The sequence below is a fragment of the Prunus avium genome, chromosome 8, assembly GCF_965620075.1.
Source record: "Prunus avium chromosome 8, drPruAviu1.hap1.1, whole genome shotgun sequence".
Taxonomy (NCBI): Eukaryota; Viridiplantae; Streptophyta; class Magnoliopsida; order Rosales; family Rosaceae; genus Prunus; species Prunus avium.
The window spans coordinates 28,197,500-28,258,447 of NC_142291.1; the positions used below are offsets into that span (position 1 = coordinate 28,197,500).

The following is a 60,948-nucleotide window of genomic DNA, read 5'->3' on the forward strand; positions in this document are numbered from 1 at the left end:
TGTGGTTTAAATAGACATACGCTGATGAGAGAAAGCCAACACCATTTCGGATTTCCCGGGCATGCTCGACCTAATCGCTTCAAGGGGGAGCACCTTTACTTTCACTTTACTTTTCTTTTTTCCGTGTTTTCTGGTGTTTTATGTTTTTGCCCGTTACTTTCATTTTCTAGAGCTTTGTGTTTTTGCTTTTTCCTTTCGGCTGTCATCTTTATTTTATTTTAGTTAGGGAACTGTGCTTTCTTTTCCGTTTGTCGTCTTTATTTGATTTAAGTTTGGGAAGTGTGCTTTCATTTCCGTTTTCTTTTTTTTTTTCTTCTGCAACTTTACTATTTTATTTTCAAAACAAAATAACGAAAATACAAAAACAACAAAATAAAATAAAAACAACAATAATGCAGTAGGAAATCATTTCTTCTCGGTGCTTGGTGTCTCGACCATTGGAGCTTTGAGTTTGGCCTTCTGGCTGTCCTCTTCCGGGGCTTCACGCACAGCTTCTTGGGGCTCATCACTTGAGCTCCCAAAGATCGCAATCTTAGCTTGAGCGTAACTACTCTCGCGATCTGCTTGTTTGCGTTTACCCGGTCTGTCTAGGTCTTCCAGCTGTTTTCGCATGTCGCGAGAGTACAACTCTACCATCTTTGATAGGTTTCTATTTTCGTCCCGCAATACTTCTAGCTGGTGTCGATTCACCTCCACTATCCTTGACCTCTCCCTTTTCAAGCTTTTTATAGCAGTCTGACACTCCTCAACCATACTTCGCTCCGCCGCCAACTGACCTTTCAGCACCTCTACCTCATGGGACTTCGCAAGTAGGCGATGACCCAAACTTGCGACTGTTGCTGTACTCTGCACGCTCAGTGCCAGGGCATCGCTCACGACCCGGTTGTCATCCCTTGTCCCCAGAACACGTATATCTTTAGGAGTCACCAGATTTCTGCCCACTCCAATGGCAACATCGTTGTCCAGGAGTATTGAGTCAGTTACTGTCACAGGCCCCCGTGCGGAAGCAAAGTAGGGCATCCATACTGGTGCCGCTGCTTGGCCTCGTGTCTGAGTCGGTGGAGCTAGGTTGAGATCCAACGAAAATGGGTAGTTAGAGGCCATTTGATTTCTCACTCTCTTTACTTCTTTCTTTCTTTTCTCTTTTGTGTGTTTCTGAGTTTGCGTTTTTTTTCACCCTTTCTTATAGACTTAGTCTTTGACAAACCCTAGCCATTACAGCATCTGAGCATTTTCTGAATCTCCAGCATTCCTTGAGTCCCACAACCTTCTCGCCTTCCAACCATACCCAACTCATTTATCACGATGTGTCTTTTCTGAACGAACGCGTTCAGTAAAGTCTTCGCGCCTTTCCATGAGCCCGTAATTTTTGCTTGTGGAGTCTGCGGCGCCTCTATGCGTCGACACGTGTCTCGCCCTGTCTGTTGGTCCCTTACACTGAACCGAGACATCATGACCCATGTTAAAATCCTGCTCTTTGTGTTGCTGTCACGGTTCGATAGTTTGTTTTTACAAAACTAAATAATAATCAAAAGCCGGAAATGAAAACAAATTGTGGGTCGGGTTTCACTTTAGTTTGGGTTTCAAAGTGGGTTAAATTTACCGTGGTTTGTGTTTCGAAATTGTGGGCTTTGGGCTTCAGATTTTTTTTGGGTTTCAGAATTGTGTGATTAGGGTTTACTGTTTTATTTTTTGTTTGTTTGTTTGTTTGTGTTGTAATTTTTATTTTATAATTTTTTTGTTTTTGTTTTCTTTTGTGATTTTGTGATTTTTTTTATTTGCTTTAATACCTTTCATTTGTTGTTATGACATTGTTTGTGGCTAATTTTTAAACATTGAGGACAATGCTCATTTCTAGGTTTGGGGGTATTGGAGTTTAGCAAGTAAACTTGGTTTTTCTTAAAATTTAAATAAATAAAAAAAAAAAATTAATTTCTTTCTTGTTTTGAATCTTGTTTAGTCACTTTCCGAACACATTTGATGAGATTGTGATAAATGTTGCATGACTTAAATAAAAAATTGAATTTTATTTATTATTAATTTTTTTCCTTGTAAATTTTTATTGTAAAAAATAATAATTCATTAATTAATTAATTTGGCATCGTTCTAGCAGACATTCGACAACAGGGATTAGATACATGCTTGGTTGTTTAAATTGTTCTTCTATGCTTAATGGGTTCCTAATGCTTAATTTTAGGTTAGACAACAAATGATCAAATTAGGGAATTAGGAACACAAGGTTATGACCACACACCATGGCTTAATCATACTTTAGCTAGAATCAATCCATTAATCTAATTGAACTTGGGAACTTATTTGCTTGAGTTAGTCATTTCTTTCTTCCTTGTTTTATTTATTTCCTTTCTTTTTCATTTCTGTTTTGTGTAGGGAAACTAAATTGGATCATTCAATCACCAATCCCTGTGGAATCGACCTCGCACTTACATACGCTAAACTACCAACGGTTCGTGCACTTGCGAGTATCACAAGTTGAGGATGCAGCTTAATCCATTTTGGTGCAGCTATATCGACACAACAAAAGGCCCCTGGGAAAGACATTGATGTATTTCTTCAACCTTTAATCAAAGAGTTGAAAGAATTGTGGGAAGTTGGTGTTGCTACATATGATGTTGAATCTGGACAAATTTTCTGTTTATATATGCAGCATTATTATGGACAATTAGTGATCTTCCTGCATACGGAGATTTGTCTGGTTGGAGTACAAAAGGAAAATTGGCTTGCTCTTCATGTAATAAAGATACATGTAATAAGTGGTTGCCAAATGGGAAGAAAACAGTCTACCTCGGTCATCGTCGGTTTTTGCCACAAAGTCATAGATGGCGCAAAAGTTTGGAGTTTGATGGTATGGTTGAGAAGAGGTTAAAACCTAAATTGTTATCAGGAGATGATGTGGTTGAACAATTGACTCGTGTTACACAACCATGTTTCGGGAGGGAGCTTGGAGGGGAAAGAAAGAGAAAGCGTTCTCAGGAACAATTAAATTGGACAAAGCGAAGTATTTTCTTTCAATTACCCTATTGGAGAACATTGAAATTGCATCACAATCTTGACATAATGCACATAGAAAAGAATGTGTGTGATAATATTTTAGAAACATTGATGGACACGGAGGGTAAGAAAAAGGACAAATATAGCACTCGGCTTGATATGAAGGCTATTGGCATTAGGAAAAGTTTGCACCCCGTAAAACGTGATGGTCAAATATGGTTGCCTAGAGCATGTTATCCCTTGTCAATGATAGAGAAAAGGGGACTATGTGAATTCTTAAATTCGGTGAAACTCCCAGATGGAATGGCATCAAATATCTCATGTTGTGTAAACATGAGGGACTCTCATATTTCAGGAATGAAGAGTTATGATTGTCATGTTATTTTACAACGACTATTACCTATTGCACTACGTGCATACTTATCTAAGGATGTCCGTAAGGCCATTATAGAGTTATCTAAGGATTTCTACAAGATAATTAATTGGATGCAGATGGACTTAATTGGATTGGATGCTTTTAAGGTTTTTCTTTATATATATTTGTTTGTTTGTTTGTTGTTGGCATGAATTTTCAGTTTCAGTTTGTTATTGGCATAATAACATAGAAAATCAAACTCACCAAAAGAGTAGTGTCTTTAATTAATTCGTCAATCTTCGTACATTGAAAATATTGTGTATTGATGTAGGTTCAAGAAGCAACACGAAAAGGCGTGGACAAACACTAGGTATTGAGCTACCAAAGAAGAGACGTTCTGGTGATTTAGTTGAAATTGACATTCCTGAGCATATCAGGAGAGCTGTAGGAAACAATTGTCAAAGCTACATCACTAATTTAGGGTGCATAGTTCGAAGGAATGCTCCGTTACAAGTTGATAGTTGGAAAAAAAATCGATAGGAAAGATGTTACATTGATGATGCGTCGGGTCCGTGTAAGTACATTAAATTCCAGTGCTTATGTTTTCTGTGAAGTATTTGGCTCCTAAATCATGTTTAATTTTTTTTTTTTTATGGTTAACTTTAAAATTTTAGGAGAAATTCAATTTGAGCAATGAACCTCATGTGAATATGGCTATTGAGGATTACATGAAGAGAAGATACTACACTTGGCGTTACAATTTGCATCAGAAATTTCTAGCATATGGATTCGAGGAGGCACTTGAAAATCGACATCAAACAGTGGGAGAGGATGATTGGAACTATCTAGTTCAATTATGGCAAAAAGATGAGTGGAAGGTATCTAGTTCCTCTTCTTGGCATTATACTTCAGCTTAGTTATACACTCCTAATGGTGTTCATTACTTTTAGTACTTCAGTTTAGTTATGCATCTCATGCTCCTCATTACTTTAAATACTTATTTTTGCAGAAAATTAGTGCAAAAAATAAGGAAAATAGAAAGAAATTGAAGATCACACATTGTGCTGGGACAAAGGCCTTTAGTCGTATTTGATATGAAAATGTAAGCTTCATTTGACCCTTGCAATCTTCTTACATTGAAATTTTTTGAAGTTATAATTTATGGAACTTGTAAATAACATGATCGTGGTCTATGACTACATGAAATAGAGAAATTCTGAAACTGGAGAAGAACCTAGCTGCATTGACTTGTTTCAGCTTACTCAATTTAGCACAAAGAAAACAACATGGGTTGGCGAAGATGCCAAGAATGCTTTTGTAAGTCTTTAGTGCTTTTGAGCTTTTTCAGATCCTTTGAGCTTTATTGTACATAAACATGATGTAAATGTATTGTGTAGGATGAGATGAAAAAGCTGAAGAACATGCCACAAACATATGAGGAATCTGTTGAATTGATGTCTGATGATGAAATATATGACTTAGTTCTTTGTAAAGTTGTTGGTCCACCTAGGTCGGGTTATATACGTGGCTTAGGAGCAGGTCCGAAACCCAAAACATTTAAAGTCGTAAAATGCAGTCATGCAACAGTTGAGGAGGCCAAAAGAAGGGCCGATGAGGCAACTAAAAGGGCTAATGATGCAGAGAAACAATGGATGCTTCTAGCATATGAGTTAACAGAAATGAAGGAGAATTCTGCTGCACAAAAGTATCAGTTAGCAGGTTTACAGGCAAGGCAAAATGAGACGGATGAACTAGTAAAAAGATTGTTGCAGTAGTTATCCTCGACTTCGTCATCAATGAGGTTAGCTTATAACTCTCATCTTACTACAATACAATTTTGCAAACTGCACAATATACTTAATTCCCAGTTTAGTGCATCCCAAGTAAGAACTGACATTATTCTTTGTTTGATGCAGATCTGATGGATAAAGGGCAGAAGACAATCTACTAGTGATGAATCTTATGTTATTTATTTTTGGGAATCACTTGATAGTTAGGTTGAACTTAAATATGTAGCATTTTGTTTTTGAGACATCTTGTGAATTTGTTTGAAGAATGTTAGATATATGGATTTCTTTTGAATGCAATGAATTATTTGATGCTATAAATTTTATCTACAGCACTGTTTAAAAGAAATTAATTGTGATTTCATATTGTAATACAATAAATAAAGAACATGGAGAGGTAAACATAATTAGTTACCAATTTTTTGAAATACATTAGTGACCAAGCAAGTAGGTCACTAATGTGGGCACGTGATCCAGTTTCAGTGACCAAAAGGCATGTTTTGGTGACCAAATTGTAAGTCGTTTAGTGACCAAAGTTGTGGTCCCTAATATCGTTTTTATTAGTGACCAGACATGGATAGCCACTGATTCTTTGTGTTGTAGTGACCAATAGTTGACATTGGCCACTAAGTAGAATTTGTGACGAGCTTCTAGTGACCACCCAGTGACCACCAATATTTGGACACTGATTGCATTCAGTGACCAAAAAGGGTAGTTTCTGTGACCAAGTGGGTGGCCACTAATACCTGTTTTTCTTGTAGTGTGTATTTCTCTTGGTACTCTAGTTTTTAGATCTAATTTTCATACTTCTAAACCCAAGTGATGTAGTGCTCATACTTGTTTATCTCCATTATTTGACATATTAATAAATTGATATTACTAAGGTAATTCCCCTTTTGACAACATAAGACATTTATTTTACAACTTATGTTCACATAACATGAATGATTTTACGGCCTTATACATTGTAACAATCAACCGCTTTTATGTACATTTACGCACGTTCATATTTAATTTTTCGATTTTTATCAAGAATGGTTACTTAACTGTTAAAAAATTCATAATATGAGTCTTTAAACTTTCAAATAAATCAATGTGATCTTCAATATTTTTGCCTAGGGTTTTTAGGTCTAATGGTCCCTAAACTATAACACGATTCGCATTTTGGTCCCTCAATTTCCAAAATTGTTCATGTGGTCCTTCAACTTCACTTTCGTTAGGACAACTGGTCATACCGTCAATTTTGTTATCTTTTATGTTAAATGCAGGGGCAAAATGGTATTTTGTATTATTTTTAATTTCTGCACCCATTTTCTTCATCTTCTCCCCTAAACTATACATTGTTCCTCCATAGAACCCAAGCCAACCCAAATCTTTCTCAAACTCCACCATTTCCAAAATTTCTAAAATTCGCAAATAAATGACTCAATAAAATAAAAATGATAAAAAAAAACATAGAGATAGTGTGTGGGTGATGAAGGATGAGTGATTGAAGAGGAAAAGAGGAATTTGGGGTGTGTGGGTGATGATGGAGGAGGATTGATTGAAGAGAGAAATGGAATGGAGGAGAGAGAGGGGATACTGATGTGGGATGTTGACTGTGGAATCCCTGTGATATGGAAGTTTTTCTCCAATGAGTGAAGCAATTTTCGATTTTGACCCTCAGTAGTACACCATATGCCATGCACATGCTCAAATTTAACAGAAAAAGTTAACAAAATTAAAGACATGACCATTTGTCCTAACGAAACTAAAATGGAAGGACTAACGGAACAATTTTGAAAATTAAGGGACCAAAATGTGAATTCGGTCAAAGTTCAAGAACCATTGAACTTAAAAACCCTTTTGCCTATACATCAGTCTTATCCCTCCTACCGCATTCAGTCAACATCTTTGTTAAAATTGATCATATGGTGGCACATGACCGACATTAAAAGAATTTTTTTGTCAAAATACAACCTATCCACCCATAACACAAAATAAATCGATCAAGACTATAACACCAAATTGGATTGAAACCACAGCTCAGTAGGGACATAAACCTTTTCATAGGAAATTGATATAATTAAATTAAGTGACATACAATCACACAGTCAAATATTACATTATTAATAATAATGCATGAATGCTCTTCATCTAATCCCGTTAATTCATACAACTAGACAAGCAGACCTGCACATCCCATACCATGCTTATACCACTTGGTCCCGAATGCCCATTTATATGAACTAACACCCATCTCAATTATCCCATAATTCCCCTTTTATTAGTCATCTTGTCTAACTCTCTGTTGTCAGTCTCAAATCACCTAATAAAAACCATATGCACTGTGGGATCCCTGAGACTTGATACCTGCCAAAAGTTAGACTCAACTACACAAAAGACTATTTCCATTACCCTCTTTTCCATCATTATTTTCTCCACCCAACATCTTCAACTAATTTCCATGACATGATATAATTATGCATTTCACATATCCATATATCCCACAACAATGTAGCCATTTAAAATATCACCAATGCATATATAATTATGCCAACATTGTTCAAATAGTTAAGAGTACGTAAACACACCCAATATAAGGAATGTCAACCAAACTGTACAACGCATAATATAATGCTTACGAAATTTAATTAAAACAATCTATGTACCCAAGAAACCCCTACCTTGACACCAAAGCTTTTGCTAGAAATGTAAGGTGTTTCCCAATTTTCCACCGCATTCACAAACTTAGTTTTTCACTCTTTTTCTTACTTCTCTCTACTACTATTTCTCTCTCATATACATATATATATTTTTCTGTTTGCTATGCAAGTAATGTTCTATATATATATATATATATAAGGAATATGTCGGCAATAACTCCTTTCCTATTGGATGGTGTTTGGTGGTTTACAAATACTTACCATCCAAGTTATATTTATGTGGTCTAGCTTTGTAGATAAGATAGTTTCCAATTCCTCCAATCCTATACAACTTTTCTTGGTGAATTGACAAAGCTAGTATATAGCCATGCTTACTTAGCATTTGTTTTTCTTTGACACGTAACTACACTAACAATGATTATTAATATATATATATATATATATATATATATATATATATAATAGAATAAGATATTTATGTAATACACACATATATAATATAATAAAATAAAATATAAATATTAATTAGTACACAAAATGGGTATATCCGTATTGATCCATTGAGATTTCAACAATGGGCCTTCTTGACGATTTCAATCTGAAAAATTAAGCCTACAGTTATATGAATGAGCTTTCTTTTTTATATATATAACCAAGATAATTACTTATAAATACATAATAATTATCTTTCTTTAATTTTAAAAACACGAACTCTCATATAATGGTCCCTAAATTTTAACCCAATTGGCATTTTGGTCCCTCAATTTCCAAAATCGTTCACATGGTCCTTCAACTTCAGTTTCGTTAGGATAAATGGTCTTACCGTCAATTTTGTTAACTTTTTCTATTAAATGCAAGGGCAAAATGGCATTTTTATATTATTTTTAATTTCCACACTTTGAATATTACTTTCACCCAAAAAATAAAAATAAAAAAACTAAAAGAGATTTTCTTTTAAATCCCACACTTCTCTTAGTTCACCCCATCTTTTAATTTAAATTTTCACAATTTCTAAGAAAACCCCACTATCTTCCCAAACTACCCTTAAATACACCCCAAACTGAAAAAAATGAGAAATAAAAGAGATTTTCTATTTAAACCCCACAATTTTCTTTGTTTCCAGCAAAAAAAATACAAACAAATAGAACCTTAAACCCGAAATTTAATACTTTCTAGAAAAAAAGAACAACTTTACCTCTCTCCAAGAATTGTAACTGGAATTCCAACACTTGGGTATTGTTGAGTTGATAATCAACAAGCCTTTCCATCAACTCCCACGCATATTTAAAAAGGTAGGCTCGTCAATTTTCTATGTCTTTAAAAGAAAAGAGTAATCTGGCAATAGGATGTAGAGGAGTTTGTATTTTTCTAAAACTTAATATGAAGAGTGGTGGGGTGTGTGTATAGATGTATTAGGGTTAATTATTAAATTGGATGACTTTTTTGTCTTTTTATACAATAATAAAACTTACAGCTTAATGATTTAAGTATTGGGGGTGAACAAAGAGAATTGCAGAGTTTAAATAGAAAATCTCAAACTAAAAACCTATCGTAACTCTGATACTTTTTCCCACTTCAAATTTATCGCCTAATAATTTTTGCTCCAAATAGAAACAAATCTTAAAAAGTAAATAAATAATTTCTTTTTAATTTGTATTTTAAATTTATAAACCAGTACAGGTCAGCTCGAGCTTTGGATGACCAGGGAAGTCTAACGAGACTTGAAGAACGCTCCTCCGACCAGCTTCTCTCGCTCTACTGTCTCTGACAGCTCCCCCTCCAACTCCTCAGATCGTTCCCAATTCTGTCTCAAAACGATGCCGTCTCGAAGAAGAACGCTCCTGAAGGTCATCATCCTCGGCGACAGCGGGTCCGTGTCTCTCCATCTTTCTCTCTGTTTTGCTCGTAATAGTTGTGTTCTAGGGTTTTGTGCTTGAGATTGGGTAGATCTTTCTAGATCTTACTTTACAAATAATGATCTGAAACCCTAGTTTTCGTCTCTTAGTACCAGTTTACGAATTGGGTTCTCACGAATTTAAGAGTAGTAAAATTTAAAATTGTTATACTTATTTAGGAAAAAGATTGTGTTATTTTTTTGCTGTTGTTGGTAAAACACTAAAAAGGGTTTGTTTAATTTGTGATTTGCAGGGTGGGGAAGACTTCTTTGATGAATCAGTATCCTCAGCAGCTGGAATGTTGATTTGTGTGTTTGGTTATTTAATTTTGAATATAATGCTTTTGCTGTTAAGTTTCAGCTGTTTGTTTGTTTAGATGGTGGGTTTGCCTTTAACATGATTCTTATAGATACGTAAATAAGAAGTTCAGCAATCAATACAAGGCAACGATTGGAGCTGATTTTTTGACAAAGGAAGTTCAGTTTGAAGACAGGCTCTTCACCTTGCAGGTTTCTTTAGTTCTAATTGTTATCTAATTGATTCAAAGGTCTCAGCTTTTTAGTTTTCATAAAAGGAAAATATGTGCTCATTAGAACTGAGCATGTTTGGTTGTTAATATATGGATGCATGTCTTGGGATTTGTCTATGTTGATTGGGTTTGCATTGTCTTTATCCAATTGTTGGCCCTACGTTTATGGAACCTATGCTGGTACAGCCTGCGCCAGTTGGTTAAAAAGGGGAAAAAGAAGAAACACACAAATCACCAAGTTCTTCCAACCTATCAATTTTCTTCTTGGTATTCTTGCACTAAATCAGAATTTGCGATGTTAATGATTGGAAATTCCTCTGGGACTTCTCATTAACAATTTCTTTTAGTTAAATGACCCTATGGTGGGAATAATTTATTTCACAATGATTTCGGGATGGTCCGTGCTAGGTCATGGTGTATGTTCTGGTGGTCCCTATGCTGATGAAAGTTTCCATGTGTGTGTTAGAATTGCTCAAGGACCCTTATTTCATGTTTCTGAGAATCACACATTAGTAGACCTCTATTTGGTCACTATGCGCAAGCAGTGGCAGAAATTGGACGATTGTTCACTCTGAAATATTTTCAGATGATGTCTTATAGGAAGTACACATAAAATACAAATTGCTAATTTTGCATGTGTAGGCTTGCATTTCCTCCACTGCTTTTTGTCACAACTTTCTCTACTGTCGCTATGGAGAAGGATTCATATAAATTGCTTTGTTTCTGTCCCTAAAGACTCACGATGACATTATTGATGAATCTGCATTGCCTTCATTCTCTACCCTCTGACTGTCTTTTCCTTATTATGTGTTGGGTATGTTGGCATAACCTGGCTTCAGTTTTAGTTTCAAAATATTTCATTTGATATGAACAAATAAAATCAGGTTTTGACTTGTATCTATCAACCAAAGAAGCTTGTAATGTGGGGCCTCACTCTCTCTATCTCGTTAGTGTACTGATATGAACAGCATGAAAAGAATTTCATTTTCAAGCTGTTAATTTATGGATATCAGATTATTAGAGTTTGATAATTGATTTCTAATTTATTGTTATCGCAATTACTCACTGTGAAACAACCTGTCATGTATTCTATGGAATTATATGTTTTAGCTCACCACTTCTACCATTAGGTTCTGCAGTAGTCTTTTTATGTTTTTAAATTCTTGGATAAGTTGGTGCCTAAGTGTGTTTCCAAACAGTCAACACACATTCTATTGTTTTGTCAGATCTGGGATACAGCTGGCCAGGAACGATTCCAAAGCCTTGGTGTAGCTTTTTACCGTGGTGCTGATTGCTGTGTTCTTGTTTATGATGTTAATTCAATGAAATCATTTGATAACCTTAACAACTGGAGGGAAGAATTTCTTATTCAGGTATGTTTTTGGGGTTTTTTGTTTGTTTTGTTTGTGTTTTTTTTGTTTGGGCGTGTGGCTATTTTCTTAAGTATTGGGTCACTTGCAAACTCTTCCAATTGTCATTTCTCTTTCTGCATCAACTTCCATTTTTTTATCAATTACAAAAGAAAATTGAACTTACGGTATGATGACAACTTCTGCAGGCAAGTCCTTCAGATCCAGAAAATTTTCCATTTGTTGTCATAGGAAACAAGGTTGACGTAGATGGTGGAAATAGTAGAGTGGTATGCATCTCTTTTCGGAAGAAAATTGTCATCTTCTCTTTCTCTTACATGCATATGCACATGCACACATGAGTTTGTTATTCTATATGTTTCATATTGACATACCACTTTTTGTTAATTCTCCAGGTTTCAGAGAAAAAGGCTCGAGCTTGGTGTGCATCAAAAGGAAATATTCCATACTATGAAACCTCTGCTAAGGAAGGCATTAATGTGGAAGAAGCTTTCCAGTGCATAGCAAAGGATGCTCTGAAGAGTGGGGAAGAAGAGGAGATGTAAGTTGAACTAGAGACCGATATGCTAATGCACACATCCTCTTGAGTTTTGACAGTTCATTTCATCTACTTGCATTAACAAAATGAATCATCTAGTACTAGCCAATTATTTCCTTTCGGGAATTAAGCATCCACAATACCCCAGTTGGTTTTTACAGATCACCTGTTCATTATTTAATGATTTAGTGGTTTTCCTTAAACCAACCCTTTCATTTATCATTCCCATAAACAGCAGTGCCACTAATACCTAGAAGTTAAAACCGTTCACATAATCAAAATTGGTGTTGCAAAATGTCCTTTAGTTCCATTTTAGAGTTGTGTATGTCCTTTATTATAGGAATTATATGGTTAGCATATAAATTTCACTATAGTATATGGTAGCAGTTTTGAATTTTTTTCCCCCCTTATAGAACTCTAGCGAAACTCTAGCAGTTCTGATCCTGAGTATTACATAAATGCTACAGTTGACAGTTGTCTTTTCCAGTGGTCACCTGTTAATATCTTTTTTATTTTGTTTTCTGCTTCATGAAGATACTTGCCGGATACCATTGACGTTGGAAGCAGCAATCAGCCAAGATCAACTGGATGCGAGTGTTAAATATTCTACCGGAATTCTTTTCCAGTAAAAAATAAGTCATCTTTGGAAGTATATTTGTTGGTACGTATGCAGTGACACTGTACATTAGTGTTTGTGTGGGAAACAAATTGGTCTCCTCATCAATGCTTTTTTCAGATAGGTTGGATGGTGCCTTTCGTTCTGAGTTCTGTTTGTTCTGACCAGGTTACATTGGATTTCATCCCATTGATATCCACTTGTTAGTATGTAAAAGATCTTGGAACTTATATTTTCACCAAAATTATGCAGTTTTCATTTAATCATATTTAGTTTGTTTATGGATTGATCACGCATTTCTAGTTCAATCCTTAGAAACTTCTCCAGTCGATGAGTCTTCCATGGCTTCGAGCCGGCAATAGCTGTATCTGATCATGTTTTTGTTGTTGCTTTTGTGCATGGCTTTTCTTGGTGCTATGTCCGCTTTTCCTAAAGAGGTTGGCAAACATTCTTTATGTAGTAGCTGTAGGCACATGAAAAACGAAAGCACAACTTCCATCAATAAACAGAAACAAATGAATATATCAGGAAGAAAACTAAGGTCGAATTAAAATAGATAAAACACATGAAGCCTGCTAAATGGATTCAATTTAAAAATATAGTGTTTCACGAAAATTATACATGGTATATATGACACCAAATGGCCCTTCATATAGTGGTATTTCTCTTTTCTTTGTTAAATTCTCCTTCCCCTTCCCATCTCAAAATTAATTGGCAATTGGAAAAGTAACCCAACTCTTTATAAATCCATATTAGGTTTTTTAACTTTTCTATGTGGGACACTTCTCAATACGCTTCTGCACATGCAGTGTACTTTCAAACCTAATACAGGAACAACACGTATTGGGTTGTATTGGGTCACTCTCGACAAGGTAAAGCCAATTGCAGAAACAAAATATTTTCATACAGAGACTGTAGTTCACCTGGCTTCCAAAAATTTCAAGCAGAAATTTGACTTCAATGGAAGCTTACAAAGGAAAAAATTTGACCTTGCATATGCGTATTTTTGGTCTCCAAATTACAGAGAGGTTGATGAGTGGTTTCGAGAACCATCGAATATTTCGTTGACAAATGAGAAAGTCAATGGAGCACATCAGATCGTTTGAAACTCAATTACACAAGACTCATAAATAGCATTTTAAATATGGGATTTCGGGGCATAAATTATATTTATAAAAAATAAAAAAAAATCTTTCCTCGCCCAACTTTCCCTCCTTTTTCCTTTGCTTAGCATTTCACCCTACAATTTTTACAGAGCTTAAAGATAATGTTACAAAACAGAGCATAGTGGATTGCTGAAAATCTCTCCAGAAAGCCCTTTGTCTTGTTTATCAATGGCAATTTTGGCAACATGGGCAGAGGCTTTTTCAGTTGTAGCACAATATCTAACTTCTTAAAAAGCATTCCCGAATCTGCCGTTCTCGAACTCATTTGGTACAAAAGATACGTGATCACCCCGCTCCACAGGAATGGATTAATTATATTCACATGTTCTCGGGTGTTTTACTTCGACCCGACTGAAGAAAGTTTGTCCTGGCTGGGAGGCCTTACTGAACTTCCTGCCAAGGCTGTGGGTGAAAATTGGTTTGAGGTTGGAGCCGTTGGCCCCATGGGTCTTGACATAGGTGGCCTTAGGGAAGTCATGTTTAGTGGGGGTCTTGGAACTGAGTTTGCAACATTCATGGCCATTCTATTGGCAGGCATTGACGATGGCATTGGTCTAGATGAGGAACCTGGTAAGCCAAGGCGGGCTGCAATTATCTGTGCCCGCTCATGGTAGAGCTTCTGTCTTGACCTGTCCAATTGCTCCCTCACCCTCATTACAACATTTTCCATCTCGCTAAAGAAACCTAATTTCGCTTCCAACTTATGCAACTGCAGTTAAACACAAACCTCCGAAAATAAAAAACTATATTACTAATAACAAACAATAAAGAGGGAATTTGGAATTGGGATGACCTGCTTCTCTATCAACATTGCTGCAAGTTGTCGGATTTGATCTTCTTCCTGTTCTGCTAGAAGTTTTGCCTTCACTGCAGCTGCTGAGATTGCAGAAACTGCAGCGTGCTTTAGTTTATCAATTTTCTGATCCACTTTTGTCTCTGTAGTGTCATGTTTTTCACTTTTACCATCGTTAGTTTGATCCTCACCTGCAAAGTACAAACAAATGAGACATCAGTGAATCCAAGGCATTCAACTTGAATTTTGTGAAACTCAACTAGTTGAACAAAACGTTTTCCTCTTTCAACTTGATTTTTTGATCCAAGCTAACTAGCATGCACAAGACCCATTTCCCATATTTTTATTTGTATTCGGCCAGAAGAACTCCAATATGACGTAAATACCCCTGTGTCTGCGTGTGCATGGGTGTGAGAAGAGAGGGAGAGAGGAAGGTGTACTTGCTCCAGTTTCAACCATTGTATTCGATGCAACTGGTTGCTGAGAATCATCCTGTTCTGGGGGCTGAGGGTCAGACACCATGTCTACATCCTTTGATTCCTCTGTAGGTTGCGGAGGTTCTTCTGATTTGGCAGTAACCGGTTGCTGAGGCTCATTTATTTGTGAAGCCGGAGAATTGGACACATCCAGATCTTTTGATGCCTCTGTAGAACGGGGAGGTTCCTCAACTGAATTTGATGTAACTGGCTGCTGAGGCTCATCCTCTGTTGAGGGAAGTGAATCACACATATCCACATCCTTAGGTGTGTCTGTAGGTTCAGAAGGCTTTCCTACTGAAATTCCCTCTCCTGACTCCTTCTCAGAACTTGGTGGATTATCTGCCTCGAGTTTTGAATCATCCAACTTCCCCACAGTAGTTGGTGATTGGTCCTTTGGTAACTCTAAATTGTCTGATTTGTTCAAATTATCAGCTCCTACTTCTTCATGAGAAACTATGCCATCCTGTTCTTCTGCAGATTGTGACTTTTCTTCGGGAGAAGGTTTTTCAAGTTTCTTGTCACCTTTATCGTTTGATAAATCTTTATCTTCTAAACCTGAGGTGGCGTTATCTTCTTTCTCGCTTTTGTCTTCATCGACTATGTCTTCCTGGACTTTGTCTTTCAGCACTTCAGCAGCAACACTGCAATCCATCACTGACATCAGATAGAATATACACAAACCAATAGAGGATAAATGCTCGACACCAAAATCACATACCTATCAGGACCAGCTTGTTCCTTATTGTCACTTGGTGGGTCTTCCAATAGAAAGCAATGCCTTGCAGCCAGCTCAGTGCCAGGAGAACTGGCAGATATGGATTTCAAAGAATTATGCGCTGAAGCAATAGCAACATCAGGTCCCACCAAACGTGCAAGGAATGCTGCCTGTAAAAGAGTGCAACCTATAAGTAGTGACACATTAATAGTGATTGAAGGCCAAAGTATCATTTATATGTTTTGCTTATTGCAAGGTGATGCTTAAGCCCCAGGGTTAGGAGCAGGTCCCATGAAATACATTGCATATATGCATCATAAATCTATTGATGCATGCATGCACACATAGACATGCATACATCATGCATACAATTAAACAGGCATGCATGAATAATGTATAATGCAATAGAATTGGGAGATCAATTCAAATGCTTCTACAGGAAAACAGTGAAAGGTATCAAATTCGGACATATAGTTATCTCAGATTTTGGCAATAAGCAGGAAATTTCTGAATGCGCCTGAAGTTGATAACTTGAAATGTAGGCAGAGTAAAGCTATAAAATTACTGCAAGTCGTTGAAATTTGTAAAAAAAATGGGTACTTTGATTAAATATCACTACCAGTTATTTACTGTTAAGCTAAACTGACATTCGGCTAACCATGTGAAGTGTAAGCTATCCTGCGTAACCCAATGCTGCATCATTTCAGTTTATTTCAGAAGCACTTAAACGCTCATATGTGAGTTCATAACTTAATCTTTAAGTTGGTTATTAATCTATGCATTTCTGTGGAACAACTGGTCCAACAGATTTACTTTACAGTCATGTGTCACTAAACCACCAACAGATGCACCAAACATCCACACATAAGCATTCAACTTACCAATGCCATGGCAGGGTTTCCCACTTCTGCAAATGAAAGTTGACCTTCAGATGTTGGAGGATAACCAACAACTTCAAACGCTTCTTTAAGAGCATTCAGTGCAAAGCTCTCATCTGTCTCCTGATCAACTTTCAATTCCCCAGTATCTTCCAATTTTGAAGTTTCCTCACCCACTTTGACTTCATTTACATCCTCTGGCTTTGAAGTATCTTGTCCAACATATACTTCAGTCACTTCTTTTGAAGTTTCCACTGGGGAAGTTTGGGGGTCACTCTCACTAGCACCAGTCTTATTCTCTGTTGTTTCGGGGGCATCCTTGGGGGCCAATGATTCATTGTCAGTTGAAGTAGGATCTGCAGTTTCTTTTGCACTAGCATCAATATCATCCTCATAATCAAGAAAGGTGTCCTCAATTGGCATTTGAACAAAGTGCAATATACATTGAGCTTTTGTTTTTGTTGCAACATGTTCGGCAATCTCATTCCAGTTTTCTTTATAAAGTTCTAGTGCTTCAAGGAGAAGGAGAGTCTCCTGATCCGTCCACTTCCCACCACTTACCCCATGAGCTTCAGCAGGCTCCATAAGAATGAAATCTGATGAAGACATACCAGAGTCGAATTTCCCATTACTAAAACAATCAGTACATAGATCAAAATCTGCCTGTTAAAATGAATGCAATCAGTAAACAGAATAAATGTTAATAGGGAACTGAAACATGAAGCAGATAATTAATATATAATCATAACATCCACTTCATCAAACAGAAATTTTCATCAGCCTGACATGAAAATCATTCTAGATAAAGTTCTCAAGGTGGGATGCCTTTAAGACAGTAGCAAAGTGTATTCACCAGGCAGAATTAACAATTTAATATCAGCAGATGATAGCTGCCAACATCCCAGAGATGAAAACAATCATGTATCTGACAGATTTGATTTGGATAGTTTGATCACACCCTTCAGACATAGCAGAAATACGAAACAATGGAAAATTTTGGTAAAATTACTTTAGCACCAATAGGAATATTCTACACTTTAGAATTAAAGAAAGCCACAGTAAGATCGAAATGAAGGTCAGAAAAGTGTATCCTTCCATTAGCAAGCACTGCTACAAAGTTCAATATAAAATCAATAACTCCTATAAAAGAACAAACCTGCTTCTGGCAATGGTAGCGCTTGCGTGAGCAATCAGCTGAACAAGAGTTACAATGGTACTCAACAGCTGGCCCCTCAGGCCTCACCAACTCTTCAGCAATTGCAGACTCAGGAAACAACCCAGATGGCACAGTTGGGGTTGTTATATTAGTCTTTGGAACAACTGATGAGCGTGATTGTAATGCTTCAAAGTGATACAACTTATCAACCAAAGAATCCTTTTCTGCCACCCCATCACCCTCGGCACTGGCCACAGCAGAACCTGTTGGTGGGGACGGGTCGAAATTAATTAAACCCCAATGGTCCAAAAATTCCATTACTTCTTGTCTAGCATCAAAGTCGCCAACTTCAAGCTCCAACAAATCCTTCAATTCAATAAATACGCCTGGATTCGCATGGAATATCTTCATAATACAATTACGTATCTCCAAGTATACATCAGGAGTTCTCGTCTCAGACTTCGCATTAAAGAAAGATGGCAACATTTGCTCCTCAATGGGGTGAACCTTTGTCCATGAAAACCAACCTGGAAGCCAAAACAATGGTTCAATCAAAATGCAAGGTAAAAACACCGCAAGGCTTCCTCCCCTCATGATCAAAACAATGATCTTAAAACACAAAGCTCAACATTAGTGTTCCCTTAGCTCCATTTAAATAATGCCTAAGAAATTAATTCACCATAATGAATTTCGCCCAGTGTTTCTTTTCCAGGGTAGCTTCACTAAGCAACATTTCAAAGTAAAGTTCCTGAATTTAAGAGCTGGAACAAGTTCAGCACCAGGAAATTTAGCTCATCCTCTAAGTTTTACTAACCAATAACAACACATTACACGCAATCACAACCCAAACAGCAAAAAAGATCAAAACTTTCACCCAATTTTAATAAAAATGTGCACAAAAAGACGAGGGTTTTCACAAGAGCCAAAGATACTCACCACAATGACTTGGAACAACATGAGCATTCGCATTGCGAGATCTAATGGCTTCAAACTCAGCCTCCATAGAAGCCTCCAGAGCCTCCAACTCGCTCTCCCTCTTCACCAGCTCTGCCACCGCCTCTCCCACCGGGTCGGGCCGCTTGGCTACCGTCGGCTTCACGGCAGCCCCAGACGCAGAAGCCGAACCGAGGCTGCTTGGACCCTGGCGGGCCCGGGTCAACGGGCCATTGTGGATCGGAGGGTGAGAGAGCATAGCCTTCTCGCGAGTGAAGCGTTTGGACGGCGTGGATGAAGAGGTGGAGCCGCCGAGGCTGCTGGCCTTTCTCTTCTGGGCTCCGCCGCGGCGCCGAGCAGAAGATGGCTCAGCGGCCTGAGCGTCGGCATTTGACGGCGGCTGAGCTCCGGCGGCGTCACGGCGCTTCTCTTCCATGGATTGATGATGTTTGTGTTTTTCTGGGAGGGTTTGGATCGCGAATCTGGGGGTTTTTTTGGCTCTGCACTCGCAGATATACACAGTTGAGCACTATTGCTGTTAATTGTTACTGCCACTCTTAATTTTCTTGCTTCCACGCTAGCGAGCAAACGCTATTCCTATCTGATGGAATTTGGAGTGCGAACAAGTTTGGAATTAGCGAAAATGATAGTGCTATTAGTAGTAATTATTTTCTCAATTATTGCTGTGGGGTGATTCTATTGCCACCCCCCAAAATGCTCTCTCTACCCACTATCTCAACAATTTCTATTTTTGGGTTAAATGAATTTTTTTTTTCAAATATAAAGAGCATTTTCTTTCATTTTCTTTCCCTTTTTTCTTTTTTTCTTTGACGCGGAAATTCAAGCCCTTCTCTTCTCATTGTCTTTATTTTCTTTCATTATTTTTCTCTTTCTTCTTTGACGAACTTCAAACTTTTGTCTTGTTGTTGCTAGTTTTTACTTTTCAGTTAAAATTGAATAAAAAATTATTTTTACAGGGTTAGTTTTGGGATGTTTCAACATTTGTTTGGGTGTCCAGATAAAATTATGAAATTTTAAATTTTGGACATGAAATAAATTTTTTCGAAGAATCCCACTTACAATTTATAAAAAAAAACATATTTGGTATTAGATTTCGTTTTCTTTTTCAAAATATATATATTTGGTAATAGATTTCATTTTGCAGTTTTCAAAAGGAAGTGTTGGAAGCGGATGGTCTTCCAGGACCACCAAACTAATGTTCTTATCTATATTTTGTACTAAGTTAGCCTCTCCACTTGCTTGCTTTGGCTAAGTGTGTGCTGGCTTAGTTTTTATGTTTTGTTCGTGGCTTTTGCCTCTTAATGAAGTTCCTTTTCGTCCAAAAAAAAAAAGTTCTCAAAAGGGTGAGATCTAGTTTTCAAAATCACCTTTGGTTTTCACTACACATGCATTACACTCTAGTTACCGAAACTTGTCTTTGGGACCTTTCGACTTAGACCCAGCCGCTTGACTGTTGCGTTCAACTGTGGACCCAAACCAAGTCTTGGGACCTCCAAATCCAAAATTCACAAAAAAAAAATCATAATTCCAAAAACTTTACCGAAAAGTACTACGCACACTTTGTGACATGCACTTTCATTCTATGATCTCAAATTCACAATTTGATCTCGAAAAAAAATTTCATTTCCAAGTTTCACATAAAACTAAAAACTGAATTAGTTACTAAACTCGGCACTCTCATTCCTTAAGAGAGGTCAGGGGTTCGATCCCTGCTCTCGTACGGAGTCACCACTTTGGCCAGCACTTTATCCTTTACGGGCTGACCCGGTGTGAGCGGGGATTAGTCTGGGTTGTGGTTAAGGCTTAAAGGTGCCACCCATAGTTGGGGCCCATCCAGGACCACCTCGTTGTTCAGACTAAAAAAAAAAAAAAATTAGTTACCAAACAACTTTTAACTAATTTTAAATTTTTTTGAAAACTAAAATTGGTTACCATACAAATTTTATGTTTTCAATTTCTTAAAACTGAAAACTGAAATAGTTATCAAACGGACCTTCACTTTCTACAATAAAGTTTCTACAATAAAGTTTTTGTTTGTGATACCTGAAAAGCATATGAGTGATGACAACTTTAAGTTTAGCAGTAGGGGCAAATTAATTATAAGGGAATTGACATATACATGGAATATGCATAAGTGTTTTGCTTTTTTTAAAAAAAAATTAAAAAGGAAAAAGAAAAAGGAAAACAATACAAAAAAGAGTCCTTTTTTTTTTTAAACTTTCCAGAGAATATATCAAAAGACCATTCTAAAGGACTTGGACTAGAATGTCAGACTTCGAGTTCTGCTTTATTGTTTGCAGTGTTGAGGCCAGCCCCCAAAGCCCCAAACCAATCGATGCCTCGAACCGAAGTTTGAGTTGAGAGTCAGAAACAACTACAAGTTTGAGTTCTCAGACCAAGGCAAGAGGTAGAAAAGAAATCACTTTTGAGACACCGAAATATCACATTTGTGAAGATGAGTTAACTTTTCATTTTTGAGTCAAATCCCCTTTCGGAGTACAAGTTGTATTTGTAATTTTCATAGATGGAGCATCCAAAAAACACCCTTAATAAAAATCAAATTTGTATATCTTTTTTTTGTTACATTGGAGAAAAGAAATCTCATTAGGGTTCGATGCCATGGGGAGGAGGGGGAATCTACCACCACTGTTGTGGGAACCTATTGGCCAAGTTTGTATATCTTCGGTGCCATGTGTTTGATATATACATTAATTTTTCTTTGGAGTTCCCCATTTATTAATTTTTCTCAAAGACTAATTGGCTACAAAAAGTTAGCAAAAACACATTCATAGCTAAAGCTATTTATTAATTCAGGATTCCAAATTACATTCCTGACCTAGCTTAGACACATAAACACCAAACCGTATATATCTTACGTTCATAAAACATAGGCTTCTTCAGAGCCAATTTATTTATTTTTGTTACATAGAACAAAGGGGCCGAGGTTTCAACTCCACCTTTAGATTCGGGGGTAAATGCTCTCTAACACTAGAACTTGGTACGAGCTTATTTTATTTTTAAATAGCACCAACTCACACTTGATGATGTTCTATTAGTCATTGTAAAAATAAATATATATTTCCTTGGATCAAAGTCTTCATCAAATGACTGCTTATTTTCTTCTGACTCAAGTGGCTGCTTTTCAGGGTAAGCCTGGGACTTTGGCTCAGAGTCTTTGGCAGAGAACTCTGCTTTGCCTTCTTCATCATTGTAAGCTGAGATAAACGGTCTGGGTTCAAATTCCATAGTCTCAACAACAGGTTTTTCTGTATTTTCATGGCAGTTGGCTTCTTTTTTTGGTGTTGAATCAGAATGTTCAACAAGGAGGCCTGGCATAAAGGGTTGCTCTATTGTCCTGATATATTCCCAGTCAATTCCTGCACCTCCTCTTGATTCTATAGTTTTAGCAAACTGCTCCACAAGACAGAAAAGCAACAAACATAAAGTTTACCGAAATTTCCAAGGCGTTTAAAGATATCATCTTACGTTTCAAATCATATTGTAGGTATTGTTAAGTTGTCAGATTGTTAATTTCGACCACACTTCTAAACAAAATAAATAGTTAAAATTGATAACTTAATTAACAATATAATATATCAAATTTTCTAATAAGAGAACATTGTCGTGGAATTGTATAAGATTTTAGTGCCGTTTTGTAATTATCAAGTTGTTGACTTGAAATTGATGACATATTATAAGCAACAAGAGGAAAAGGGAGGATACAAATGCTTACCAAAAGAAGAGAGAAGAGAGCTAAGGTGGCACAAAGGAACTTCATGTCTAAAATACAATGCAAAACAGTTCTTTGTAGGTGTGTGTATTAGGATATGTAAAACCTCATATTACTTATAGATTTACCAGGAGAATATTTGTCATGAAAAGCATCAAGGCAGGACACTAGAGTCATGTTGGGTTTGGCGATGAATAAGATTCAAGACGTATGCAGGGACAACGACGATGAATATAATAAATACTATGGTACTAATCGCAATCAGGTAAAACTAGGGTATTTGTTTTGATTATCAGAAGAAATCAACGGATCTAGCAAGCGTTTTTTGAAGAAGTACAAACAAAAATTTGGATTTTTAACAAAAAATTGGACGTTCTTCAAATAAAAGCGCTTATGAGCTGAAAACGGGCCCTAACTAGCTACATTTAATTAAATAAATTATTTGCATTATATGACTATAAATAAATAAATTTCTTTGTAGTTTCCCATGTATTATTCTTAAAGTTTAACGCTACAAAAATATTACAACAAAGAGAAGACTATTGCCAAAACCACATTCATGGTGGCCAAAACATTCCTTTTATTAACTTAGAATTGAAAATTACATTCATGACTTAGCTACGTACAACATAAAACAGACATAAAACAGACATTTTCTCTCAAAGCCAATGGCTTATTTTTTTAGTACATAGAAGCTTAGAAGCTAAGTACAAGCCTGGCAAGCTTATTATATTTTACAATAACACCACCAGAATTGCACCAATTCAACCTCTTAGTCATTGTAAACCGAAAGATTTGGCCTTGGCTCAAAATCTTCCTCAAATGGCTGCTTATCTTCTTTTGCTGCAAATGACTGCTTAGCTTTAGGACCAGCATTGTGTTTGGAAGAGAGCTCTGCTTTAGTTTCATCATCATTGTAGGATGTGAGACTGGGTCTGGGTTCAAATTCCTCAACCTCAACAAAAGGTTTTTTCACTTTTTCATGGCAGTCGGCTTTCTGTTTTGGTGTTGAATCAGAAATATCAACAAGGAGGCCTTCAATTGCATGTGGCATAGGTTGCTCTTTCATGACATTTTTCCAGTATTTCCCGACATCTCTTCTTGAATCTATAGTTTTGGCAAACTGTTCCACAAGGCAAAGAAAATAAAAACAAATAAAAAGAAATTTCTAAGGCATTCTAAATGATCATGTTGAAATCTATACTGTCAATTTAGATCACATATTTGACAAAAATTCACTTCAAATTGACAATTTGACAATATAAAATGACATACGAAGAGAAATGTTCTCTACCTTGTGTGGCAATATAAGATGTTTATGTTGCTAGAATGTAAAGATAAACCACTAATCAAGTTGATTATTTGTAAAATGTGTGGTCTAGGTTTACAGTATGACAACAGAAGTTAGAGTATAATAAGAGAATATTTTCATGCAAGCATAATTTTTGATTGCATTTGTCTTGTCAGTCCTATATATCTAGCAACTTCATGGCTTTAAAAATTGGTGACTTCATAAGCAACAATAGGAAGAAGGGTATTATACATATACTTACCAAAAGAAGAGAGAAAAGAGCTAAGATACCACAAAGGGACTTCATGTCTACAAATGCTATGCAAAAGAGTTCTTTGTAGTTGTATTTCTGAAGGCTATGTAACCTCACTACTTATAGATAATTTACTAGAAGGCAACAAGGCAGGCAGGACCTAATTATGGGCCCTAGATTTGTTTTTGAAGAATGGTCCTTATAATTTTGGGACTCATACTTTGGAACAAATCTGGGGCGGATCTAATTATGGGCCCTAGATTTTTGGAAGGTTTCTAAAGTAGGTATGCCATGCTTTTCTGTGTAGTCTAGTCGCACCTGTTTGTGTTTGTGTGTTCTTTTCGATATATATATATATATTTTTTTATACAAGCAATATTAAGGAAATAATATTAGGGAAAGGAGAATCAAATCTAGAACCTCGATTACAACGGTAAGTACTCTTAACCACTTGAATTACTAGCAATTATAAGTCTCATGTGAAATTTGTGCATGTGATATGACTCCACATATGTTCTTGGGCCCTAATAATTCTAGATCCTCTGCTTGGATTCTCTGTGCCATAATCTGCTTGATTTCTTCTTTTTATATGCCCCTCATTAAAATTTAATCCAACGAATTATAATTTTCTCAAAATTAAAAGTAAAAAAAAGCCCTAATGGAACTTAACATTGTGAAACTTAACTCCTGCCAACAAGCATTCTATATGTAACCAGGAAAGCTAACTTGCATTGCATGATTATGTACATATATTCATTATGACTTATATCGGCCAACATCCTTTGCGGGTCATTGTTGACAATTTGGTCTATTTATCCTATCATAAATAACTCCTACGTTGTAGGATTACTCATATTATAATGTTTTTTTTATGCGGTATATGCTAATAACATTTCTCTTCTACCTTCTTCTATGGTGTTATCGCATTCTACAACGTAATTTGATAACTGGAAACATCTATCTTTTAGACCACTCTAGAAGCATCATTTTTGCGAAAAAAAAAAATCAAGAATGTTTAATTAAACCAAGAAATTAAGACACGCATTTGTATTAGGGTTAATTTCGATTTAATACCCTGAACTCTTACCCTTAAAACACGTTTACCTATGCACTCTCAATTTTAACGATTACATACCCTAAACTTTTCAATTTTTTGCAATTTGGTTCAGGCATTAACTTCGACATCAAAATTCCCATTAATTGCTTGCATGGCAGACATGAATCTCACCTATTCATTTATTTTTATGTCAATTGAACAGTATTTTTGGGTAATTGGTGTCTTCTAACCCATGAAGAACACATTATACAAATTAATACCAAACCATTTTTTAATAAAATATCTTTCAACTGACATTTAAAGAAGTAAATAGGTGGGACCCAAGCTTGTCACATAAACAATTAATAGAAATTTTGACCATAAAGTGAATGTCGGAACCATATGGCACAAAATTGAAAAGCTTAGGGTATATAATCGTTAAAATTGAGAGTGCAGAGACAAACATGCTTTAAAATAAGAATTCATGGTACTAAATTAAAACTAACCATTTGTATTACATACATAACTATATCAATCGGCTTCTCATTTATATGTTTTGCTTTGTCTTATGGGACTATCATTTATGTGGTTTATAATTCATAAATAATTGTCTTTAACGAAGAATGACGAAACCAAAGCAATGAGTACATCAGAATAATCAAACGAAATCAGGATCAATGAAAGAAGATAACCTACTCTCGGCCTTTTTTGTCTTGTAGAGTGAGCAATTCAATCAAGGATTCTCATTTTATAACCCATGCAATAAAAAGAGATCTCTTTATTCATATACCTATTAGCTCTTAATTTAGTAATATTTCTTTTTCTATAGTTCAAATCTAACTCCCCTCTTCGCTTCATTTGAAAAAAATCTAACCCCCTCTTCCGTTAAAAAAATTTAATTCATATACTTTAAATATAATTAATCATCATCATTTTAGAACAACTACTGTTTACATAATCTATTAAATAACTAAGTATGCAAAATACAATCCCTATAGCTTGTTTTCTTTTTCTTTCTTAACAGAATAACTTCAAATCTTTTATATATATTTTTAAAACCAGTCCTATACTTCATTACGGGTTACGTAGATAACCTTTTTTTTTTTTTGTAATTTGTTTTTATATATGTGTTTCTCACAATTATGATAATTTTTTTTAATTGAGAAATTTTGGGATTACATTCATAATTCAACCAAAAAAGCCACTAGCCACAAAGGGCCAATACAAACTAGCCACAAAGGGTCACTACAATAACAAGGAGATCTAATATCAAACTCTCACAAAAGAGAGGTGGAAAACTCTCACAAAAAAGAGATGGAAAACTCTCACAAAAGGAGAGGTGAAAACTGCACAAAAAACCCAAAGAGTCTCTACAACTTATTCTAAATATAAAGAAACCGCAAAAAGGATAGTGGTAATGGCGGAGCCAAAAATTTTATCAAGAAGAGATCAAAGACATATCTAAATATGAGCCCCACATTTTTTGAAGGTTTCTAATAATTATGTCGACGAGTCTTTTTTTGGATAATTAGGAATATGACCCCTCTCCTGATTCTTAATGGCATTAATCCAGAACTATCCACTTCAATGTCCACACATTTACCAAAAAAAAATTTCATATGTTTCACACATGCATGGGGCTCTACTTGTATATAATTTCTTGTTTCTTTTGGGACCTCCAATAATGCAATAAGCATTCTATGTTTGGCAAGTGAAAACTAATAACTTGCATGATTATGGACATGTTTTCATTATGATTAGCATCGGCCAAGATCCTTTGCGGGTCATTGACAAAGGATGGTCTATTTATCCTGTCATACTCCTACGTTGTACCATAATTCATATTATAATATGTTCATGGGGTATGCGAGTTACATTTCTTAATGTAGTTTGATATTAGCCCACCGTTTTAAACACCAACTTTACAATCAACGAAAGCAGAATTCGTTTAGTCATCTAATTTCTATCAAATAAATGCGGCATGTAATGTTTTGATTAAACACTAAGTTATCATGTTTTTAAATAAATGACTAACTGATGCCCTGTTTGGTTTTATTTTTTTTAGTAGGAATGATTGTTGAATGATGATTCAGAAACAATGGTTTTTGGGGGTAGGAATAATCGTTGAATGAGCTAAAAAACAATCGTTTTCGAATTACAACATTGCATAATGAGAATGAGAATAGAGAAGACAGAAGGAGGATGTACAAAGGGAGGTATCTAACATTTCCTTTTTTTTTTCTTCTTCTTCCATATATGATATATATATAGGTAGTAATTAAACCAGGAAATGTTTTGAGACATACATTATATAAGCCTTCCTAAAATTTGTTGAAACTTTATATCTGTAGTTCCAAGTAAAGATTAGCAAGTCAATTGAAATGTACAAAAATTTGAATCACTTATTCCATTTTGGAATTTGGAAAAAATAATAAGGTAAAATTTGGCACTTCATTCGAATATTTGGCCTTGCCTATTTGTGCCTAAATTCCTATAAATAATTAAGTATGGGTTATCATTTATCTTTATCAACCGCAGAGAAGATCTAATCAAATATGAAGGTTGGCGACATTTTGTTTGTGTGCAGGTAATTACAATTACAATATACATGTCCTTGCTGGTCTCTTTCGGTGTGAAATGCTACGTCATTAAGTTTGATTTAGTGCGATTTTTGTCCGCATTAGTTTTACTTTTAGAATGTTAATTTGTTGCCCTCTTGGGATTGGTAGTTTAGATGTCTTTGATTGTACCGTTGAAGTTTATCTAATGAAGTTTATCTTTGATGAAAAAAAAATTAGTTAAATCTGAAATCGAATTTTAGTACCCTGATTTTGAAATCAATTTTCAAACTAAAATTTGAAATAAGTTATCAAACAAGTTTTTACTTTTCAGTTTTTAAAGAAAATGAAAATGAAATTATTATCAAACCCCTAAAGAAAACCCAAAAGGCCCTAAAAGACCAAAAGCCCTCCCACATGAAAAGCATGGATCTTGAGATTTTCACTTTGGATATTCAGAAAGGAAAAACTTGGCTTCTTATATTTAAGGAGTCATTGCTTAATACAAATAAACCAGTCTGTTATGTGTTTCTTTTTGAAATTTTAATAAGTTATTTGTTCATAAAAAAAAAAGTTGCATTGTGCATATGTGCCAGATAGTGATTTGTTCGTATGGAAGAATGACTTACAAGCTGTTGCGCATTGATTGAATTATGACACATTTATCATCTCAGAGTTTTGCACAATGTCACATATAATTGTAAATGCCTCTGTGTAAAAGAAGACGAATGTTGTTTCTTGTCTTAGCTTGGTTCTATGGCTAGTTTGATTGCATACATACCAATTTGGAATGTGAAAATGCCGCCTTTCTCTTTACCAAATTTTATTTAATTTTTCATTTTCTTAAATTTGAGATAATTACAACACTGAGAATTTTTTTATAAAAAAAATAGATTTTTTTTGTTTTTTGTGTGAAAGAAGTAAAGAAGTGTTCTAACAAAAAAGAGAGAGTAAAGAAGTGGGCTTCTTTCATTAGTAAAATATTTAAATACAAATTATTCACTCAATAAATAATAATTAAAATATAATTATAAATTAAAGTAATTACAAAAGGCTAAGATATTACTTATATACATATATTCAAGTTCAACTAAAGAAGTGGGGAAAATAAAAAGCAAAGAAACTAATTTTACATTTATAAATATATATATATATATATATATATATATATATATATAAAAGTAAAATCGGCCTAGGCGCTAGGCACCCGCCTAGGCGGCCTCCCTTTTTTTTGACCTGATTTTAAAGAAAACACGCTGCCTCCACTGAGCCGGGTCCTCCTCTCTCTCACGACAGACCACCACCACCAGGCCTTCACCCGCGACGACCACCACAAGGCTGCGACCTGTGACCCGCGACCTAGAACCCCGTAAATAATTTGGGTTGTCCTCTTCGGCCGAAACAAGTGCATTTGCTGAAGACATCTTCGCAAGAGTGCCTGGTAAATTTGACCCTGTAGGGGTCTTTTTCTTCCGGCAGCTACAGATGGGCTGGGCCGCCGTAAGGAGCAAAATGGCTGAAATTTCCCCCTTGTGTCTGAGTTCAAAGATCAGACCCCAAAATATTTCGAAAGGGTTGTAAAGCCTTAGGAAACACCTTGGTTACCTTCACCAACGAAAATAATGGCTGATTACAGATAAATTCTTGGCTTGGCATGAGAAACTTGTGGCATGGGAGCAAAATCGACATGAATTTAGCACCGAAGAGAAAACTGAGTGTACATTGTACGATTACATTGTACGATTACTCATATTATAATATTTTATGAGGTAATTATCTTTTTCTTTTTTTTTTCTTTTATGTCGTTCTTATTCTACACTGTAATTTGATAATCGGAAACGCCTATTTTTTAGACCGCTCTTTAAAAATGAAATCAGGAGCAATGAAAGAAGATATTCATCCACTTTGGCCAGCACTTTACCCCTTACGGGCCGATCCGGTGTGAGCGGGAATTAGTCTAGGTTGTGGTTAAGGCTTAAAAGTGCCATCCATAGTTGGGGTCCATCCAGGACCACCTCGTAGTTCAGACCAAAAAAAAAAAAAAAGATATTCACAACCTGAAATTTTAGGACGAAATATATTTTTATACTAAAACTGTAACAAATTTTAGGACGGTCCAACCATAATACAAAAAATTTCAGTTATGAATGGCCCCCAACCCGTCAACTTATATGTGTTGTCTGATTTACTTCCTAAATTTTAAGCAAATGAGAAATTATAACGACAAAAACTTCAAATGAAAATATGATGGTTGGACACCATCCTAAAATTTGTTACAGTTTTTATTATTATTTAAAATTAGTGATAATTGTATTTAATATTTGGGCACAAAGACCAAATTCCCATAAAAGGTTAATACAAAGATGAATGCACAGTAACCACAAAAGGATTAATCCTAATATAGGAGGATACACCGGCGACATTGCACGGTTTGTATCTCCACTAATAACCTTAAAGACCAAATATATTTTAACGTAACAATCATACGCCTGAACAAATCAAATATGGAATACATCGCCCCAAATTATAAATACAACTACAATTTTATATCTATGAGCTCAAGTTAAGATCGTCTACTAATATTTCATAGTTTGATTATTATACTTAGTGCCAGTTTGGCATTGCTTATTTGGGGTAATAAGTGATTTTTTTAAAAAATTTGGGAAGCCCAGCCCGTTTGGTAAACTATGAGAAAATCACTTATTGGTAAAAATTGCTGTGAGAGAAAGCTATAAGGGAAAGCAGCTAATGAGGTGCTTTCCTTTTCTGATTATGCGGGAAATAGTTTCGAAGAGGCGCTAGGTTTAATGATTATGTGGGAATCATTTTCTGATTACGCAGGAATTAGTACCAACAACACTCTTAACAAAAAGTTTACCAAACACCAAACTGCTTTATCTCATAGCTGATTTCTCTCACAGCAAATCTAACAGCGATTATTTTCACAGCACAGCAATGCCAAACTGGCCCTTAGAAGAGATCAAGGGCGTATCTAAATGGGCCCTAGATTTTTGAAAGATTTCTAAAATAGATATGATTTTTTTCCTATTAATAAATCTATGTGATATGATTGTTCCAATAATTTTTTGATAATAATTAGGAAGATGACCCTCAATTGATTCTTAATGGCAATAATCCAAAACTATCCACTACTTCAGTGTCCACATCTTTACCAACAAAAATGTTAATATGTTTCACACATGCTTGTAAATAATTTATTGTTTCTTTTGGGACCTCCAATAATGCAGTAAAATAAGCATTCTATATTTGACAAGTGAGTTGCATGATTATGGACATATTTTCATTGTGATTAGCATCGGGCAAGATCCTTTGAGGGTCATTGTTCACAAAGGATTTGGTCTGTTTATCCTGTCATAACTCTTACGTTGTACCATTGTAGTTTGATAATCAGAATCTTCTATTTCTTAGGCCACCGTTTAAATTCCAAAAATATAAACGAAAGTGGAAATTGTTTAGTCATCTAATCGCTATAAATACATGAAAACAAAGTAGAGGCTATTGCCAAAACCACATTCATGGTGGCCAAAACATTCCTTTTATTAATTTAGAATTGAAAATTACATTCATGACTTAGCTACGTACATAAAACAGACATAAAACAGAGACTTTCTCTCAGAGCCAATGGCTTTTTTTTTTCAGTACATAGAAGCTTGGAAGCTACGTACAAGCCCGGCAAGCTTATTATATTTTACAATAACACCACCAGAATTGCAATAATTCAACCTCTTAGTCATTGTAAACCGAAACATTTGGCCTTGGCTCAAAATCTTCCTCAAATGGCTGCTTATCTTCTTTTGCTGCAAATGACTGCTTAGCTTTAGGACCAGCATTGTTTTTGGAAGAGAGCTCTGCTTTAGTTTCATCATCATTGTAGGATGAGACATTGGGTCTGGGTTCAAATTCCTCAACCTCAACAAAAGGTTTTTTCACTTTTTCATGGCAGTCGGCTTTCTGTTTTGGTGTTGAATCAGAAATATCAACAATGAGGCCTTCAATTGCCTGTGGCATAGGTTGCTCTTTCATGACATTTTTCCAGTATTTCCCGACATCTCTTCTTGACTCTATAGTTCCGGCAAACTGTTCCACAAGACAAAGAAAATAAAAAGAAATAAAAAGAAATTTCAAAGGCATTCTAAATGATCATGTTGAAATCTATACTATCAATTTAATCACATATTTGACAAAAATTCACTTCAAATTGACAAATTGACAATATAATATGACATACAAAGAGAAATGTTCTCTTGCCCTGTGTGGCAATATAAGATGTTTATGTTGCTAGAATGTGAATACAAACCATATTAATCAAGTTGATTATTTCTAGAATGTGCGGTCTAAATTTACAGTATGACAACATAAGTTAGAGTCTAATACGAGAATATTTTCATGCAAGCATAATATAAGATTTTTGGTTGCATTTGTCTTGTCAGTCCTATATATCTAGCAACTCTTCTTGGCTTTAAAATTTGGTGACTTCATAAGCAACAATAGGAAGAAAGGGTATTATGCAAATACTTACCAAAATAAGAGAGAAAAGAGCTAAGATAGCACAAAGGGACTTCATGTCTACAAATACTATACAGAAGAGTTCTTTGTAGTTGTATTTTGTATTTTTTAAGGGTATGTAACCTCACTACTTATAGATAATTTACTAGAACGAAAGCATCAAGGCAGGCAGGACCCAATTATGGGGCCTTTATTTATTTATTTATTTATTGTGAAATTTTGATAATAATACTTGGAACAAATCTGGGCGGATCTAATTATGGGCCCTAGATCTTTGGAAGGTTTCTAAATAGATATGTTTTTCTATGTAGCCCTTGTTTGTGTGTTCTTTATTTTATTTATTTTTTATAATACAACGATATTAAGATAGGAGAGAATTAAACTTAGGATCTCAAATATAGAAATAAATATTCTTAATCATTTGAGCTACAAGCAGTTATAAGTCTCACACATAAATTTGTGCATACGATATGACTCGACATATGTTCTTGGGTCCAATAATTAGATCAATGAGGCTTTTCCATATATTATTCTCGACCGATTCTCAATGGCATTAATCCAAAACATCCATTTCAATGTCGACATAGCTTTACCATAAAAAATGTAAACATGTTCAACACATGCATGAAATAATTTATTGTTTTTTTGGACGTCCAATAATGCAATAAAGCATTTTATATGTGACAAGTGAAAACTAAGTTGCATGATTATGGTTATGGACATATATTCATTATGACTAATATCGGACAAGATCCTCTGCGGGTCGTTGTTGACAAAGGATTTGGTCTACTACTCCAATCATAAATAACTTTTACGTTGTACGATTACTCATATTATAATATTTTATGAGATAATATATTTTTTCTTTCTTTCTTTTATGTCGTTCTTATTCTACAATGTAATTTGATAATTGAAAACGCCTATTTTTCAGACCGCTCTTTAAAAATGAAATCAGGATCAATGATGAAGTATCTTTTTCTACTAAAACTGTAACAAATATTAGGACGGTCCAACTATAATACAAAAAATTTCAGTTATGAATGACCCCCAACCTGTCAAGTTATATGTGCTGTCTGATTTATTTCCTAAATTTTAAGCAAAAGAGAAATTATAACGAAAAAAACTTCAAATGAAAATATGATGGTTAACAATATTTGGACACAAAGACCAAATACTCATAAATGGTTAATACAAAGATGGATGCACAGTAACCGTAAAGGATTAATCCAGATATAGGAGGATACACCGGCGGTATCGCACGGCTTGTATCTCCACTAATATAGCCCTAAAAGAACGAATACATTTTAACGTAACAATCACACGCCCGAGCAAATCAAACATGAAATACATCGCCCAAAATTATAAATACAACTACAATTTTAAATCTATGAGCTAAAGTAAAGATCGTCTACTAATATTTCACAGTTTGATTATTATATTTAGAAGAGATCAAGGGCGTATCTAAATATGGGCCCTATATTTTTGGAAGATTTCTAAAATATATATGTTTTTTCTCTATTAATAAATCTACGTGATGTGATTCCACATATGTTCTTGGGCTCCAATAATTTTCTGATAATAATTGGGAAGATGACCCTCTATTTATTCTTAATGGCAATAATCCAAAACTATCCACTTCAATGTCGACATATACCAACAAAAATGTACATATGTTTTACACATGCATGGGGCTCTACTTGTAAATAATTTCTAGTTTCTTTTGGGACCTCCAATAATCCAATAAAATAAGCATTCTATATTTGACAAGTGAGTTACATGATTATGGACATATTTTCATTGTGATTAGCATCGGGCAAGATCCTTTGAGGGTCATTGTTCGCAAAGGATTTGGTCTGTTTATCCTATCATAACTCTTACGTTGTACCATTGTAGTTTGATAATCAGAATCTTCTATTTCTTAGGCCACCGTTTAAATTCCAAAAATATAAATGAAAGCGAAAATTGTTTAGTCATTTAATTGCTATCGAATAAATAGACAAATTTAATATTTTGATTAAACAATGAATTATCATGCTTTAATTAAAGGACTAACCGATATCTAGTTTGGTTGAATTTTTTTATTTTGTAGGAATGATTGTTGAATGATGATTTAGAAAATTAATTTAATTAAAGAAATAATTGTGGAAATACTATAACTAGAGCTTATTTTCTTTCTTTTCTTTTAAACAGAATTGTGTACTTCAAATTTTTTTACACCAATCCTATACTTCATCAATGGCTGCTTATATAGATTTCTTTTTTATAATTTTTTTTTATATGTGTTCTTCATTATAAGAAAATGATATATTATGACAAAAAAAATTCACAAATGGAAATATATATCAGTCCCTTTCTATTGACGGATCCCTTACGAATTGTTTTTCAACGATCCAAATCATCTATTTTTTAAGTCTACATTCATAGATCATCCTTGCAAAAATTAGACAAATCGGAAACTATTTCGATATCCAATTGTGTCTTACAAAATCAATGAACACATTGCTTCAAGAAAGTACTAAAATTTCAATAATTTAATTCAGTGGTCAAATGATATCGGATTCAAGTGATTTTTTGTAAAGATGATCTTTGAATGAATATCTACAAAATAGACAGTTTTGATTAGTGAAATACAATGTGGAGTGGGCCCTAAAAGAGTGTCCCTCAAATAAGCTTATTTGAGGAATCCCTCAATGGAAGCTCTCTGTATGTATATATATATATATAATGGTTGGACCGTCCTAAAATTTGTTACAATTTTAAATCTATAAGTTCAAGATTAGCAAATCAATTGCTTGCAATGTAAAAAACATTTGAATCACTTCCATGTTGGAAAAATAAGAAGGTAAAAATAAAATCCTAAAAATAATTGAGTTATTCAAGTGGGTTATATTATTATTTATCTTTATCTACAGCAGAGAAGATCCAATCAAATCTTGAAGGTTGGTGACATTTTGTTTGTGAGTAGATAAAGGAAAATGCTAGAGGCACCAACTTTGGGCACCAACTCTCTAATAAAGCGTGGCACCCGTTGTATTGGCGGGCTCCATCTTTATTAGAGAGTTGGTGCCCAAGGTGATGTCCAAAGTTGATGCCTCTAGCTGCCGACCCTGCTTGTCTCTTTTGATTTTGGAGTGAAATGATACGTCATCAAGGAAAGCCCAAAAGGCCCAAAGGCCCAAAGACCCCACACATGAAAAGCATGCATCTTCAGAATCTACACTTGCAATAATAAAAAATAATAATAATAATAATAATAATAATGATAACAAGACAAACTAAAGAGACAAGAACAAGTGGATGGCCAATAGGCCCAACAACTGCAAGTCAAAAGATGCATTATAGAGCTACAGCACCTTTGGTCAGTAAATGAGTTTTTAGCTCCTTGGTTTAAAGTTTAGTTTTTCCTAGGGAAATAATTTCTTGGAGAAATAGCTTTTCCATGTGTAGATAGTCAAAGCTTAGAACTTTATATATCCTTGTGGCTCTTTCAAAATTACCAGATGAACAAAATGGCAAGGACTCTTAACAAGGGAAGAAACATGCCTTCAGGACTTGCTCTCTGGAGCCCCTTACTTCATCTACTTGTTCTTGTTTTGGTAACTTTTTATACCCACTCTTCATAGTCTTATCATTTAATTGAGAGAAATTTGATGATGCTGCAGCATAGGATTCTCTAGTTCTATTAACTGTTAGTTTTTTTTTGGTTTCTGCTTAAATATTGTGCAGTGTGTTCAAGGAACTGGAGGCAGGAAGATGAGTGAAACACAAGATGGTGATGGCCATGAAACAACACATACAGAGCATGCTCATGCTCATCATCCATCATCCCACATGCATCATCACATGGACCCTTCAGTTATGATTTTCTTGACCTTGGAGGATCTAAAGGAGGGAAAAACCATGGCTATCTATTTTCCCAAAAGAAACCCTTCAAAATCTCCCCACTTGTTACCAAGAGAAGAAGCTGATCAAATTCCTTTCTCATCAAAACAACTCCTCCACCTCCTTCACTTCTTCTCCTTCTCTCAAGACTCTCCCCAAGCCAAGGCCATGGAAGACACTCTCAGGGAGTGTGAGATTGAACCCATCAAGGGAGAGATCAAGTCCTGTGCTACTTCCCTAGAATCCATGCTTGACTTCACACGTGGCGTCTTCGGAGTGGACACCCCTTTCAGTGTTGTGGCCACAGCCCATCTCACAAATTCAACTACCAACTTCCAGAACTACACTATTTTGGAAGAGCCTAAGGAGATTTCGGCTCCCAAGATGGTGGCTTGCCACACCATGCCTTACCCTTATGCAGTTTTCTACTGCCACAGCCAGCAAAGTGTGAACAGGGTTTTCAAGGTTTTGTTGGGTGGTGAGGATGGAGATAGGGTAGAAGCTGTTGCTGTTTGTCACTTGGACACCTCTCAATGGAGCCCTAATCATGCATCTTTCAGTGTGCTTAGGACTAAGCCAGGGGCTTCTGCTGTGTGTCATTTCTTTCCTGCTGATAATCCTGTGTGGGTTCCATTATCCACTTCAATGTAGTAATTTTAATGCAGGGCCAGTGTTTGAACATAATATAAAAGGTCAAGCTTGTTTGGAACCTTTTGATTTTCCCACTGAAATTCCTGGAACTGAAGTTTTGATGACCAGATTGTTGATTCTTGAAGAAAAAATACTATCATAAAAGAAAAAGAGACAGAATAAAAGATTATGAATCAACCAAACAGGTTTACAAGAGGCTGCAAATTATCTGTCTGATTATGCTATAAATTTTTATGTCACAAGGTAAAAGTACAATTTTGAAAATAGACAAAGATTCCTTAATGGAATATGAAACGACTTTAAAAAACTTCTATGCATGAAGCAACAGAAACCTTAGTGAGTAATTTGGGATCTAAATTTCTAATGCATGAGGCATCAGAAACCTTGGTGAGCAATTTGAGTTGAGTTCTATATGTTCTGTATCAGTATACAGTATATAGCTCAAGTGATTAAGATCACTTTGTAGCTCAAGTGATTAAGATCACTCTTAGCTCAAGTAATTAACATCATATTTATTCTTATGGTCCGAATAATTAAGATCATATTTAGTCTTAAGTTCAATTCGTTCTTCAATAAAAATAAAAGTTTGATTCCTACAAACACGGATGATTGTAACTCAAGTGATTATAAACATTTACTCTTACAATTATCTATTTGATTCCTCTCTTTTCATAATGATCGCATTCACCTTTTTCCTAATATCGTTTTGATGATTACAAAAAAGAAAACAAATAGCTTGTGTGATGTCCTGGTACAGTATACTGTATTAATGAAGCTATTTGGCTTTAGGGGTTGCTAGATGACTTGGGGGTTCTATAGGACCATGTGGGCGTTCATTGTGACAGCCAAAGTGCTATTCATTTAGCAAAGAATCAAATTCATCCTGTATGGACGAACCATATTTATATGACGTTCCATTTTATTTGTGAGGTTGTTGATGAAGGATTTATTATTCTTCAGAAAATTGGGACAACTGATAATGCTGCAGATATGTTGACGAAGTCAGTTAATTTGCTCAAGTTTAAGCATGCTTACACTTGATTGGTGATTGGGAGGCGACAGTTAGAAGTAATATTTCGAACGCTTGGTACAATTTGATCCAAGGTGGAAATTGTTAATTTTTGGCTCAAATTGAGCATGTGAAAGTTTCTGGAAATTTGATCTCATGACAAATTGGGCCTGGAGTTTTTGGAGATTTCGTCTCAAGACAAAGTGGATGGAAACTTTGGCCCTCGTGTGTGACCTTTTAGTTGGCCACGTGACTTGGTGTCTTGGGCTGTTATCAGCCACTGAACTTGGATTATTGAAGAAGCCACTTGAGTAATATGATGGCCAAGAATTAATGGCTTGTTGGGCACACTTTTGTATTGGTTGTAGCACCATTGGAATTTATTATTATTGTGGTTGAGAACTTCGGAAGATATCATTGAGCAGCTACACCTCTTGTGAGGAAGAGGAGAAGAGCAAGAAGGCCCAACGACAAAGGAGACATTCTAACCATGAGATATGGTGTGGTGGTAGCTCACCTCATTCCTTAACTATGTGGTTGGGGGTTCGATCCCCGCCCATGGGAATGGAGCGCATTTCGTGGCCAGCTGTTTACCTCCTTTGGAGAGCTCCCGCGGCGAAAGGGATTAGTCACTACTGTCGGCGGTGGACACCCTTGGATCTCGTCCAAAAAAAAGGAGACATTCTCTCAAATTGTTCTTGCTTATACATATATATTCATATTGTATTAGTTTTGGTTTCTATTTCTATTATTTGAGTGTGTGAGCTTAGATGTATTTGAGACTTAGAGTTTCTTGAGTGACAAACAGTTTTTATGCTTTCTTTTGATTATAGTGAATTGCTTAGTCATCTTCAAACTGGACGTAGGCCTATATAACCGAACCAGTATAAATTTTGGTGTTCTGATTGTTATTTGGTTTGCTTTCTTTGTCTTTAGCTTATTCTTGTTTGCTTGCACTCACTATCTAGCACGCTGCTTTGTTGATGCTTCTGCACAAGAAGGACAATGATGATGAATATAATAAAACATTATGGTACAAATCGCAATCAGGTAAAATTAGGGTATTTGTTTTGATTATAAGAGGAAATCAACGGCAGATCTAGCAAACGCTTTTTGAAGAAGTACAATAAAAAATTTGAATTTTTAACAAAAAATTCTACGTTCTTTAAATAAAAGCGCTTATGAGGGGCCCTAACTAGCTACAGTTAAATAAATAAATAAATTGCATCTTTTAGTATGACGACTATAAATAAATAAATTTCTTTGCAGTTTCCTATTTATTATTCTTAAAGTTTAACGCTACAAATACATGACAACAAAAGTAGAGGCTATTGCCAAAACCACATTCATGGTGGCCAAAGCATTCCTTTTATTAACTTAGAATTGAAAATTACATTTATGACTTAACTACGTACACAAAACAGACATAAAACAGAGACTTTCTCTCGGAGCCAATGACTTTTTTTTTTTAGTAGATAGAAGCTTAAAAGCTACGTATAAGCCCGGAAAGCTTATTATATTTTACAATAACACCACCAGAATTGCACCAATTCAACCTCTTAGTCATTGTAAACCGAAAGATTTGGCCTTGGCTCAAAATCTTCCTCAAATGGCTGCTTATCTTCTTTTGCTGCAAATGACTGCTTAGCTTTAGGACCAGCATTGTGTTTGGAAGAGAGCTCTGCTTTAGTTTCATCATCATTGTAGGATGTGGCACTGGGTCTGGGTTCAAATTCCTCAACCTCAACAAAAGGTTTTTTCACTTTTTCATGGCAGTCGGCTTTCTGTTTTGGTGTTGAATCAGAAATATCAACAAGGAGGCCTTCAATTGCCTGTGGCATAGGTTGCTCTTTCATGACATTTTTCCAGTATTTCCCGACATCTCTTCTTGACTCTATAGTTTTAGCAAACTGTTCCACAAGACAAAGAAAATAAAAACAAATAAAAAGAAATTTCTAAGGCATTCTAAATGATCATGTTGAAATCTATACTGTTAATTTAGATAACATATTTGACAAAAATTCACTTCAAAATGACAATTTAACAATATATACGAAGAGAAATGTTCGCTTACCCTGTGTGGCAATATAAGATGTTTATGTTGCTAGAATGTGAATATAAAGTTGATTATTTCTAGAATGTGCGATCTAAATTTACAGTATTCCAACATAAGTTAGAGTCTAATAAGAGAATAATTTAATGCAAGCATAATATAAGATTTTTGGTTGCATTTATCTTGTCAGTCCTATATACCTAGCAACTTCTTGGCTTTAAAAATTGGTGACTTCATAAGCAACAATAGGAAGAAGGGTATTATACAAATACTTACCAAAAGAACAGAGAAAAGAGCTAAGATAGCGCAAAGGGACTTCATGTCTACGAATGCTATGCAAAAGAGTTCTTTGTAGTTGTATTTTTGAAGGATGTGTAACTTCATTACTTATAGATAATTTACTAGAACGAAAGCATCAAGGCAGGTAGGACCCAATTATGGGCCCTATATTTTTTTTTGGGTAATGATTTCCCCACTCCCTTTTTATCCACTTACACTCTTTTTATTAGTTATAAAATGAAGTGTAAGTGGATAAAATTGGAGTGGGGAAATCACCACTCTGTTTTTTTTTGGGTGAAATTTTGATTATGGGCCCTAGATCTTTGGAAGGTTTCTAAATAGGTATGCTTTTCTATGTAGTCCATGTTTGTGTGTTATTTTTTTATTATTATAATACAACCGATATTAGAATAGGAGAGAATTGAACTTAAGACTTCAAATGTAAAAACAAATACTCTTAATCACTTGAACTACAAGCAATGATAATTCTGACATGTAAATTTTTTTGGTCATATGACTCTGACATATGTTCTTGGGCTCCAATAATTAGGATTATTATTCTACCGATTCTCAATGTCCACAAAGTTTTACCATAAAAAAATGTAAACATGTTTAACACATGCACGCATGGAGTTCTACTTGTAAATAATTTCTTGTTCTTTTTGGATGTCCAATAATGCAATAAGCATTTCATATGTGACAAGTGAAAACTAAGTTGCATGATTATGGACATATATTCATTATGATTAGGGTAATGCTAGGCTTACCATAATTTTCATACCACATCTCTAATAGAGGTAAAGCCCACCAATACAACGGGGCCCACCTCTATTAGAGATGTGGTACAAATGTGGTATGAAAATTATGGTAAGCCTAGCATTTTCCTTATAACTAATATCGGACAAGATCCTTTGCGGGTCGTTGTTGACAAAGGATTTGGTCTACTAATCCAATTATAAATAACTCTTACGTTGTACGATTACTCATATTATAATATTTTATGAGGTAATTATCTTTTTCTTTTATTTTCTTTTATGTCGTTCTTATTTTACAATGTAATTTGATAATGGGAAACGCCTATTTTTTAGATCGCTCTCTAAAAATGAAATCAGGATCACTGACGAAGTATCTTTTTCTACTAAAACTGTAACAAATTTCAGGACGGTCCAACCATAATATAAAAAATTTCTGTTATGAATAACCCCCAACCCGTCAACTTTTCCACATATGTCCTTGGGCTCCAATAATTTTCTGATAATAATTAGGAAGATGACCCTCTATTGATTCTTAATGGCAATAATCCAAAACTATCCACTTCAATGTGGACATATACAAACAATAATGTACGTATGTTTCCCACGTGCATGGGGCTCTACTTGTAAATAATGCAATAAAATAAGCATTCTATATTTGACAAGTGAATTGCATGAATCGATTATGGACGTATTTTCATTGTGATTAGCATCGGGCAAGATCCTTTCTTTTTCTTTTAAACAGAATTGTGCACTTCAAATTTTTTTTACACCAATCCTATACTTCATCAATGGCTGCTTATATAGATTTCTTTTTTATAATATATTTTTTTAAATATGTGTTCTTCATTATAAGAAAATGATATATTATGACAAAAAAAATTCACAAATGAAAATATATATCGGTCCCTTTTTATTGAGGGATCCCTTACGAATTGTTTTTCAACGATCCAAACCAACTATTTTTTAAGTCTACATTCATAGATCATCCTTACAAAAAATCAGACAAATCGTAAACCGTTTCGATATCCAATTGTGTCTTACAAAATCAAAGAACACGTAGCTTCAAGAAAGTACTAAAATTTCAATAATTTAATTAAGTGGTCAAATGATATCGGATTCAAGTGATTTTTTGTAGATATGATATTTGAATGAGTATCTACAAAATAGATAGTTTTGATTAGTGAAATACAATGTGGAGTGTGCCATAAAAAGATGTCCCTCAAATAAGCTTATTTGAGATATCCCTCAATGAAGGCTCTCTGTATATATATATATATATAATGGTTGGACCGTCCTAAAATTTGTTACAATTTTAAATCTATAAGTTCAAGATTAGCAAATCAATTGCAATGTAATAAATTTGTATCACTCATTCCAAGTTGGAAAAATAAGAAGGTAAAATTAAAATCCTAAAAATAATTGAGTTGCCGACATTTTTATTTTTCTTTATCTACAGCAGAGAAGATCTTTTCTTTATCTACAGCAGAGAAGATCTAATCAAATCTTGAAGGTTGCCGACATTTTGTTTGTGTGTAGATAAATGCCGATCCTCACTCAAGATTGTACCCACATCTAATCTTTAATGCAATTGATCGATTTCTCTCAAAAAAAAAAAAAAAAAAAAGCCGATCCTGCTTTTCTCTTTTGGTTTTGGAGTGAAATGCAACCTCATCAAGGAAAGCCCAAAAGGCCCAAAGGCCCAAAGGCCCAAAGGCCCAGAGGCCCAAAGACTCCACACTTGAAAAGCATGGATCTTCAGAATTTACACTTGCAATAAAAAAAAAAGTAATAATAATAATGATAACAAGACATACTAAAGAGACAAGAACAAGTGGATGGCCAACACCTGCAAGTCAAAGCTACAGCTGCTCACCTTTGGTCAGTAAATGAATTTTTGGCTCCTTGGTTTAAAGTATAGTTTTTCCTGGGGAAATAATTTCTTTGAGAAATAGCTTTTCTATGTCTAGAGGAGTCAAAGATTAGAACTTTATATATCCTTGTGGCTCTTTCAAAATTACCAGATGAACAAAATGGCAAGGACTTTTAAAAAGGGAAGAAACATGCCTTCAGGACTTGCTCTCTGGAGCCCCTTACTTCATCTCCTTGTTCTTGTTATGGTAACTTCAATTTATTCCCACTCTTCATATTCTTATCATTTAATTGAGAGAAATTTGATGATGCTGCAGCATAGGAATCTCTAGTTCTAATAACTGTTAGTTTTTTTTGGGTTTCTGCTTAAATATTGTGCAGTGTGTTCAAGGAACTGGAGGCAGGAAGATGAGTGAAACACAAGATGGTGATGGCCATGAAACAACACATACAGAGCATGCTCATGCTCATCATCCATCATCCCACATGCATCATCACATGGACCCTTCAGTTATGATTTTCTTGACCTTGGAGGATCTAAAGGAGGGAAAAACCATGGCTATCTATTTTCCCAAAAGAAACCCTTCAAAATCTCCCCACTTGTTACCAAGAGAAGAAGCTGATCAAATTCCTTTCTCATCAAAACAACTCCTCCACCTCCTTCACTTCTTCTCCTTCTCTCAAGACTCTCCCCAAGCCAAGGCCATGGAAGGCACTCTCAGGGAGTGTGAGATTGAACCCATCAAGGGAGAGATCAAGTCCTGTGCTACTTCCCTAGAATCCATGCTTGACTTCACACGTGGCGTCTTCGGGGTGGACACCCCTTTCAGTGTTGTGGCCACAGCCCATCTCACAAATTCAACTACCAATTTCCAGAACTACACTATTTTGGAAGAGCCTAAGGAGATTTCGGCTCCCAAGATGGTGGCTTGCCACACCATGCCTTACCCTTATGCAGTTTTCTACTGCCATAGCCAGCAAAGTGTGAACAGGGTTTTCAAGGTTTTGTTGGGTGGTGAGGATGGAGATAGGGTAGAAGCTGTTGCTGTTTGTCACTTGGACACCTCTCAATGGAGCCCTAATCATGCATCTTTCAGTGTGCTTAGGACTAAGCCAGGGGCTTCTGCTGTGTGTCATTTCTTTCCTGCTGATAATCTTGTGTGGGTTCCAGCATCCACTTCAATGTAGTAATTTTAATGCAGGGCCAGTGTTTGAACATAATATAAAAGGTCAAGCTTGTTTGGAACCTTTTGATTTTCCCACTGAAATTCCTGGAACTGAAGTTTTGATGACCAGATTGTTGATTCTTGAAGAAAAAAATACTATCATAAAAGAAAAAAGAGACAGAATAAAAGTTTATGAATCAACCAAACAGGTTTACAAGTGGCTGCAAAATATCTGTCTGATTATGCTATAAATTCTTATGTTACAAGGAAAAAGAACAATTTCGAAAATAGAAAAATGTTCTTTAATGGAATATGAAACGACTTAAAAAATTTCTATGCGTGAAGCAACAGAAACCTTGGTGAGTAATTTGAGATCTAAATTTCTATGCATGAGGCATCAGAAACCTTGGTGAGCAATCTGAGTTGAGTCCTATCTGTTCTGTATCAGTATATAGTATATAACTCAAGTCATTAAGATCACTTTGTAGCTCAAGTGATTAAGATCACTCTTAGCTCAAGCAATTAACATCATATTTACTCTTATGGTCCGAATAATTAAGATCATATTTAGTCTTAAGTTCAATTCGTTCTTCAATTAAAAAAAAAGTTTGATTCAGTCAAACGCGGATGATTGTTACTAAAGTGATTATGAACATTTGCTCTTACAATTATCTATTTGATTCCTCTCTTTTCATAATGATCGCATTCACATTTTCCTAATATCGTTTTGATGATAAAAAGAAAACAAATAGCTTGTGTGATGTCAGTGTTGTGGTACAATATACTGTACTAGGCCTGTTCTGTTCTGTACAATGTTTATCAAGTGCAGAAAAAGTCATGTTGCCATTCTATTAAAGTAATGCAAAGCGATAGGCTTGGAATACCGTTATAGTCCGTTACATGTAACTTCTTCTCCGCATCAAGATAAAACGTAACAGCACAATTACCTATGCTTTTTAAATTTAGTGAGCAACAATTTACTATGCAATGCAGTCAAAGAACTGCTTCTTTTCTCTTTGAATCTGCTTAAATTTGGAAGCATGCATTTGAATTGATTGAACAAATGGCAACCATGCACAAAATAATTGCTTATTTTCCTTGTGACACTGCAGAAATAGTTCTGTACCTTTGGAAGCATGCATTTGAATTGATTGAATTAAACATTGAAAATGGAGCAGCCTTTTTTGACCAAGTCTCAAAGCTGCAGGGCAGAGCACTAAAATCCTAGCACTTTCAAATTCCAACCCCACCTTACTTCCTCTCACTTGTTATGTTAAACAAAAATATTTCTGTCAATTTAGGCGCTCATCATGCTTTGCTTCTTAGTATTTGACTCAAGCTTTCTCAAGAGATTAAATATTGAATTTTACATGGCTTGGTTCACTTTGTCCACCAAGAAATCTGTAAACCAGACGTTGTCATTAGACGTTTATAGTTGAAATTTCATCTGCAGAAAGAACAGAAAAAATTTCCGTCTGCAAAGTCACTTCTGCTTCCCTGTTCTTGATCCCTCTCATATGGATGATCTAGTGGTGGTTGATTTATTTCAAACTAAAAAAAGAACTAAAAATTTTACTCTGAAAATATCCAAAATATTCATTAGAAATCAATCCAGTAATTCCACCATTAATTATGCATGTTTCACACACTTAATGTATATAAACATTCAATTATCACTCCCTTGGCAACATGGAAACATAACCATAATTAAAAACTGAGAAATCCCAACACCCAAGCACAAAACACTACTAAATATAGTACACACATAAGAGCTGGCTCCTCTATTCAAACTTGTTCTAACAGAAAAAAACACATGGAATATATTCCTGATCTTCCTGAATATCTGATTCTTCAGCCATGGGTGACTGTTTCAATATAAGAAGTTTCTTCTTTGGGCTCCATATCATGCATGGGCTTGTCTTCTGCAGGCTGCTGCTGCTGCTGATGATGATGATGAGCTCCATGGTATATTATAGCATTAGGCCTAATGTCAAAGTCCCTAACAAAATGGTCTTTTTCTCTTGAACCAGGGAGAGATGGCAAATGATCTTCATGATCTTGATGGAAATAGAGGTCTCCGATGGCTTCTGGAATTGGCTGGTCATTCATCACACTCTTCCAGTAGCCTCCCAAGTCTTTTCTTGCATTGCTCTGCTGAGAAAGCTATATATGTTCCATGAAAAAGGGTTAGATGATGATAATTGAATCAAAGTTATAATAATTTCTTAAATTTTGATAAAAGGAATTCAATTAAATATGAAAAACTAGGTGACTAAAAGCTGTTTGAGAAATGCTTACCAAGAGAATGGAGGACAGAATTAGAAGAAGGCAAGAGATAGAGAACTTCATATCTTCGCTAGCTCAAGAGAACACACTTACTCTAAATGATCAGCTTTCTCTCTGCTCTGAGTCTCTTTATAGGCAGCTATGCATGCTGTCTGTCAAACACATTAATTGTTTATATTTTGAGACATTTATGCAATTTAGCAGAACTTGTGACCCTGCAATGAAAAAAAAAAACCCTTTAAGTAATGCTGGCATGGGGTTTGGACTGTTCCAAATATGTCATATAGGGTTAAATTGCAACTGGTGCAGCAATTGCTGGTGTGAGCCTTCTAGACACTCATGTGCGTTTGGGGTACGGTTGTCAACTGTTGATCTAAGGTAGAGAAAAACTTATATATATATATGTATTTATATCTACCTATTTCGTCACATGATTAAGTTCGATATGTAATAAAAGAGATAAACACCGAAGCGTTACCTAACTGTCTTCGAACTTTGATGATGTGAGCTTTCATTTCAAGTATGAATCCCACATATATTAATGAAGCTTACAAGATTAAAACACTAATGAGTAACAACAACATAAAAAAAGTTTACAACACTTTTGACCAAATAGAGATGACAATTTAGCTTAGCTTGGAGGGGACTTAATTACCGAAAAAAAAAAGTTTGACTTGTGAAACAAAATCCAGGTGGGTTTCATGGAATATTCCTCTCGAGTTGAATTTGACAATTACAAGTTGATCAAATTTTGAGAGCAACTGGCATAATGATCATATAGTATAAGGGTGCCCAAAAATTGATAGCACTCATTCCATCTTATCTTATTACAAAATGTTGATCAAGTTCAATTAAAGGTCAGAGCACGCAACTTTCCCCTTTAGATTTCTGCAAAGAATATTTTAATTTTTTGGGTTGTTAATTGGGTGACATAACAGGTTCTAGATTTTGTATGACAGGGTGTTGTTTGGTAGCCAAAAGTCCTATGCTCTCAAAAGTTGTATAAAAATATATATAGAATTAAAAAAATAAAAATAAAAAATACTTGCATACTCTTTCTCTAGAAGTAGGAACTCTTACTTTCCTGTCAATCACAGTTTGATATGTGTGCATATATTTTTCTTTTTGTGTTTTTGATGAATTATTTTTTACATATGTCAAACTGTAATTTGTAGGAAGTAGGAATGGTTCCTTCTCGGAAGGAGGGAGCAGTGTCTAGAAAAGAAAAAGTGGGCTTCGCACTACAATTTTGTTTATCACCAGTGGCTTTATAAACTATGTGCGTGGTCAATGCTGACCTGCTTTTGCTATGAATATATACAACAAACTTTTTTAAACAAATAATACTTCTTCTGCTATACAAACACAAAGCACAACTCTTGTAATTTTACATAAAAAGGAAAACTAGAAAAGTAAATGCAAAGTTGAGAATGAAAATGTTTGAATTTAGCCAATTCATCATCTGCAAACAATATTGGCTTGGCTTCACAATAGATAGGATGAAATTGTATGTCCCAAGAAGTGGATGATATTACTATTAAAGGTATACATCAGAAGTTGAGTTTCATATAAATTAAATTTTTATACGAAATATATGATGAGTAGTGTTGTCAGAAAATACGATGCGCACTGCTTATTTAAAACTTATTTTGCTCGCTTAGTATACACAAAGATATAAACCTTGATTAGTATTCTGACATGCAAAATACTAGTTTGTGTATCTTTCGTGCAAATATGTTAACAATCAAAACTCCCCAAGCAAAATACTGATCCACGAAAACTATTAGGGCTAACAAAATATCCAAAGTTGAGCTAAATACAGTTCCTTATATAAGAAAACTCATGTGGTATACCGTCCCAAGGGGTCAAGATTGTGAATAGCTTAGTTTGGTGGGATATTTTGCAAATTTCTTCCATAAAAATACTAGGAATCTCTTTAAATTTTCAATGAAGCAGGTGTAGCCCGGGGCTAAGAACACTTCAGGGCTACATGTAGCTAGCTAGGGACGGCACAAGCAAGCAAATTAATCTATTTGGCTAATTGCACAACATGCTATTAGGCTATAGGTCATGCTTTTGTATATTTAGAGTTTTAATTTTTAAGTTTTAAGTAATGGATTAGCGCTATTAGCTATTGGCTCCACTCGAGAGGGAGGGTTGAAAATTGTTCTTCAAAAATCCACCTTATAAAAGGTCAAAATAAAGCACGTTTTATTATATACAGAGGAAAATTTAGGACCGGCACTAATAAGTTTAATTATGTATTTGATGATCTGACAAATAATTTTATTAATATCAGACGTAATGAGCCCGATGTACATGTGACAAAAGAGAGAAAGTCATATTATCGTTTTCTTATTTGTATTTCTTTTTTAATGGATTTGAAATGTCTCGTGGATATTAAAAAAAAAATTATTGGTTCTATGTTTTGAATGAACCATTGAGAATTAATCAAGGAAAATGCTAGAGATACCAACTTTGGGCACCCCCTTGGGCACCAACCCTCTAATAGAGCGTGGGACCCGTTGTATTGGCAGGCTCCACCTCTATTAGAGAGTTGGTGCCCAAGTTGGTGCCCAAAGTTGGTGCCTCTAGCACCACCCATTAATCAAAGGCTGAGGATTAATTTATGTGTTAATTTTTCCTATTAAAATTACAGGTAGAATAATTACATAGGGAGCTCGGATATTATGTCGTAGTTACAATCACAAAAATTGTTATTGCACCATGGTTGCAGGTAGCGTAGTAGCAACTTCTTGGCCCTTATGAGCAAAGATAAGGGAAATTTAATTGGGAGGCACAATTCTTCTCTTCAAAACCAACAAATTTTTTGGTTAATTTAAGTTCCAATCCCTCACAAAAAAATTTAAAAAACAAAAAAAACAATGCCTCCATCTACAAACGTCGAGTACTAATGCCAGTGCCACTCTTTCTTCGGGCAGCTCCCCCTCCTCGTTAGTCCATTCTCTCTCTCTCTCTCTCTCTCTCTCTCTCTCTCTATCTCTCTCCAATTTAGATTGGCCAACTCAAGCGCTAATTACTTCTACGACGATTGTACATTTGGCTCCGATTGAGTCAAGTTACATTTAGTCTCTCCTCAACCCTAAGCAAAGGAGAGCTGCATTGTGTCGTCCGCTATCATTAGAAATGGAAGCTATTCGAACGGCAAGCAAGATGAAGCTATCTCATCCCCGCTTTTTATGGTGTTGTTTAAGATGAGGTGCCACGAACATGACCACTGATCCTAAGTCCGATTCCTCCCTCTCCCAATATCGCTTGTATATAATATATAAATACCCATGTGATAGCTGAGATTATAACTAAAATAAAGAGTGTTTATCTCCACATTCATAAGACAGAGACCTCCACACCAAAAAAGATAGAGAGTTCGACTTTGCCTTCCCTTCCATGTGATGGAAGATGGAGTCATCCTGACATATCCACCAAAGAGACTCAAACTTTCAACTTTTGTATAACAAGTTGACCTTCATATTATTTCATCAAAGAAATGATTTGTTTACTTCCAATTTTTCCATAACAAAAATACAGATATTAATACACGTATCTCCACTAAAAATACATGTCACAAACTTATCTACACGTACCGTTGACATCACCATTTGAAATATTAATTTTCTATGAGGGCTATAATTATTTAAGCAGTCATAATCAAAACTTTGCAAAATATTAATAATCATTGTAATATACAGATTGGATCTAGTGTGTACTATTCCATGCAGGATTCTCATGTTATTATCAGCTGACTTACAAATTGAGAAAGACAAAGAATATGATCTAATTGGTATTGGCTAAAGACTCTCCGAAGATAACAAGGGGACAAACTCAGAGACGGTTCGGTTAGGTTCTATAGTGCATACCCACCAAAAATGTGTGTTGGCTCTTTATGCTAAAGTCAACTTATAATGTGCACCACAATATATTATAAATTGTGTACTTGTGCTTGTCTTGTGAGAAATGTCTAGTTGTACTTTTTCTTTCTTATTTGTTCACTCACATAGCATTACTTGTAATTTTTTTTTTTTAAATAAAAAATAAAAAAAGCTAGGGTTTTCTTATTTGTTTCTTTTGTTTCATCCATAAAAACGTATTCTATTTCGCTTAAAAATTCATTTTTCTAGTAATAAAGTTGTCTTATAGGTATAAGGTGAGTCACAAATCGGTGTAGATCGCTATGTATCAACAACTAACAACCAGCCATATGTGTGTCAATTAACCAAACATAATTTTTTGTACTTTAATTTGTCATTATTGTTCTCTTTTTAGATATTCAAATAAGAATTCTTGTAATCTAATAATTCAGATTCGAGAATATAGCAATGCAACATGTTTGTTTACGAAAGTCAACTTGAGTTCTGCATCATGTATAAAGAAGTTTCTAGTTGCACTTTTCTGGTTTTCTTCCAATATATATTTTATTCATTAGAGATCACGTTAAGTTTAGCTGATCAGGTTGCAAAAGGAGACAAAACACAATGATGTCAACTTGCATTATTAAAAAAAGAAAGAACAAAACAATGTGATGAATAAAGTAAAATAGGGTCTTTTTGGAGGGTCGTTGCCTATTTGTCTATTGGCTATGATCTTTCCACGATCAACTTTTGGTAAAAGGGTGGCTCCAAATGGTCGGAGAGGTGGATGTGCATGTAAGCTCACGATTGGTTGGAATGGTATGTGCTTTGCTAATGTGGTAATGGTTATCACTTTCTGTGAAGAAATTCTTAGCCATTGAAAGGTTCATTTTGGTTATGATGATGACCAAATTTGATGCATGCATTGGGGCGGTGAGGATAATCAAAGGACTTTGTACACTGGCGACACTTTCAACGAGTTGATTTATGAGATCTAGAAAAGCAGAATCTTCTCTCTCTCTCTCTCTCTCTCTCTCTCTCTCTCTCTCTCTCTCTCTCTCTCTCTCTCTCTCTCTCTCTCTCTCTCTCTCTCTTTTGTAAGAGAGATTTCATTGTTCATTGACTTGTGCATAAATTTGTCGAGTGTTCCTATCTTGCACTTTGTCTTTTTCACGTATATTTTTAGTGGGGGTTTGAAATTGGAAAAGCTAACTATTGATTGGTGTTGTTGGGTGTTTATGCATTGAACCAGGACACATCTAGGGTTTATCTATATGCTTATTGGGATTCTTAAGCCCAAAATGGAAAAGAAAAAGGAAAAAAAGAAGTTAAAATAGTTGTAAAATCATATAATCGATTCTTATGGTATGTTTATCTCATTAACACAGTTTAACATGTTATTTTATTAGATTATCAATCGAAATCGTTTATAAGATGAAATGATGTTCGACTATATTCAAGTACTATAAATAGCCTCTATGATCAAAGAGAATCTTCCCTTTCCCCCCACACAAGCTTTAACTAAAGTTAGTGGGAGTAGGCAGGTATAAAATCGTTGAAGAAATTAGTTAAAGGACATTAGCCCAAATTGAGTTCTTTCATGAGTACCGAAATTGAAGTACCATTCTTTCACCAAAAGTCCAAAAGTGAGGAGAGCCTTTCATTATATAAAGTAGGTACTCGAATCCCTTTTCTTTTTGACCTGACACTCACCACACATGTCCCTTGTTTTGGCTTCCTTTTTATCATCTTATTGTGAATGTCAACGAGATAGTATTACACTAACCATATCTATCGCACGTAATTCATAACCATGAGATGCTATGCTAATAGTATGCATTTTTTAATCTCTTGGGTTACGATTAAAATCACTACAAGAAAATTTCACACTACGTATTGATATTATTTAGTTGACAGTATTAGAGGTTGGAGATGTTGCTGATTAGATACGGCTACTTTATACTCAACAAGTTCTATAAATTCATCGAGCATTCGGTTCAGTTGTATTTATTCTCTATTTTTTGTTGAAAGAGGTAATAAGTTCAAATATTATGAATGATCTTTATTGAATAAAAAAACGAGTTTTGTAAATGTATCAAATGCCCTATTGAAACTTGGGTTAATAACATAACTAGAAAAATGAATATTATATGATATGATCTTATGAGTTTGTAATACCTACAAACAATGCATCAAGTATAATAATAAGAGGAAAAAAATATCTTCTCTGTCTCCCTTTCCTCCTGCCCTCCCGTACCAAAAATAAACCCATAAAAAAAGAAGGAAATTGCGTAGGTGCTAGCATAATGTGCGGATTAATTTAATAAGAGGAATTAAAGAACTCTGCTTGCATTAAATTTAAGTTCCCAACGTATAAATCATTCAGACCAAAAAAAAAACTTATAAAGAAAAGAAAGAAAAGAAAAGAAAATCGAGACAATTTGAAGAGAGGAAATGCGTTCTTCTTGGAGCCTCATCTTATACGCACTACTTATTTTATTGGTAAGCATTAATTTCCACCTCACTGAATTTTCACCAGCTCATCAAAGTTTTCTTGATTGTGTTCTTAGTTCAACAGCATTTGTTGCGGTGTGTCTAGAAGTTTATTGCTTTGATTTATTTATTTTTTGTTTTATTCTAATTGCTTGAAGTTTGAACATATAATTTCATACTGCACAAGGAAATAATGCCAGGAAGATTATTTCTGTAGGAAATGGGAAAGACAACAATGAAGACTTGATTGATTTGTATCAAGGCAATGAGCATGATCATGATCATTCATCATCATCATCATCCCACATGCATCACATGGACCTTGCACTAAATGTTTTCTTCACCCCAAAAGATCTGAAGCTAGGGAAAACCATGCCCATATACTTTTCCAAAAATGACCCTTCTACATCTCCTAGAATATTGCCTAGAGATAGAGAAGAAGCTGCTTCCATTCCTTTCTCAATCTCAAAACTCACCTACCTTCTTGAATTTTTCTCCTTCACCCAAGAGTCTCCCCAAGCCAAGGCCAGTGAATACACATTGACCCAATGTGAGCTTGAACCCATCAGAGGAGAGGCCAAGTTTTGTGCTGCCTCCATAGAATCCATGCTTGATCTTGTAGGTGCCCTCTTTGGATCAAGCACCAAGTTCAAGGTCTTAACCACAACCCAACTAAAAAAATCAACTACCCTTTTGCAAAACTACACCGTTTTGGAAGCTCCCAAGGAGATCTTGGCTCCTAAAATGATTGGATGCCACACCATGCCTTACCCTTATGCAGTTTTCTATTGCCATAGCCAAGAAAGTGAGAACAGGCTGTATCAAGTTTTGCTTGGTGGTGAGAATGGAGAGAGAGTTGAAGCTGCTGCTGTTTGCCACTTTGATACTTCTCAGTGGGACCCTAGCCATGTGGCATTCAGTGTGCTTGGTGTTCAACCTGGGAGCTGCCCTGTCTGCCATTTCTTTCCTGCTGATAATCTTGTTTGGATGCCATTGCCAGCTTAATAGTAGCACTGTCGTTTTCAATTTGTAAATGCATGCATGCATGTACTAAACAATCTTTTCAATATAGCATATGTCACCCACAGTGTTATGCAAAAAGGAGTGATTGGATGGTATCGACTATGAAATTTTAAATACTTGATACATTATCAATATACATACATATATATGATCCATCGATGTTTATTCTAGGTTATATAAATCAATATAAATGTAGATTATATCGACAATGTACCAGATACGTACTATAAATTTATACTCGGTACTAACAATCTTTTCCTTGACACTTTATGAACCTAGTGCATCGTTTACTTTTAAGAATGCTTTACTTTGGACAATCTAGCAATTCCCTTTGTTTACTTTCCGACGGTATATAGCCATGGCTGTGTTTGTGCAGAAGTGTATATGACTGTGTGTGTATATACAATTGGATTTTTGCTGACCTGCGTCATATATATGTAAATTCTTATTATTATTATATTATTATTATTATTTATTTGGAAGTTCGATTAGAACAGAGAAAACAACCCTTAAATTACCATCAACACATGATACCCAACTCGAAATGTAAATCAAGCCATGGCTTAAACCTTAAACCTTATCTGTTTGATATGTAATATGTAATATGTAGTAGTACAAGTTTATATCGATGCTCATTTGGCCCAAAAACAGAAAAATAAAAAACGGTGTGACCGTCCGGTGTTACTAATACTAATCCAACTATATACTTATGTATAGGTGAATTGATAACATCACGTAGCGATGTTATATTCATACCGAAAAATTTGTCCTCCTTAGTACCCATAAGCAGATTTGTAAGTTTGGTGTAAACTTGTTTGTTCCTCCTGGGTGTTTTTTTCCCTTATCAGAGTGGGCGTTTCCATACGTGGGCTTTAGAAAAGTTTCAAATATGATTATTGGTTTCAGCAAATGACCCAAATGGCCTCATCTGCTTTGAAGTTGATAATGGAGGACTCTGTGTTTCGGGCTTTATTCGCCTTTCTGTGGTAAATTAGTGGGCTGGACAAGTTAGTATAATGTAACCAAATTTCAGCTTCATTATATGCAGCAAGGCTGAAGCTGTGCATTTGGAATGGAAAATAGTGAGAAGTGGGATCGCCAAGTTATGACAATAAAAAATCCATCGCATAAAGAGTAAAGAGGGTGGGGGTGGCATTGCTTTGACAAAAATGCCCCCATAAAAGGGTCACATGAGGGGCATGTGATGAAAAATTAAAGAATTAAACGGCATGGATAATATTGATGTGCAGAGCAAAATGTGGAGGACAGACGATACTGATCGATTTTGAATGTCGACATCCAAAATAATGACTTATGAAAACATCTAGGACAATTGGTGGTAAAAACCATTTTCTAAAATTTGAATTTTAGAGTTTGTTTTTTTGAAGGCCTTTCCTATTGAGAGGGACGATAATATATTAAACTAACACACACTACACAAATGCTATGACTCAAACCCAGGACCTTTCATGAGGGAGCAATTGCCCCAAATCACTACACTAATGATCATTTACTGAATTTTAGAGTTTTAAAAGCCCATAATTGATCAACTAACTATTGACCTAGTTATATCTTTCTTCTCAATATTGAAAGAGGTCGCAAGTTCAAGGCCTCCCTCTCCATTAATAGTATTTTATAAATAGTACAGCCGGACGGCTATATTCGATTCTTTTTCTGTTTTAAAAAAATAGTATCGCCGCACGGCTATATTTATTTTGACACGGTGCACCTATTCGGAAGGTTGGTCCTTTTTTTAATTATATAAATAGTATAGGCCCACGGCTATACTCGGCTTTTTCTTTTTTTAAAAAGGTATAGCCGCACGGCTATACGTATTTTGACACGTAGCACAAGGCAGGTTTTTTAAATTTATATTATATAAATAGGCTAGCTGCGCGGCTATACTGGGTTTTATTAATGTTAAAAAAATAGTATCGCCACGCGACTATACTTATTTAGACACGTGGCGCCTGTTCACAAGGCAGGGTTTCTAAAAAAAATATTATATAAATAGTTTGACCCCCAAAAAAAAAAAATTATAAATAGTATAGCCGCGGCTATATTGGGTTTTATTAATGTTCCAAAAAATAGTATAGCCGAGCGGCCATACTTATTTCAGTGTTTAGCCAAGTGGCGACTAAACGCAAGACGAGTCATTTTTTTTTTGGGTAAATAGTATAGCCGCCCGGCTATACGCGTTTTTTCTGTTTTTTTTTAAATAGTACAGCCGCCGGCTATACTCATTCTTTTTTTTAAAAACTAATATAGCCAGGCGGCTATATTCTTTTTTATATATACTTTTTTCCTTTTTTTTCTTTTACATTTTTTCCCAGATTTTCATTTATCGATAAGAGTAGTTTAGAGCATTGTCCATTACTATTAGGCCAAAACTCGAGTCTCTATTGTCCCATTTTCCAGATTTATTACCCGTATAAAGAATTTACCACATTCACGTTCAATAATCTATTATACATGTACATACATATTTTACAATAACACATCAGTGTTCTGTACACGTCTTAAAGATTCTCTAAAATTCACGATTTTTAAAAAGCAAACATACAATACTCTTATTGTACAAGTACTTACGTATTTTTCATGCTTAATACACGTACAAAATTCACATATTATACAAATAATTCTCACATATTATTGCATACAAAAAATATATATTAAAATATTATATAGTGGGCCGAACTTTTAAGTTGCCAAAATTTTATTGAATAAACAAGTACGTATTTTTTCCCGTTTAGTATTTTATAAATAGTACAGCCGCACAGCTATACTTATTTTGACACGAGGCAAGTCCTTTTTTTTTTTATTATATTGCCAAATAGAAGAAAAATAGAGGATAAGTGAACACTGCAACTCATTCAATATATAAACATCAAAATCCAATGACAACAGAGGGTGAGTATATATTTCTTTTTGATATAGTTAATTAGTCGAATTGATTAACTCACAAACAACAACCAATGGCCAAAATTATTAATTCTTTTCTAAGCCAAAACATGAGGGTTTGTTGCTGTGTCAGATACAACAAAAAAGCAAAAGAAAAAGACGATGAAGTCTGTGAGTGATAGACAGAGAGAAGAAGGAGATAAGAAGAGGTGAGGAGAGGAGGGGGCTTCTTATTTATTTTTAATTTTTGAATGATGTTTATATTATATTATATATGTATTAATTTAAAATTACTCTTATAATTATTGGGTCGGGTTCGGGGATGCCAATACCATCCCCACCCCATACCCAACGAGGATTTTTAAGATTCAGGGACCCCCATACCCGATTCTCGTTTTGCCCTGAAATTTTCCCCTGTTAGGGCTAGGGACCTAGCCCGACTAGGATTTTTGCCATCCTAGCTATACGCCACTGGCGACCTTGTTTTTTTATGATCTCAAGTGCTGCTATTTCTACCACCAATCTTATTTCTCCACCCCTATTTTAATGAAAATTTTGATAACAAGTTTAACCTTTTGTAAAGTAGCATATGAGGACTCAAAGCCATTGATCTGCTTTACTTTCTTTCTTGAATCCCAAATTAGATATGGCAGTCACTTTGACCCAAGGTGTGTTACCTTTTTTTTTTTTTTTTTTTTTTAATAATATTTATTTATTTATTTATTTATATTTATTTATATATATATATTTTTTAAACCGTATCAATCAGTTTCTGGAGAATGACAAATTGAACAGACTTTCTATATTATCTTCTCTTCTACACATTAAGACCCAAACTCTAACGAACAGAAAAAAAAAAACTTTGAAATAAGAATGAAGTTTTTTGATCAAAATCCCAAAAATTAAAACTTAACCTATAAAATGGATAATTTGACGATTAAGAAAATGGACGAGCTGGTAAGATGAAAATTTTTGTGGGACAATATTTGAAGTGTGGTTTCGTTGAATGTATGCATTAAGGGTAGTTTAGGAATAAATGTAGGTAAGAAATTAATATTATTCTTTTTTAAGGTGGATTAAAAAATAATATGGGGTGAGAATAGCTCTTTATTCTTTAAATTGTTAATGGTAACTACCGGTGTGCGTGAGTTTCCCCTATTTTCTTCCTAATTTTTGCCAATACAAAATAAAAAATAAAAGTCATGCCATATAAATATTCTTGACAACTTATTTTGTTTTATTATTTATTATAGAGAATGAGCCTTTACATTTAGAATACAAATGTTTTGTTGACTGAAATGGTCCTTGAATTTATGTCCAAATTTCATTTTGGTCATTCAATTAATTTTTTATTTATCAAAATGGTCCTTCAACTCTCTCTTTCGTGGCAAATTGGTCCACCATTAATGTTGTCGTCAGTATAAGGGCCAAAACCGTCAATTTTGACTAAGACATTAATTAAGTAATGGTTTTTTGACCGAAATGGTCATGAATTTATGCCCGAATTCCAGTTTGGTCCTCCATAAAAAACGCAACCACCAAAGGGAAGATTGTTGGGATGGGAAGGAGTTTGCTGGAAGTAACAGCACCGATGATAGAGTTCGTCGGAGCAACATCACTGCTGAGTATAGGAGTGGTGTTGGAGGTGGGGAATTGTTAAGTTGGGAGGCAATAGAGGGAGATAGATTTTTTTAAATTTTTTACAATTATTTTAAATGAGTTTGAGGACTAAATGGAACTTATCCATAAGTTTAGGGACCATTTCGGTCATAAACTCATTACTTAATAGTCAAAAGTGATGGTTTTACCACTCAAATTGACGACAACAGTGACTGAATTTGACGGTGGGACCAATTTGACAAGAAAGAGAGAGTTGGAGGACAATTTCGGTAAAAAATTTAGTTGAATGACCAAAATGAAACTCGAGCATAAATTCAAGAACCATTTCCATCAGTATTCTATTTTCATTGAGTTTATATAGATGAGCAAGGATGGTAACTTGTGGGTAGGTCATTGATGGTGGGAAATTTGACATGTCGGAAATTCCTAATGAAAAAAAGTTAAATAATCACTTTTGGTTCTTGTAGTTTGTTGAAGTTTCCACTTTAGCTCATATTGTTTTAATTATGACGATTTGATTCCTGTAGTTTGATATCCCTCACACTTTAAGGTGATAAAATCGATAAAATAAAAAGTATGGGGTCAAAGTGATAAAATCGGCAAACTACATAGACAAGAAATCACTTTTGTCAAAAGAAAAGAAAAGGACAAAAGGTGGTTGAAGGCATCGCTTTCAAAGCATGAGTGCGTGGCTGAAGCATCAAATATGGAGGAGACGTGTCTAAAGATCGGAGGCATTTCCATCGACTGAAGTGCACTGTGGCTTAGACTTGAGTTTTTTGAGGGCCTTCATCAGTGCCTGAGGGCTCAAGTTACGCACTTGGGGAACATTATGTGCCGTTTTTGATGGACTTTGATGCAGTAATACAATGACGTTTTACCCTCTAATGCGACTTTTGGAGACACTAAAATATTCCAACAGGAATCAAAATAATGAAAAAATAAAGGGTTTCTCAGTTTCTAGCCGCGATTAATGGGTTTCTCAGTTTCAATCATTCTTTTGTTTAGCTTTTTTTTTTTTTTTTGGCTTATTCACAAAAGCAATTGCATTATTGAAGAGTTGAAATTGAGCAGATCCTGGGATGTTGTTTTCTGTGCATAACGAACCTGCAGCTAGCTAGAAGATGTATACGCCATCCTTGCTACGTCACTCATGGGATGTTAATTTCATTATTAAAGACTTCGACAGAATCTTTTACTAAAGAAAATATTATTTTAATATAGACGATAGTCTAAATTACAAATTGAGGGAGATGGGGTTTCTCACGCACACATTATTAAGGTGCCATGTGGATTTGAATCCGAGATCGTTGGTCTACAAGTCAATGTCATTTTCCACTGGACTATACCTTGTTGGGATAAATAAAATGTTCTGTATAAAAATAGTTTGACAAATTACTAACTATTTATTAGTTTAGTGATATTTCTCTTTCATCTAGTCCAACAACATCAAGAAGATAATTTGTTTCGTTTCATTTGGATGACGCATTGCGTTTTTTCCTTTACCGAATTTTCCTGCTTTGGGATTTTTTATGAAATTTTTTTTACAAGGCCACTTTTTGCATTCTGCAAGGTGCTATTTGTACTCGTCTCTTTGGTAGAATGAAGTCTTTTATTTCGATTTTAAAAAAAATTATTTAAAAAAAAAAAAGAAGAGATCCCGTATTGTCAACAATTACACTTTTAAGTGCCAAATATCTTATTATTTGCCATTGTAATACTAAACCAACTACTCTCATCCAAACAATGGTCATTTGTGACCATGGGAGATTTGACATCTTCTAATGTTGAGAAGACAAAGAGTTATGGTAACTCGTATCATGTTCAAACAAAAAATAGTATGTGAGGTGTATTAAGAAAAACAAGGAAGAATTCATGAACAAGAAGTACTAGACTCATATGATTGAATAATTTAATGGTGACCAATATAATCATCCTTTTAGTTATTGAACTCAACAAGAATACCCCACCTTACGAACGGATTAAAATACCAATTTAGTATTCAATACCCAATTTGTCATCACAAAATGCCCTAAAATCAAATTTTTATTTATTTATTTATTACAAAGATAGAATATTTAAAAATTTTAAAAATGGGCTAGATAATGCACCCACAACAAATCTTTACCACCACAAAGAGCCTAATCACAACTAATTACGCGACTATCATAAGTTCTATCGTCATCGCATCCATATATGAGTCAAGTGAAGACAACTCCCACTAGATTGGATAATCAATGGATTTAATAAGGTGGTATTTGACATAGCAAGCATGGCCACTTTGGTAACTCTCATCCAAATATCTTGATTATTATTTACAATTGTAATATTAAGTGCCCGTTTGGTATTGCTTATTTGGGATGTGATGGGCATATTTTATATTATATATTTAACCCTATTCTTAGTATATTTTGGTTAATATTTTGGAAGAATTTTGATACTTTGAATTATATTTCCAATATAGGACTTTTGACTTCCTCCGGAGCAAAACATAATCAAATGGATGAATTTTGGAGTAATTCCAGTTGGAGGACGTTCGTGAGTCACTTAGCTTGATCGTATCAAAATTTCAGATTTTTCTACCAAGCAGTTATTCTCTGGCAATAAAATAAAGGAGCAATGCGCGGTGCTGGAATAGTGACGGTTTGGGCTTTTATTGCGTTTTGGAGCCCAAGATGACCTCAAATGAGTTCGTGGCCTTCTGGAGAAGTGTTCAGAACGTTTTTATCTTTAAAACAAGCTATCTTGGGCCTGATTTGGAGGAGATTTGAGCCCAAAACGTGGCTGGACAGATTGTTGACAGATTCTCCTA

At 35.0% G+C, this 60,948-nt stretch overlaps 10 protein-coding genes across 12 annotated transcripts; 4 read left to right on the plus strand and 6 right to left on the minus strand.

The window, feature by feature from the left end:
* The first annotated feature begins 9,468 nt into the window (after nt 1-9,468).
* LOC110770244 (ras-related protein Rab7) lies at nt 9,469-13,010 on the plus strand. Its single transcript, XM_021974343.2, has 7 exons — nt 9,469-9,666; nt 9,945-9,971; nt 10,101-10,200; nt 11,447-11,593; nt 11,779-11,859; nt 11,986-12,131; nt 12,663-13,010. The coding sequence occupies exons 1-7, from the start codon at nt 9,614-9,616 to the stop codon at nt 12,727-12,729; spliced, it is 621 nt and encodes a 206-aa protein (XP_021830035.1). The 5' UTR covers nt 9,469-9,613; the 3' UTR covers nt 12,730-13,010.
* An 847-nt stretch (nt 13,011-13,857) lies between these two features.
* Nucleotides 13,858-19,469, minus strand: CHB3 (DNA-binding family protein). Of its 3 annotated transcripts, none has more exons than XM_021974264.2 (7): nt 18,868-19,462; nt 17,932-18,458; nt 16,779-17,438; nt 15,901-16,067; nt 15,090-15,823; nt 14,704-14,894; nt 13,858-14,619 (listed from the first exon to the last, which is right to left on the minus strand). In XM_021974264.2, exons 1-7 carry the CDS (start codon nt 19,298-19,300, stop codon nt 14,248-14,250), a joined length of 3,084 nt encoding a protein of 1,027 aa, XP_021829956.1. In that variant the 5' UTR covers nt 19,301-19,462; the 3' UTR covers nt 13,858-14,247. The 3 variants fall into 3 exon arrangements, 2 of the variants coding, with proteins under 2 accessions (XP_021829956.1, XP_021829963.1); XM_021974271.2 differs by having other exon boundaries at nt 15,144-15,823; nt 18,868-19,459; XR_015826348.1 differs by lacking the exon at nt 13,858-14,619 and having other exon boundaries at nt 14,757-14,894; nt 14,964-15,823; nt 18,868-19,469.
* Nucleotides 19,470-21,697: 2,228 nt separating this feature from the next.
* LOC148292465 (uncharacterized) lies at nt 21,698-22,691 on the minus strand. The gene is made up of 2 exons (XM_088244930.1): nt 22,619-22,691; nt 21,698-22,296 (listed from the first exon to the last, which is right to left on the minus strand). Exons 1-2 carry the CDS (start codon nt 22,661-22,663, stop codon nt 21,892-21,894), a joined length of 450 nt encoding a protein of 149 aa, XP_088101056.1. The 5' UTR covers nt 22,664-22,691; the 3' UTR covers nt 21,698-21,891.
* A 464-nt stretch (nt 22,692-23,155) lies between these two features.
* On the minus strand, nt 23,156-24,327 carry LOC110770136 (organ-specific protein S2). Its single transcript, XM_021974223.2, has 2 exons — nt 24,169-24,327; nt 23,156-23,738 (listed from the first exon to the last, which is right to left on the minus strand). The coding sequence occupies exons 1-2, from the start codon at nt 24,211-24,213 to the stop codon at nt 23,388-23,390; spliced, it is 396 nt and encodes a 131-aa protein (XP_021829915.2). The 5' UTR covers nt 24,214-24,327; the 3' UTR covers nt 23,156-23,387.
* A 6,943-nt stretch (nt 24,328-31,270) lies between these two features.
* On the minus strand, nt 31,271-32,434 carry LOC110770150 (organ-specific protein S2-like). Its single transcript, XM_021974239.2, has 2 exons — nt 32,294-32,434; nt 31,271-31,851 (listed from the first exon to the last, which is right to left on the minus strand). Exons 1-2 carry the CDS (start codon nt 32,336-32,338, stop codon nt 31,501-31,503), a joined length of 396 nt encoding a protein of 131 aa, XP_021829931.1. The 5' UTR covers nt 32,339-32,434; the 3' UTR covers nt 31,271-31,500.
* Nucleotides 32,435-35,687: 3,253 nt separating this feature from the next.
* On the plus strand, nt 35,688-36,871 carry LOC110770127 (BURP domain protein USPL1-like). The gene is made up of 2 exons (XM_021974211.2): nt 35,688-35,876; nt 36,007-36,871. Exons 1-2 carry the CDS (start codon nt 35,781-35,783, stop codon nt 36,811-36,813), a joined length of 903 nt encoding a protein of 300 aa, XP_021829903.2. The 5' UTR covers nt 35,688-35,780; the 3' UTR covers nt 36,814-36,871.
* A 2,273-nt stretch (nt 36,872-39,144) lies between these two features.
* Nucleotides 39,145-40,285, minus strand: LOC110770140 (organ-specific protein P4). Its single transcript, XM_021974229.2, has 2 exons — nt 40,152-40,285; nt 39,145-39,732 (listed from the first exon to the last, which is right to left on the minus strand). The coding sequence occupies exons 1-2, from the start codon at nt 40,257-40,259 to the stop codon at nt 39,382-39,384; spliced, it is 459 nt and encodes a 152-aa protein (XP_021829921.2). The 5' UTR covers nt 40,260-40,285; the 3' UTR covers nt 39,145-39,381.
* A 2,514-nt stretch (nt 40,286-42,799) lies between these two features.
* LOC110770446 (BURP domain protein USPL1-like) lies at nt 42,800-44,024 on the plus strand. Its single transcript, XM_021974588.2, has 2 exons — nt 42,800-43,026; nt 43,160-44,024. The coding sequence occupies exons 1-2, from the start codon at nt 42,931-42,933 to the stop codon at nt 43,964-43,966; spliced, it is 903 nt and encodes a 300-aa protein (XP_021830280.2). The 5' UTR covers nt 42,800-42,930; the 3' UTR covers nt 43,967-44,024.
* A 1,490-nt stretch (nt 44,025-45,514) lies between these two features.
* On the minus strand, nt 45,515-46,402 carry LOC110770346 (uncharacterized). Its single transcript, XM_021974475.2, has 2 exons — nt 46,243-46,402; nt 45,515-46,107 (listed from the first exon to the last, which is right to left on the minus strand). The coding sequence occupies exons 1-2, from the start codon at nt 46,291-46,293 to the stop codon at nt 45,796-45,798; spliced, it is 363 nt and encodes a 120-aa protein (XP_021830167.1). The 5' UTR covers nt 46,294-46,402; the 3' UTR covers nt 45,515-45,795.
* A 6,078-nt stretch (nt 46,403-52,480) lies between these two features.
* LOC110770456 (BURP domain protein USPL1-like) lies at nt 52,481-53,750 on the plus strand. Its single transcript, XM_021974597.2, has 2 exons — nt 52,481-52,601; nt 52,810-53,750. The coding sequence occupies exon 2, from the start codon at nt 52,899-52,901 to the stop codon at nt 53,595-53,597; it is 699 nt and encodes a 232-aa protein (XP_021830289.1). The 5' UTR covers nt 52,481-52,601; nt 52,810-52,898; the 3' UTR covers nt 53,598-53,750.
* Nucleotides 53,751-60,948: the final 7,198 nt, after the last annotated feature.

Coding starts and splice junctions, on each gene's coding strand:
- LOC110770244 (XM_021974343.2), top strand. CDS start 9,614: ATGCCGTCTCGAAGAAGAACGCTCCTGAAGGTCATCATCCTCGGCGAC. Junction 11,594..11,778: donor GGGAAGAATTTCTTATTCAG/GTATGTTTTTGG, acceptor CAACTTCTGCAG/GCAAGTCCTTCAGATCCAGA. Junction 12,132..12,662: donor AGTGGGGAAGAAGAGGAGAT/GTAAGTTGAACT, acceptor TGCTTCATGAAG/ATACTTGCCGGATACCATTG.
- CHB3 (XM_021974264.2), bottom strand. CDS start 19,300: ATGGAAGAGAAGCGCCGTGACGCCGCCGGAGCTCAGCCGCCGTCAAAT. Junction 14,895..15,089: donor ATGCACACGCAGACACAGGG/GTATTTACGTCA, acceptor TGTACTTTGCAG/GTGAGGATCAAACTAACGAT. Junction 14,620..14,703: donor CAATGTTGATAGAGAAGCAG/GTCATCCCAATT, acceptor GTTTAACTGCAG/TTGCATAAGTTGGAAGCGAA.
- LOC148292465 (XM_088244930.1), bottom strand. CDS start 22,663: ATGAAGTTCCTTTGTGCCACCTTAGCTCTCTTCTCTCTTCTTTTG. Junction 22,297..22,618: donor CTCTCTTCTCTCTTCTTTTG/GTAAGCATTTGT, acceptor CTTGTGGAGCAG/TTTGCTAAAACTATAGAATC.
- LOC110770136 (XM_021974223.2), bottom strand. CDS start 24,213: ATGAAGTCCCTTTGTGGTATCTTAGCTCTTTTCTCTCTTCTTTTG. Junction 23,739..24,168: donor CTCTTTTCTCTCTTCTTTTG/GTAAGTATATGT, acceptor CTTGTGGAACAG/TTTGCCAAAACTATAGATTC.
- LOC110770150 (XM_021974239.2), bottom strand. CDS start 32,338: ATGAAGTCCCTTTGTGCTATCTTAGCTCTTTTCTCTCTTATTTTG. Junction 31,852..32,293: donor CTCTTTTCTCTCTTATTTTG/GTAAGTATTTGC, acceptor CTTGTGGAACAG/TTTGCCGGAACTATAGAGTC.
- LOC110770127 (XM_021974211.2), top strand. CDS start 35,781: ATGAACAAAATGGCAAGGACTCTTAACAAGGGAAGAAACATGCCTTCA. Junction 35,877..36,006: donor ATCTACTTGTTCTTGTTTTG/GTAACTTTTTAT, acceptor AATATTGTGCAG/TGTGTTCAAGGAACTGGAGG.
- LOC110770140 (XM_021974229.2), bottom strand. CDS start 40,259: ATGAAGTTACACATCCTTCAAAAATACAACTACAAAGAACTCTTTTGC. Junction 39,733..40,151: donor CTCTTTTCTCTGTTCTTTTG/GTAAGTATTTGT, acceptor CTTGTGGAACAG/TTTGCTAAAACTATAGAGTC.
- LOC110770446 (XM_021974588.2), top strand. CDS start 42,931: ATGAACAAAATGGCAAGGACTTTTAAAAAGGGAAGAAACATGCCTTCA. Junction 43,027..43,159: donor ATCTCCTTGTTCTTGTTATG/GTAACTTCAATT, acceptor AATATTGTGCAG/TGTGTTCAAGGAACTGGAGG.
- LOC110770346 (XM_021974475.2), bottom strand. CDS start 46,293: ATGAAGTTCTCTATCTCTTGCCTTCTTCTAATTCTGTCCTCCATTCTC. Junction 46,108..46,242: donor TTCTGTCCTCCATTCTCTTG/GTAAGCATTTCT, acceptor GAACATATATAG/CTTTCTCAGCAGAGCAATGC.
- LOC110770456 (XM_021974597.2), top strand. CDS start 52,899: ATGCATCACATGGACCTTGCACTAAATGTTTTCTTCACCCCAAAAGAT.